This window comes from Camarhynchus parvulus, chromosome 20, assembly GCF_901933205.1.
Source record: "Camarhynchus parvulus chromosome 20, STF_HiC, whole genome shotgun sequence".
In the NCBI taxonomy this organism is placed as follows: Eukaryota; Metazoa; Chordata; class Aves; order Passeriformes; family Thraupidae; genus Camarhynchus; species Camarhynchus parvulus.
The window spans coordinates 2,698,235-2,770,141 of NC_044590.1; the positions used below are offsets into that span (position 1 = coordinate 2,698,235).

At 43.5% G+C, this 71,907-nt stretch overlaps 2 protein-coding genes across 2 annotated transcripts; one reads left to right on the top strand and one right to left on the bottom strand.

The window, feature by feature from the left end:
- Window positions 1-26,876: 26,876 nt before the first annotated feature.
- Window positions 26,877-34,474, bottom strand: CTCFL (CCCTC-binding factor like). Its single transcript, XM_030963558.1, has 7 exons — window positions 34,328-34,474; window positions 33,194-33,446; window positions 31,428-31,598; window positions 30,611-30,744; window positions 28,863-28,983; window positions 27,475-27,624; window positions 26,877-26,935 (listed from the first exon to the last, which is right to left on the bottom strand). Exons 1-7 carry the CDS (start codon window positions 34,472-34,474, stop codon window positions 26,877-26,879), a joined length of 1,035 nt encoding a protein of 344 aa, XP_030819418.1.
- A 12,696-nt stretch (window positions 34,475-47,170) lies between these two features.
- Window positions 47,171-54,661, top strand: PCK1 (phosphoenolpyruvate carboxykinase 1). The gene is made up of 10 exons (XM_030963257.1): window positions 47,171-47,265; window positions 47,490-47,743; window positions 49,116-49,297; window positions 49,908-50,111; window positions 50,457-50,644; window positions 51,474-51,636; window positions 51,756-51,980; window positions 52,075-52,206; window positions 52,923-53,018; window positions 53,588-54,661. The coding sequence occupies exons 2-10, from the start codon at window positions 47,520-47,522 to the stop codon at window positions 54,040-54,042; spliced, it is 1,869 nt and encodes a 622-aa protein (XP_030819117.1). The 5' UTR covers window positions 47,171-47,265; window positions 47,490-47,519; the 3' UTR covers window positions 54,043-54,661.
- The last annotated feature ends 17,246 nt before the right edge of the window (window positions 54,662-71,907 follow it).

Consider the following 71,907-nt stretch of genomic DNA (forward strand, 5'->3'; position numbering starts at 1 on the left):
CCCACCCACAGAATTATTTACATCTTTCCTGTAGAAGGAAAATGGTCAAATTCAGCCCCGAGCCAAAAGATCCTCGTTTGGCCCTGGATGTGTTGAAAGCATGGGTCACACACCAGAGCTGGAGCACAGAAAACCTGGCTGTGTAAGTAGCAGGGAATTCTGCCAAAAAGACCAGGGATTTTGTCTGTAGTCAGCCTTTGGAGAATGCTTTCTTTGACCAAAAAAAAAAAAAAAGAAAACTATATAGAAAAACTCCATCTCTTGCAGGCTTATGAAAGCATGGCCATGTGCCACAGAGGCTAATGGGCTCCCCAGCAATGTCCCCCACTATAATTCAAATGGCAGGAGCAGACTTTAAGAAGTTCCTCACTCTCTCTTCTCTCTCTTTTTTTGTTTTGTTGGTTTTAAATAAAGCCATTAGACCCTTGAAGAAGCAGCCATTACAAAGTGTGGAAAGAGTTTTCCAAACAGCAGCTGAGGGTGCTGAGCAGCCCCCCACAGAACCAGAGGAGGGTTTTCCACAGAGAAGTTTTCCATGTTCTCCCCTGCACTGAAAAAAAACACTGAGAGGGGAAAACTCTGCCTTTGGAAAGGGAAATAGTTCTGTTCCAGTCTCAACTGAGCAGGTGTGAGCTCCATCTTCCTCCCCAAAGGGGATAAACTGAAGATGCCACTTCCCTCAAACTTGACCAGAAGTTTTGCACAGCCCACCTGCCCAGAGATGCCCCCAGGGCCAGCTCAGCTGCTCTGAGCTCTCTGCACTACAAAAGTAACCTCAGTCTTTCCCCCTTCACAGGGACAAACCTTTCAGGCTGAAAATCCCCTTTCCTCTCCCAGTCCATTCCATCAGCTGGCCAAAACCTTCACCAGCATCAAGGCACTGGGAGTTGTCTTTGCAGGCTTCACCAGGAGAATGACCTCAAATCCCATTCTCCAGGGTCTGCTTTTCTTCTCTTGCATTTCATGGGAATTCTCTGTCTCCAGCAAGGGGAGGCTCAGCCCTGAGTTTCCCATCTGTCACTGTTCTCCAGGGTTCATCCTAGCTGGAGATTTTCCTGCAGCCAGCCTGGCTTAATTCCAACAAGTGGGAACGAGCTTCCATCGCCCCTCTTATCACTCCCTGCCTTAAACAAGTTTGACCTTTTGATTGATTTGAACTTTGGGCAGCACTAAAACACTTGTTCTGGCAGATGAGGTCAGTCCCTCAGCTTTCTGCTGCGTGTAATGGGGCACTTAATGGCACACTGGTTTTAAATCATGGCATATTCCCAGCTGTGAGGACAGGGAAGGAAAACAAACTCACAGAGGTTGTCCCCTGACAGCAGGCTGGGCCAGGCTTGTGAGCAGCTCCAGCAGATCCAGCTCATGGTTACTTCTGGCTGCACACTTTGCAAAGAAAAAGAAACCTTTGAAATAGTATAGAAAAAATTCCTGTCTCTATGTTCCTCTCCTCTCCATCACCCCCTCCTGAAGCTATCCATGCAAAATCCCTGAAAATGCCTCCTGCAAAGGATTGTTGTGTCACTGCTGACCTTGGGCAGAGGTTTTTAATAACCAACAATGACAAACAAAACCTTGGGAGTAAAACATTTCCATGGCATTTAAAATGGACTTGGAAGGGAAGATATTTTGTCCAAACATATAAATATTCCTCAAGCTGTCACAGGTCAGAATTTGTAACATCATGTTATATGTCAGATTGGAAAGGGGGGAAAAATCCCAACTGGAAATGCTTCCAAAGAGCAAGTTGAAAGAAATGCAAAAAGCAACCACATGGGGAAAACCACACTGGAGCAAACCCAAATCTTTTCATCACTGCAGAAGCATTTTATGTTAACGTGAAGAGGAATTTATTCTTTTATTAATGCAGGATTTTTTTTTCCTCTGCCATCTCTGCGGGGCTCAACACAGACAAATAAAAGCCCTGTCAGTGACTTCATTGCTCTCAGTTTCATATAAAGGGGTTGGACACACACTAATGGGCACTTCTTTGCAGCAAACAGGAGTTAATAATGGGCATTTTTTTCCCTGCTTGCAGAAGAATGCTGGTGAATTTAACACATTTTATAATGTTTGCTTATTTACAGTTATGGTTGTAAAAATTACAAGAGGAAATCTTAGTTGTAAGAGGGAAATTTATAGAAAACCCTAAGCAATGAGAAAGTTTTTTTTTTCAGAGGGTTGTCTCACAATAATCTGATTTCTCAGATTATTAGGACACACCCATATGTACATCATCACTTCTGAGGATGGCGTGGCCACCTCAAGTAGATGGGTTGCTGCATCCCCAGTCTATAGATTGATTTTTAGGTGCAATAAATTCCAGTCAAAATGCATGGAAACCTGGAATATGCTCATATTACAGCATTCCACTTCAGAAGTACAGCCCTGGGGCTAATTTCCTAATTACTCATTTCCTGCATTGCCCCAAAGCTCTGCAACTGCCATACTCCTTTACTTCCTGCCAGCTCTAGTGAGGAATCTGGAGTTACTTACCCAAAACATCATTTCTGCAGGGAAATAAGGCTGAACCTCAGGTCTGAGGGGTCTGATGGTCAGGGTGCACCATGGGGTCACAGCAGTCTCTGCTCAGGGTATCCCAAAGCACTTCCAGGAAGGACACAGCCCTGCCACGCTGACTGCATGGAATACAAAGGGAGGAGAGCAAGAACATCACTTTTCAGAGCCCATCATTCAACACTCACACTCAGAAAATCCCCTGGAGCCCTGCAGGGGCCTGAACATCCGCCAGCAGGGAGAGGAGAAAACAAACAATGCGTTTTAAATTTAATTTTTAAAACAAGCGCACAAATATGAGCGCCCATAAATTGTACATAGCAACATTCTGTCCTTCCCAACCCACTCACGTTTGAAAAGTTAAATAAAGCGAGTTATATTGTAAAATATTAATCAAAGTGAGCATTATATTGGGTCCCATGAATCACTTTGTGTTCAATATTTGCAGTGTCACCATGGTGAGGAGCTGCACCTATCAAGTGCTTTAGTTATAAAGAGCTCAGCCATTGCTACTGGTTTCCCAAACTATAAACCTGTCAGCTGCACTAGGACAGCTCAGAGAACATAAAATGAGACTTCAAAATCAGCATCACTGTTTGAAGTGAATCCATGGCTCATGCCAGCTGTAAAAGTTGAGGTTACAAACACTGGAATGTCTGCAACAGGAAAGCATTGACTGCTCAACACTGAGATAAAATCCAAGTGAAGATGGGGCCTTTCACTGAAACCTGAGCCAATGAATTAATGGGATAGAATATGTAGTGTGAGAGCTTTAATGATCACAAGAACAAGAAAATAAAGTCATGTGAAAGCTCGCTACTGTGCTGTCTCCAGAGATTTTGTACAGCCCAGTTTCAGGGTCTAGGTCACTGGGGAAAGCCTCCCAGATTACATTTCCTGGGAGGGGCTCTGCAGAATGTGCTCCTACATCCCCACAGACCCAGGGGCTGGTACAAATATTCAGTGTCCTATGAAAAGCTGTGCCTCATGCCTAGCAGAACTGTAATAATAGTTGTAATTTTAGCAAATTTAGATCCACACACAAGGTAGGTGTAGGTTACCAAATGTGAGTGAAGATGGGGAGATGAGCCGCTCACACTCTCTGCCGCCTGGCAGCCAAAGCATTGTGCACAAAGTGCCTCACGTGGCCGCTCAGACACTGGGTATTTCTAGATTAAATCAGTCACAAAAAGAACAATTTGGAATTGTTGAGCACGACATCTGGATCAGGCACTGCCAAGGCTGTTGTTTTACAGGCTGGCTCTCCACTGGGGGGGTGTTTTTGGTCCCTCCCCTGCTCTGTGACAAGACTGAGCCCTTCCCTGGCACTCTGTGTCTGCCCAGACCAACCACAGGGCACAGCAAAGCCCATCCCTGCTCCTCCCCTGCTCCAGCCCCCGATTATCTCAGCTCATCAGTGCTTTGGGTGAGCGAATAAACAGGATTATGCTCTCCCAGTGGCCGTTAAGTCACAGCTGTGTGGAGATCCTGTCAGAGGATGGCAGGGCTGTGGGTATAGCCAGGCAGGAGATCAGCCTTTGCTGGCTCTGTGGGGCTGAAAACAGCACCGGGAAATTTTTAATCTCCGTGAAGGGGACACTAGAGCTCACAGAAAGAAAATCAAATTCATCTTTATTATCCTTCTCAATCAGCTGCCTTGCTAAAAAAAAAAAAAAATTCCCGATTGACAAAGTCACAACCTCCTTTCAGTGATAGGGCAGCAGATTTGGGATGCCAGTGAAAAACATCTTACATGCACTGCCTTTTTCATCCCAACTGATCCCAGGATGCTTCACTAGTGCTGCATGCAAATGGCACGTGGGATCAGCAGCCCTCTGCAGGGCTCTGCCTCTGTTCCCACTGAGCTAGAGGCAATAGAAGTGGGACTTGCTGCTGAGTAAAATGTGAACCAGGCTGGAAACCAGCCAGGACACTGAGATCAAGACTTGCATTCATTTGGAAGCTGCTGTCACAATGGCCCTATTGATCAGGACTTTGGGTTTAGGTCTTGTCCAAAACAATGCAGCAACCTACAGTGGGGCATGAAATGATGCTATTTTAAACCTGTTGGTAATTCATCATTATTTATTTTTCAAACACTCAAAGATAAAAATATTGAAAGAGCAGGCATCAGGCGAAATACCCATATCTAAATTAAAATCTTCTTACATAAACCATCCAGATTTTAACACAGCAGCATGCAAGCAAAGCCAGCCAGCTCCTAACCCTCTCATATACACGCACACAGAAAAATAAATTCCTTCAAAAGAAACTTTGAAGATCATAATTAAGCATGAAAGCTATCATATATTAAATTATACATCTAGTAAAAAAGAGACATTAGCCCAACAAATGGGCTGTTAATGATTTCAGGTTTGCCTAAGGCCACGAGCTAATAAACCAGTGATTAACCAGCATTTCTGGGCTGCTGCTGAAGGCTGCAGCCTGGTGTCTCAGCACTCGCCCTGGGCTTGGGAACTGCAGAAAAACCAAAACCAAAGAAAAAACCAAAACCAAAGGAAAAACCACACTGGATCTGGGCCACAGGAACTGCCAAGAGTTCCAGGGCCTGCTCTGAGGCACCGGGAGCTCCATCTCTCATCCACATTCCTCACTTCCACCCACTGGGATGGCAAAACCTGGGACTTCCCCCATCCAGGTGGGACCAGGGGGGGAAGCCATGGGTGCCCCTTCCATGGGACATTCTCCAGGATGTGTCCCAGCACAGACCATGCCCAGGAGAGGCTCTCTGCCACTGAAACCTCCCTGCTGCTCCTCACCTTCTCCATCTCTAAGGGCCACATGTGGCTGACCCTGGCAGTCATTTATATGGAAAGCAGCCCCACCAGAGTGTGCTTGGCAGCTTCCTGCAGACATTTCTTAGCAACTGGCAATAAAAATTAAAAAAAAACCAGCCAGCTGTGCCCAAAGCACCTGTACTTACCTTCCTCCCCACAGTTTGAAGAGCTGAGGGTGTGGGAACCAAAACCTGCACAAAATTGTCCTTTGCAAGGCTGGGAGCAGCAGGAGCAGGGAGGATGGTGCCCACTCACTGCTGTCAGGGTGGCACCAGAGCTCACAGAGGTGTTCCTTGCACAGGGCAATGGCTTTGAAATGAAGAGCTTCATGGAAGCAAAGGGACATTTGTCAACAAAATTCCAGACAAATAAAACACTTTTCCACCGACACAGAGCGCACCAGGTAACATTATAAGTCCAAAGAGGTAAATAAATGGAACACTTTTCAGAGGATGGAATTGCTCAGCAGTTTGAAGCAGAGAAAGGAAGCGCTAGCCATAAATAGAAGTTGTTCATCCCTTATCCACCACCCTCAGCAGGCTCCAAGCCCCTCTGTTTGCAGTTACTGGGGGTAAGGGACCACCTGCATGAGCTCCCAAACCTTGCAAGAGGAAATGCCCATCCATGTACCTAATCCAACCACAGAACAATCCAAACCTGGAGATTTGGATCTCCAGGGCCTGAGCCAGCCTGGGCTGCTGGTGCAGAATTCCCACAAAGCTTGGGGAGGTCAGGGACGCTCCCAGAGCCCAGCACAGCATCTCTGTCCAAGAACCACCCTGGCAGGCTCAGCTGCTCCTCTCAGTGCCAGGGCACCTCCTCTCTCCTCTCTTTTTAATGTTTTTAATGAACTAGCCATTTGATTACTTTTTTTTTTTTAATAAACAGAGAAAATGTTTTCCTCAAGTGTTCTTGCAATTAAGGTCCAAGATTTACACCTCCACAGAAGAAATAAAGAAATAAATTGGATCCTGTTTCAATAGAGACCGTGGCAAAAACTCCCACTGGCTGCAGCTACCAACAGCACAACACCCATACACAAACTTTGGATATAAGTTTTTCTGAAACACTTTACCAAATACTGCAAAGAGTTCACAAATATCTTCTCATTTTCTATTTTCCTTTCAGTGATATTTACAGCACGACCTCAGACATGTTGTTGAACTGGTTTTTTGAAATCTACATGGCTATGTCATGTCAGTCACGTGCATTTTACCTGATTTTTCATATACATGCTGTATTTTTTTCCTTATTATTCCTACTAAAGGAATATAGATGAATTTCAGCAGCAGTTGCAGTGACTTCAGATTAAATATAGCAGTTATTGACTTTCCCTGAAATTCAGACACTTCTGAAAATAAGCTTTTTGGCACCCACTAAGGAACACACTGAACATCTCCTTTAGCTACAAGCCCTCAAAATAAAAAAATACTTATGAAGTTCTTACATTTATCCCTAAGAATTTGATCTGAGATGTTCTTTAACTCTCCTTGTAAATATTCAGGGCTGGCCCAGCTCTTGCTGAAGTCAGAAGATTTTCAGTGCCATGTGCATGAGCATCACAGCACACAACTGGACAAGGTAGTAATTAAACTGAAGAAATTAATTATTCCTTTTAACAGCCTCACCTTTCCTTGCAGGGTTGTACAACTGAGGTCATTTACAGAGCACCTCCACAAGATGTGAGCTCTAAACCTCCCCAGCACACACAGCCCTGCCCTTCAGCCACAGCCCTCAGTATTTCAAAGGACCTTTCCAATTTTGTTTTGTTTCTAATATATTAAAAAGTCTTTCCCACTGAAGTGGGTAGATTTTCCAGTGAACTCCAGCACTTAACCCTGCAGCATTTTGCTATTTCAAGATTAGAGCACGGGTTTCAAAATTTGTCCTGCACAACAAATATCTGCATGAAGCTCTGGTGACGTTGGACTGAGACTCAGAGCCATCCTGGAATGGAAAACAATCCAGGCAACAATATTTGGCTCTGGATAGAAATTTTCCCAGAAGTTCAGCAGAAATTGCCTCCTTTCTCTTAAAGTTCCAAGTAATTCTGTCTGGGCTCCTGTGCATGGCTCCTGAGGCCAACATGCTGTATAATGTGTCACAATTAAATAATCCATCATGAATCATTAATATTATACCTTCCCAAAGTATTTTAGTTCTAAAGATGAAGGGAGATAGTCCTGAAACAGTTTTACCTTCTGTACAAACAGACTTTGTGAGGTCTCCAGCATTTCCCTTCACAAGGAACTACAACAGATTTGCATTATTTCTGATTGAAACCAGTTTGGTTTGCTATGAAAAAAAGTCCAGCTGGATTGTTTTACTACCACAGCTGACCACAAGATGGAAATCCTTTTCCACAAGATGTCTCCTGATTAGGAAAAGTACTAATGAGAAAAAAAAATAAAATACAGCCTCTTTCCAGGAAAATGTTTTAGAGGAAGCAAAGGAGGATTCTCATCCCACCAGCAACTTCTTTTGGAGGCTTCATCGATTTTAATTTGATCAAACCCAGGTTTTCCTGGGAAGTTTTCCCTTTCCTAGGAGGGCAGCTCCACTCAGAAATCATTCTGATGAAACCCCTCTCTGATCTGGGCACAGCAGGCACAGAAAGGCACCGTGGAAGTGTTCACTGTCACATTTGGAAATGTGCAGGATAAAGTAAACTCTTCCCTCATTCCACTGCAGGTTATTTTTAGAGTTAAAAAGCCCTCTGAGGAGCAGCTCCAGCAGCCCAAAGCCTGGCATGGCAGAGCTCAGGGAGCTCAGTGGGGTTTTACCCAACCTGCTGCCCTGCTCCCTGCACAGCCAAAACCACTGGCCGGGATCTGAGCGCTAAATGTCATTTATTTTTGTGATTGCTTATTTCCAGGAGCGTGCAGAGGCTTGCACTGGGATGGCACAGGGCATAAACAGAACCAAAAGGCCATTCCTGTCCCCAGGGGCAGGGCTAGGGGAGGGGGCAGAGGGGGAGATGTGTCCCTTTCCCACCTCTGTGGGATCTTCTGCAGCTCAGGAGGGCAGAGATGCTGCAGGGACCCTCACAGCCCCAGCCAGGCTCGCTCCAGCTGCTTTCGAGCAAACTATTGCAGCCAAGAGATGAAAGAGGAGCTCCCATGATTTTCACTATCTGATGGTGCTTTCCACTCCAAATCTAATTGAGCAGCAAGCAGGGAGCTGCACTTGGAGACAGACAAGACATTTGCATCTGCTCTGCTGATTACAGGAGCTGCACATTTTGCTTTAAACATCAATGGGTTGCAACTGCTATCCAAATGATATGGAAATTGCTACTTTATACTGAAATGTCCCTTAAGCAACAAAGCAAAAGATTAGCACAGGGCTTTGGTTTTTATCTTTTCTCTTCTTTTCATTTTAATAAAACACTGTGGTGGCAGTGGAAAACTCTTTGATGGCTCAGGAACAACACCTGTATCTTTGAACATTTTATTTGTACCAAGCTGCAGAATACTTGAATCCTTTTGTGCAACTATTACGACAACAATTTCCAACTAAAATGTCATTCTTTATCTGAGACACTGAATTAACTTAATTTTCACAAGACTTCTTCCCCAGAAAAATAAACACACCCAGGCTATATGGATAATAGTTCAAGGCAATGAAGGTCCCACCACCAATTTATGATTATTTTCAGATTCAGATGAAGCTTATCAGCTGGATGCCTGTCCTGTTCCCACACACCCAAGAAATATTTCTCACATGGTCAAACTCACTCAAGATTGAATCCTATCTGTTTCTAGCAATATTTAGTAGAGTCATTGCATATAAGAACCAGACCACAGTGGGAATTTTTCCCACTGAAGCTCTCATAAGTAAAATCAGTTACATTCCAACAGTTTTCAGGACTGATCTTTTTATCCCTGCCCAGCTCTGCACCTTTTTATGCAATCCTAAAAGAGCAGCTTTTCAGTGAATTTTAACGGTAAACCTGGGCAGAAGAGGTAAGGGATGTATAAAGACACAGCATTAGACTCCCCAAAATCAACAGATTTTGAAAGTTAGTGCAAGTTATTGATATGGCAGAGAAACATGAGCAAAGAGGTATCCCTGGCCTCTGATTACCTCGAGGGGATCTACCAACAAAGGGCTCCAATGGGATCATCATCCTTGTCCCCTCTCACCTCCCTCTCTGGGCCATCCTGGATCTGAAGAAAAAAGTAAAAGCACATCATAAAAAAAATTATTAAAAAAAAAAAAAAAACCAATGCAAACACATTGACAGAATTAATTTGTAAAGCACTCTGTCTAAAGAGACTGACTCACATTTGTATTCTGATGTCGAAGATTTGGGACTTCAGGGTGCTGAAAGGTGGGAAATTATCCACTCTTGACCAAATCAGATACATTGCTATTCTTGACATTAATTATTTTAGAAAGTAAACCACTGAACTCAGCCTGTGGGATTTGTGTTCTATAAGCATCTAGCACAGGTCTGGAGAGAAACTCAATTCTTCATGAGCAGGTTCAGAACAGAGATGCAAACAGAGTGAGCAAACGGCAACTCCTTTCTGTCAGGAACAAGTTTCAGTGCATCACCCACAAGAGACAGCACTGCCCAATTCCAAACTGCCTACATCATCCAGAGCCACAAATCTGCTCTTACCCACGTGTCCTGCCATCCCACTACCTTTAGTGGGGTTCTTTCCTCACAACTGTAAAAATAACAGCATCATTCCAAAACATTCACATGCATTCATCACTCTGAACCCATCACAGCACATCCACACAGGAGCTCTGATAACCACACTCACACTTTTGGTTTTTTAGAGCCATTATGAATAGTTATGAATATTTATGCCCATTTCCAGGCTGTGCCCCCTGGTTTGCAGAGGGCACAGGTTGTTTCAGCAGCTGAAGCATTTCATTAGCATCTGACAGCTGCTGAAAGAGCTCCTTGGGAACAAATAGGTGGTGCCAGGCATTGTGGAGCTGGCAGGTGATCACAGCATCATTACCAGGGACAAGGAGGGCTCTTGTGCACTGCCCAGACCTGCCTGGTGCAGGGGAGATTTAATTATCACCACCAAATGGGCAGGTGGGGAAGGTGAAGAAGACCTGACAGGAGCAGAGAGTGGGCAAGCACAGGGCACAGCTGGCAGTAACCACCCTCCAAATCCATGCTCATCCTCACACAGAGCAAATGTTCAGGTGGAATCCAAAACAAAGCAGCAGAACATTGTCCACAGAGGATGCTTGGGATGGGGTGAGCTCAGGGAGGAAACTGGGATTTCACAGGGAAAATCTGGGAGCAGAGAGAAGATACCCAGCACACAGAGCATGGACAGATACTGAGAGGGGCCTGAAGGCAAATATTCCTTGGCCTTCAACCCACCAACATCCTCTGCTCCAGGACCTGCCTCGTGGATTTGATTCTCAGGGAGGGAGAGTGGGGTGGGCCAATGAATTGTGATTGTGCTCAGAGGGAGAGGGAGATGAACCTCGTGCCCTGGGTGGGCAAGGCCCATGATTTTCCACCCCGAGTGGGCACCCATGGGAATGTGAACAAAGTCCCACTCACCCCAAAGTCCTTACCCCCCAAGGTAGAACAAGTTGCACACACAGCATGAAAAAGATGCTGCTGGATTTTTGTTCAAGTCATGGCACATTGCTTTGTCAAAAACAAAAGAAATGCAAGTGTTGGGATGGTGAAATGCACAGGATAGAGGTACAGCCCTTCTGAGATGCTGGAAATGCTTGTCTTCATATCCCACTAATGAACACAGTGATTCCACTCAAGGCAATTACATAAGTAATTTAAAAAATAATTACGTAAAAGCAGGAAATGTCAACATGCACATTACTTCCTTTCAAACCATTTTCTTGGCAACCAACCCATCTGTTCTACCTCAATCTTCCTTCCAAAAGAGAATTAATGTTCATCTTCATCAGCTTAACATTTGAGGAAGTTCTGAAATGACTTTACCTGCACAGCATCACTTGCCTTCTTTTTCTGCTTCTCTGTGTGAACAATTACCATTGTAAACACACTTATATACCAGTTTTCGAAAGAAAAAAAGGCCATACTCAGTAGCAACATAAATTTGGGCTGTAAATTGCCACACAGCACAGTCACATTGTAAACAAGGCTGTCCATGTACAGCTCCACTGCCTTTGATGCCCAGCCAGAATTGGATCTTTTCAACATTTTCTTATTAAGGATAAATTACAAAACAAACCAAGCGTGCTCGAAGTGAGAGGCCTTGATGGGAGCAGTGTCCAGGTGCCAGGGTTTCTGTGTTAGATGTTGACAGAGCCTTTCAAACACTGCAGCCTGTTCTCTGGAGACTCAGAATCCGCAGTTTTAGCAAAAAACACAATTCCAGGATAATGTCCACCTGAGGAGAGAATCCCACCTTTTGATTTTGCCTGGGCTCAGAAGAAGGGCTGGCAGAAAAGGTGTCTGTGTGTGCACTGTGTGTTGGGAGCTGCTTCTCAGTGCCACATCAGCAGCTGGAAGGCAGAAGATGCCCCTGGGGACAATGCCCTGGGTGGATGCTGTGCCCGGCCCAGGGAGCAGCTGCCAGCCCTGCCTTGGGAGGAACATTTCCAGGAAAAAGCAAAGCATCCCTGGGCCAGGAGCTGTGGGAAGGCAGCTGCACTCTGTGGGAGCAGCAGGACCCTGCTCCAGCTCCCCCTCAGCCTCTCCTGAGCTCAGAGGGAATCTGCCCTTGCTCTCCCAGCAGAGCTTTTCCCATGTTCTTTGTACACACTTGCTATTAGAAGCACAATCACAGAAAATGTTTGTGCAAATCGCCAGCTCTGAATCTTGGCACTTTATACATCTTTGCTACTATTCTCGATTTCACTTGTATTTTTGGAAATGCACCCCACTTTCCTGGAAGCAGATGCTCAATTCACAAACCTGGGAGCCAATAAGAGCAGCAAATTTCAGACACTTATGTCTAAAACCATCAAAGCGAAGAGCTGACCCCCGTTACCCAGTCCCAGGGCTCACAAAGCGCTCACTGCTGCCTGTTTGTGCAATGTATTTTTAAAGCAGGCACTGTTTAAAATATGCACAATTAATATTAACAAAGAGCTGTCGTTCCCAGTGCGAGGGGCTGGAACAAGTGCTGCCTTCTGTCTGCTGTGCACTGACCTTTGGGTGTATTTTTAGGCACTGTGCTATAAGTAATGTGTCTTGCACAAATCACTTCTGCCCAGTTATAAAGCAACATCACCCAGGCGAGGGAGGGGGCAACACGGGGGGGAATTTGTGTTTACTAAAATTGGGAAAAATAGAAAAGTACCAGGTTTTATAAGAGGATTTTTAAATTGAATTTTACAGGATCATGGGCCACGGATAAAGGCATTCACAATGGACTGAAGTGTGTGATTCTCCTATTTTTGAGTAAAGAATGCAGCAATCATTCCTGCATTTTCCTTGCAAGAAAAACAGAATTAATAGAATCAATTATACATTTAATTAGAGGTGCTTGTGTCTCCCAGGGAGGACAAAGATTAATTTAGGTAACTACTCAAAATTTTCAATCTTTGTAACTTTAAGCTAAAAACTAAATAGAAATCTGTGTGGAAAAATACTGTTGGAAGTGATTGCTCTCCTAGCCACAGGAAAAATCACAGTGCACTCTGTTCTGTGGTATATAAGCGGCTCACGCAGCTATGTAGCAATATATATCAATAATGGAGAGGTCTAGGAAGTTACATGAAAGATTAGGACAATATTAGGTTGAAGAAAACAAGATAAACTGCCAACTAAAAAAAATGGGCTTGTCTGTGTGGTTACCCCACAGACAAAACAACGAATGTAACTGTTCCTCCCCACTTATAATTAGAAAAATCAATGTTAAAGATTAATCCTCAGCATCTGAAGGATGAAACTTGATCTAAGTTGGCTTTTTTCTTTTTAGCCAAGATTTCTGAAAGAGAAAAAAAAAGGGGGAAATAATACTCAATATGAAACTGCCTCTGATGCAGAGAAATGAACCAGGGCGTGATTGCATAAAGGATCACTTACTTTAGGTGACACTGTCAGACAATTTTCTTCCCTGGTACATCACCATTAGACTCCTTATGAAGCTCATTTCTTTAAAACTCACCCACAAAGACCCCATGGCAACAAAATGACTGGTTTAACTGACACCAAACTGTGAAGAAATAAAAAAAAAAAAGCCATTAAATCAGATTGAGAGGAGTAGTCCATAGCAGTTTTTCATTTAAGACTTGGATAATAAATTCCTCTGGTGTAATGGTGCCACCAGCAGATAATAGTTAGAACTGGGTTTAGCTGTAAAACTACATGGATACAAATTTCTCTGTGGAGATTATTTAAGCTTCCGAGAACACATCCTTTAATTTTCAAAAAAACCAATATTTTGATAAGAACATAGAGCTAAAAATTGGTTCGAAATGTGATCTATCAGTAGATAAAACTTTGGATTCATAATCCTCAGCGTAAGATTCCCTGTGGTTTATAAAGATGGGGAAGTGCTTGGGACAGTGAGGGGGGGGGTTTCCCCACAGCAAAAATGGTGGGATTTTCATGCCCAAACAACTGACAAACATTGGAGCAGTAACAGCAACAATAAACTGAGAGAAATGAATGACTGGAACTCCTTTTGTCTATAGGAACCTGATAAACACTGAATATCTGAGTGGAGCAACTCCTTTTGCCACAGAGATCCAGGATCCATCACTTGTGTTGCAGAGGGGGAATTAAGAGGATTTGTTCCTCCAGCCACTGCAGAGCTGACATTCCCAGCATTGCTGTCACCTGTTTATCTGCAGCACCTCAGATTTAAAATTATCACTTCTCATTCATATTTACTTAGAGAGTTTAGGAATTTGGAATATAATCACAATGGGAGGAAATCCCTGCCATGCAGGTGTGGATTTCCTTTCAGCCCAGGAAATGGGAGTTAGAGCATGGTGCAGCAATGCCACCAAACTAAACTCAACTGCTCCAAGAGTTACTCCAGACTGAAATATAAATAGGACAATATGAGAAGCAGATCAGTTCTCAGCAAGATCATTTTACAGATTTGGAGTACAAGGATACGTGTAGGAAACACACCAATTCTGCAATCCTTTCCAGCCACAGGCTCTCCCTGTGCTGCTCTCAGGTTTACTGGAGCTGATCTGGAGCACTCCTGGCTGCCCTGCAGGGCCCCCAGAGCTCAAACCCACAGCTGAAAGTCACTGTCCCCCGTTGTGCACTCCCACCATTGCACCTGCATATTTTATTTCTCACACAAAAGGTCAGAAGCTTGCCAGCAGGCTGCCTGCCTCCTCAGCACACAATGCCTGCAGAAAAACAACTCCAAGGAGCTGCTTGCTGTAATTTCCTGCAATTTAAGACTATTTATTTTTAAAACTTTTGCTGCCAACCTCCCCATCTGACTGTCACCCTCTTGCTGAATTTCACCATCAGAACATAGTAATTTATTAGAGATCAAATCCAACCGGTTATTTGACTGTCTTGGTTTTAAATACTACTCAGGCTTTTTAGGCTTTTTAGCTCTGAATCCTTCTGGCTCTCTATAATTAATGTTCCTTCAGCAGAGGCAGTGAGGGCTGGCTGTGCTCAGCCCCTGTTAACCCTTTGCTGAGACCACCACAGCCCCCAGTGATCCAGTCCATCATTTCCACTTCTGGCATTTGGGAATGAATGTTCCCTGGCAGTGGGATGAGTACAGCCACCCTCCACCCACGTGCCCAGGAGCTGCTCTGCACTTGCAAATGTTCATTAACAGATTGTGGGGTCACAGCCACACATATGGGGTTTGGGGAGGGGCTGCAGCTTCCACAAAGCTTTGGTGGCAGCTTTGAATTGAGATGAGAGAAGGGGGATGGCTGTGTGCAGTGCCACGTGTGTGCACGGTGGTGCAGCACCAAAGGTGCGTGTGAGACCAGGGGTAAGGCAGAAATGGAGCCATTTCCTGTGGAAAGAGGGCCAAAAATCTCAGTATGAGTGAGGGAGCTGCAGTGGCAGAGAGCCAACAGGATGCTGGGCTGCTCCAGCAAGGGCATCACCAGCAGAGGTAAAATCATCATCCCACCCAATGCAGCACTTGTCAGGCCTCACCTGGAATACTGGGGTCAGTTTTGGTCCCTGCTATGCATAAAAAAGATGTGGAAAGGCTGGAGATAGTCCAGGGAAGGACCACAAAGAACTGGGAAGATGCCCCACAAGGAAAGGTTGAGAGAACTGGGGTTATTCAGCCTTGAGAAAAAAAGGCTTAGGGAAGATTTCCTCACCATGTTCCAGGCTACAAAGATGGAAATTCCCTTTTTACAGGGACTATCTTTTAAAGAAAAATCTCCCCAGTGCTGGACACTTTTAAGATTCAGCTGGGCCATCCTATCAAGGCTGTGATTTTGCCTGGAAGGTTCAGTCATATGATCCCTGAGGTCCTTTCCAACCTGGTATTCTATGGCTCTATGAAAAATATTTATGAGTAAATATTGAATTTATTCCTACATTGAAAGATAATCTCCTGTGCTCTTTAGGTCAATATTAGCATAGCCCAGAGAGGTCTAATAGCAGATATTTGGCAAGAAGTAAAAACCACTGCACAGTAAAAGGAGGTTGACAGTGAACACATTTTCCTTTAAATTTTAGCATCTTGTTACCATACTTTTTTTCCTCCAGCTCTGTGACCTATAGCCATGAATGGCAAAAAAATAAAGCCAAGAATAGGAAAACAACAATATTAATCAAGGTCTCCTCTCAGATATAGATTTTTCCTAGTGAGTATTTCATAGTTAGGAGGACTGAATGTGATCTCGAAACATTCCAATAATCCCTCCTAAAACAAATTCACAGAAAAATTACTATATTTGATATTTACTTATCAGAAATTGCAACTGCCATTGGAATTCTGAAGGGACTGCCCTATGAAAGCCTTTCTGGGTGAACTATTTAAGGCAGTATCCTTGACTGAACTTCCAGCATTTTAGCTAATTTGACCATGTTTGTCTTCTACCCAAAGCACTCCCAGCAAAAATAGCTGAGAGAGCTCCTGTGCAGCACTTGACTCAAGAACTCTGCTTTTTGCAGTTCTCTTTTGCTGTATTTTAAGAAGATTTTTTTCCCAAGTCTCTTATCAAATAGCTTTTAGTAGTGACAGATATGTTTGGTGTAAGCCTGTTGGTTTCCCACGAGCAAGAGCTTCAGGGGAAATTCAAGAGTATATTTCAATTATAGACACTGAATGAATCATAGATAAATACCAAGATCTCTGGAAGGCACAAAATATTGTTTTTTCTGTTTTGATGAATAAGTGGCAAAAGGCATAAACCAAATGACCATAGTATCAGATTATAGCTGTTATTGAACTAATGTAAAACATGTAAAATTCTATTCTGAGCCACACTTTTGTTATTTCAAACGAACTTCCACCAAAGAAAGCAGTTTTTCAGACTGCATTCATATTCTACTGGGCTAAGTGGAGTCTGAAACCTATAAACAATTTGTACTAATCTAATTATAAATGTACTAATTTGTGCTGGCACAAGGCCATGCTACTACCTACTTATTTCATAATAGTAAAGACAAGTTTAAATTAATACTTGCAGGAGAGGTATATGATGTAAAACCATTATGTCTCTGACAGCCCAGCTTTCATCAGTGTGGAAAACCCCAGCAATTTCACTGAATGAAAAAGAACCCTGACTGGATAAATTGTAAGAGGAGAGCAAAGCTCTGTTGCTATCCCCACACTGGGGTGCAGTTTAGAGACAGCTCTTCCCCATCACACTCCCTTGGAGTCGATACAGAAAAACCCAGGAAGGAGGAAATAGCAGCAGATTAAAAACCACCAAAGCAGCTTCCAGAAAATGTTCTCCTGGCCCTGCCTTTGTGTCAGTGTGGGTCCAAAGGAACACGCCTGAACCTGCCCCAGAGAGCGCCAGAGAGGAACCAGCCTTTGTTCAGAGCAGCGCTGGGCTGCCCTGCACTTCTTCATTCCGTCAGCTCCTGGAACCACAGAGAGTGAGACAGGGCACACAGAGCCTGAGGGGGGAGTGAAAATGCTGCTCAGAAACAGGCTGGGTGCTCACTCACCTTCCCCACCAGTGGCTGGGTAATCCTGATCCTTTGTGGAGCTTTGTCAGAAAACAAACTCTGCAGCTTCTTGCAAAAACAAACATTTTGCTTCCCATCCCTTGGGCCTCTCTGGTAAATGAAAAATTCCCCTATGGGCAAAGAAGCAGTCTGTTAAAATAGGAAGTGTTGTGTGTTATACACAACATTCAAACAGTGTGAGGTAAAAAACACAATCTGATTGTTGTGTTCAAGGTAGTTCCTGCCTTTTCAATTCCTTCTTACTGAGCACAACCTCTATTGAATATTTCTTATTCTTCATATAATAAAGTCCTAAGGGCTGACTGATTGATAATGGTGTTATTTCCCTAGTACCATTCAGCAATGCAACCACAAAGCTTTTGGATTTCTGGGCCTTGTGAAGGGGTAGGAAAAAAGCTAATTTTGTGTCAGGACTGTAGCTTGTGTCCTGTTACTGTTCACTCTCCAACAGAAAAGCTTTTTGTATTAAATTGTGATGAAGTCACTGGACAAACTCTAGAAAAACGAATCAATCACTGTAAGAAAAAGATGCACTTGCAAGTTAAATATTATGAATTATGTATACTCATTCATGCTGCTTATTGATATTTGTTGTGAAGTAACAACAGCTTGTGTATTCATCAAAGGGTTTAACACTAAATGGTAATTTAATGTTTAAATCACAATTACTTCCCTGTTTCACAATGCAACAATTTCCTAATCACCTGCCAACAGGAGAAAAAAAAATCAAAATAGCTTTCTCCATTTCTATCTGATGAAGGAACTTTTTTGATTTAAGGCACAGGATGAAGTTCACTGCCAAGTATAGATTCACCAGCAGCCACTGCCTGATGCTCAGTGAGAGGAGCTTCATCCTCAGGGTGCAATTACAGCAATTATCTGGATGGATCTTCTCATCAGCGACCTTTGACTCATCCCCTACGAACTGTCAGGCTCCATCACAGATGGGCAAAGCAGTTTTATTGTTCCCACCATCAGCTGCTGCTGAGAGGGAGGGACCCCTGAGACTCAGCCCTGCTGCCCAGGGTGCCCTCCTGCATCCCTGGCAGGACCTGCAGCTCCCTCCTGCATCCCTGGCAGGACCTGCAGTGCCCTTCTGCATCCCTGGCAGGACCACAGTGCCCTTCTGCATCCCTGGCAGGACCTGCAGCTCCCTCCTGCATCCCTGGCAGGACCACAGTGCCCTTCTGCATCCCTGGCAGGACCTGCAGCTCCCTCCTGCATCCCTGGCAGGACCTGCAGCTCCCTCCTGGCAGGATCAACCCCAGCACCCTGCACACTCCTGCAGCCCTCAGAGGCCTTGGGATGAAACAGAAAATTATCCCTTTGTGTCCAAAGTACAGGTGCACTGCTTAATGTTAAAAGGTGGGGTTGGTTGGTTGTGCATCACTTCCTGGAAGTTTGGCCCAAAAGAAGACACAGCTGTCTCACTTTGCATCCAACTAGAATGAATTTACTATCTATCTGTATTTACTATAAACTTATACCTCTGCAAAAAAGGAGCCCAGTCTTACCCTAACACTATTATGACATTTATTATCCCACAAATTTTACTGGAGCAAAACTGCAAAAGTTTTGTCAGAGGACATGGCCTGGAGGGTACAGCTCATGTAAAATTAAACAATTTCAATTCACAGTCAGTAAAGCTAAATGGTGAAAGGATAAACAACTCCCTTCAAGCAGCAGGACATTTAAAATGGGATTGGCAAAACCCAACTATAAACAGCTTCACAACTTTCACTTTGCAGTGAAACAGCTGATCCTATAACAGAAAAAAAATCACCTTTGCCATAGAGGGACTTGAGCTTAGTTCTCTCAGCTTACAGCTCTTCCAGAAAAAGGATGTCAGTTCCAGGCTTAATTATAATCACCATTAGCTGCTACCTACCATTTAATTTGTTGGTAATAAAAGCAAGTCTCTTTCTTATCAAAGCAATCAGCAGTGTCACTCCTTTGCATTCCTCCCATTAGCTGCAAATGTTATGTGGCAGAGCAGGGATAGAAGCAATAATAGTTCAATTTGGGGAAAACAAAAAACCAACCCCAAAAGTTAAAAATAAAATAATTTAGAGAAGCAACTCAAACAGTCAGCTACCAAAGGAGATAGAAACTAAATTCTTCATTGTCAAGTGCCAATTCAAAGTAAAAACAGATTGAACCAAAACTGTCCAAAAATGCTTTCCCATTTTGTAATGCTCACACCCCTAACGCCAGACAGAGCCCAGCTGCTTCTGCCACTGACTTCAAACAATAGCTGGGCTGTTTAAAAGTTTAAAAGCTGTTTAAAACAGGGAATGATGTTTGCCTGAAGACATACTTTATTAATGCAAATTGCTTTCAAATGCACATCCAGTTTCTTAAGCAAAACAAGCCCGAGATTTTAAACGGAGTGGAAGTTACTGCTAGAGCCGTACCCAGCCTGTCAGCCACAATTCAGTCACCCATTGGGAGTCAGCTTGCATTCTGCAAAAGGGGCCTCCGAGGTTTGTATCAAAGGAAAATGTTTTTCATTTCACTCTTCCTACTTTAAAAAGGCCTTGAGATTTCAGAGTCTGTGTCTCCTTTTTGGTCCTTCCAATTACCACCAGATTGCTCGTCCAGGATGCTGCACTCCACTCGTGCCCATGGCTGTTAGTCATGCTGCCACAGTGCCTTCCTATCAGCTTAAGCACTGACCTTTAAGAAGTTATAAATGTTATTTCAGCTTTAATATTCTGATTTTAATGTCTCTGGAAGTGATTAACAGCACTAGCTTTATGTCTTTAGGTCCTTGCCTATTTGCTCACCACCTTCTGCTAATGTAACTTAATCAGCACATGCTGCAGCACCCCAGGTTTCTATTTCTGGTTCAGTGAGATTGAAGTAGTAATGAGCAGAGCACACTGTGGGTTTCATTGCTCCTGAAAGCAAGAGGATTAAATCAGAGATTCATTTTGTTCTGTGTGTCATCTTTCTCATCTGTACAATGGAGACAACACAGCTATGGCTGAGAGACAGAGAGGCTTCCTCACAACAACAATTAAACTCCCATCTGTTAATTTTTTTGGCAGTTATCTTTGCAGTATAGTTGTGAGATTGTTAAACAACCAAATTCATGTAACTAACAAAAAAGTAATCATGGCAAGGATCTCCAGGAATGTGCCGACAGACAGCAGACAAGTTTCCCTGATCCAGATTCAGCAGTCAGCAAAAAGATTTGAAAGACAGGAAAGAGACTAGTTTGGATACAAAGGAGAGGATGGCAGGAACGTTAAGATGACAATTCAAGAAAATTTCTTGGAACAGCTACAAAAATGGAAATCAGCTGGAAATCCATAATTTCCTTGTATAGTGTACAAGAATAATGCTTAGACATTGAGTAAAGACCATCTCATGGTAAAATGTTACATCACAGCAAGAGAAGTCCCAGTCCTTGTGGTGATGCTGACTGCGCACCACTTCCACATTGTTGTGTTAACACTTACCTTGGAGAACGTTTAAAAGAAATCTACCGGATTTGATAAGCTCCTCCTTTATCAAAGGGCCAGGTCACTCCTCATGGCCTGTGCCCACTTCACCTCACTTTAAAGGACTTTTTTAAAATTCACCTAACAAACGTGTTGCTCGTTAAAAGCCCTAACATCTCTTTAAGTAAAGATTTCTTAGATAAGCTGCTTAAATTATCAACAAACAGTAACTTTCTTGGTACGTTAAAAAGATTTATCAGGAACAGAAAACATATTGACATGCCCTAGTGCAGGCTCCCTGCACCTGCCTTGCACTGGTGCCGCTGACCTGACCCTCCATGGAGCCAGCTCAGCCAAAGGGAAACACAAACACAGCGAAGGCACGAGCAGGGCTGAAGAGCTGTCACAGCCCCCGAACAGCAGGGACCAGCTGAGCCTCTGCCAGTCCCACCGGGAGAAAATTCCCGTTCCAGGCACAACAAGGCAGCCCCAGCCTCGTTCAGCAGAACACAAGGCAGCACACTGCCCATTCTCTCTCCTGGACGGGGTGACAACACTTGGTAGCGACATTAAGACTTAGGAACCTGCTAAAGGAAAGAAAAAGCTCTTTTTCTATCGCCTGGACACGGCCTAAGCGATGGAGGGACGGGCCGAGGGAAACTGAGGCAGCAATTCCAGAACCTCGGAGCGGCGTCCCTGGAGCTCCCGCGGCCCCGTGCTGCCACCTGCGGGCAGCGCCGGGAATGAGCACGGCCGGGAACGACCATGGCCGGGAATGACCGATCCCAGATCCAACACCGGGAATGAGCACGGCCGGGAATGACCGATCCCAGATCCAACACCGGGAATGAGCACGGCTGGGAACGACCATGGCCGGGAATGACCGATCCCAGATCCAACACCGGGAATGAGCACGGTCAGGAATGACCACTGTCAGACCCCCCCCACCGGGAATGACCGATACTGGACCCGGGAATGAGCACGGCCAGGAATGACCCATCCCAGACCAGCAATGCCCCTGAACTCCGGCAGGAGCTCCTGCAGGAACACGAGAGCCAAATTCCAGTCTCAGCTCCTCCTTCTTTTGTCCAGGATTCTTTTGAGGTCAATTCTTCCAAATTTCAGGATGCAGCTCATTCTAATGGACACATCACTTCCACAAGGTCACGTCACATTTTAGCATCATTGAAGCTACTCCTGTGTCAAGTCTGTGTTATTACAGAGCCAAAAGACTAAAAACTGTATCCAAAGGTCTGGTTTTACTCTTTCTCTGCATTTTATCTGCTGGATCTGTGCAAAACTGTATTTGCTCACACATTAACTATTTAAAGCATAGACAATTTCAGCTGGCAGAGGAAACTCAGAATGCAAGTTTCCTGTTCTTTCCCAAACCAGCAAATTATCTCAGAACACTGTTACATAATGCTACAGAACACTCCAGTATTATCTGTTTCAGACATGAATAATTCCTGTGTATTTAACAACTCCTCCACAATTAGTAAATTAAAATATTTTAAATTTGGCATCTGTTCAAAATATGCACTGCTTTAAAAGATATTAATACATATCTACTGGTCCAAAATATGTGAGTAATATAATGAAATCAAATTATCTTTGTAAAATATAAATCAGAATAGTGATGCAAATATTTGCATTTGCATAGTTATGCAAACTCTTAATCATGAAGAACAATCACTGCTGTAGAAAAGCACAAGGCCACTAGGAATGGCTCCTGAGGAGGTCAAAGCATTCTTTCTTGATTTCCAAAATGACATATTCATAGCTTCTAACTACTGAAATAATAATTTGAAAGTTCAGAGATAAAAATATCTTTTATTACTACATTCACATTCCACTCTATGTAGTCTGAATTTTAGATGTCAGCACAGAATGAGTCAGCTTTGTTATTAACAATTCAAATGAACAATATATATTCAGCAAATTGATCAAGGAATTTAAACAACTTCTAAAATTAATTTCAACCAAGCAATCTGCTGCTTAGAATTTATAACACAAATGGAAACAGCTCAACAAGAATAAAGTTAACAATATTATTTAGGCAGTTATAATGAACAAAAGTATTCTTAAGTCCTGCCACTTGTAAGAACAAATGAACTTCCTGAAATTTTACCAGGATGAAAACAGACACAGAGCAATCAATATGAAACTTTATGAACACTGAAGTAACAGATCTGTAATGGAGGGACAGAATCAATAATGAATCTAAATGAATTCAAGCCCTCTGACTTTTCAGGGTTTGCTACAAAACTGAAGGAGGTTTCTGTCACCAAAGTGGTAGTTCCTGTTCATGTGTTTGACTGAGATGACTGATGAAGGTCTTGGTGAGGCCTTTGGTGTGGTCTCTGTAAATGGGATTATTTATTTAAGACTGCAATTATCTCCTGCTAATCCCAACATCCTCCCTTATCTGCTCACTGAGCACAGAGATACTGGGGACACTGCCTGGCACAAAGCTCCCGGCACTGCTCTGGGTCACAGAACAGCTGCTGAATTAAACAAGTTACCCTAGAACAGCCATGTAGACATGTAACCTAGTACAGGACAAAGGTGCTACGTTAATAAACTAACTGGCAAAAACTTAAAGTTTCATTGTTTCATTTTTCAAAGTAAAAAAAGTTAAAGGTTGCAGTTGCTGTGAGCCTGCAGCTCACCTGGGGTGCACAGCACAGGAATCCTCTGTCCCTGACCACATCAGCAGAACCTGCAACCACAGCCTGCCCAACCTGCAAACCCAAACCATTTCATACTGGTCAAATTCCACACCATAATTAAGTTAAACACAGAGGTTAATCTTGAAATTGGGATGAGGGTTTGGCATTCCAATTAAATTCAGTTGTTACATGACCTACTATTACTAATATTTGTTAGTTATGCTGGCACTTATTTATAATAAAATGTAACATAATATCAGCATTAAAGATGAATATTTAAAAAGTAATTAAGATTTTATGAGGCTTCCAAGTATTAATTATAAATGACAAAAAAAAAATGTGTGAACAGTGCATAAATGGCAACTGTGATCATTGTAGTGAATCATAAAAATTAATAGTACTTACTGTAATGACTCTAGTAATTATTAAGAGTTAAACCCAGTAGTTCTTATAACCTAAGGAAAGTTAGAGAATTGTATTTGACAGTTAAAATATTTTCTGATTTTTAAGTGTACTATAAACATGAACTTTCCTAAATAACACAGTTGTGCTTTATTGAAGATCTAATTAATTTGGTGTGGTGTTGATCTGGTGCTAAATGGAGGACCACAAACTTACATGGGAACACTGGCAAGGCTGGTTAAAGAAAACAGATCCCACCTGCATTCAAAAAAGAGTCAGCTTAAGGTCTCACAGAAGGTTTCACACTCCCAGAATATGGGGTCTTCCACATTTCTCTACCACCCTGCTCCTCCTTCATTTTTGCCATGCAGTTCTGCTTCCCCAACTAAGTGAGCTGAGAAAAACTCAGACAAAAGATTAGTTTCTAATTACCAGCAGTATGAGGCATAAAAAAGGTGCTTTTCCACAAAATTGTGTCATGCATTCTATTGCATCATGAATTCGATTAGAAAGTAAAGTGTTTGCAGAAAGGAGATTTAGTAAATGCACCTTGTACTAAAAAATCATTGCCTTTCATGTGCTTACCTCAGCAAAGTATAATCACTGAAATTCAGGCAGCTCTCAGTGATACTGAGGGATAAACTTGCCTCAGATCAGCCTGCAATTCTATGAGTAAAGCTGCAAAAAAACAAATGTGAGGGGAAACAACCAATCTAGTCTTTAATAAATAACTCTGAAATTAGCTGATTTTTGCCATTCTGTTATTACCTGTACGTAACAAACCAGGTGAAAGTTGCCTCTAACTTTCACACTTTGCAATGGTATTTAGGTCACACAGTAGAAACTGCAGCAAGATGAAACATGAGCACAGAAGGCCTTTGACAGCTTCCAACCAGCATCTTTTCCACCTCTCTAACTGGAGGCAATTCCACACTTTGAGCTGCTCAGTTACAACTACTGAGAACAAGAAAGATCAGTCTGTTTGTGCATTATTTGTCCATCATGCTGAGGATCCAATTAATGAGTTGCTTCTGTTCTGTGTTCCCTTGGAGTTGCTGTTTCTGCCCCATCTGAAACAGGAACAATCTCACTGGCACAATGTTCATTTTTCACAGTAGAGTCATCTGGCAATAATTTCAGGGCAACTTTGAAAAAAAAATTAAATATTGGGATGATTAACCAGAAAGACAAGTAAATATTTCAATAAATTTAACAAGTATGCAATTTAATTTAGTGGAGAAAATGCTGCCACTATGTAACTAAAGCACATCTTTTATCTTGCACTTTACTTGGGGAATGAATTTATCTTCTGTTGAATATTACATTACAAGCCATGTTACTGAGTTTGGTATTCTCATCAGAGGAAAACTAAGCATTTTTTAACTGGAAAATTAATTATCATTGGCATGCTTTTTCTTTTTTAAGTATTAACAACAGCAAATCACTGACAGCCCCAGTCTCACAAGCCATCATCTGCAAAGCCACACTGAGGATCCCACAGGCCCCTTCAAGTTGCGCAAGTGGACAGTGATACATTTAAATACTTGCAAATGTCAGTTTTGGGGAAAAACCTTCTGGAACAGCACAGAAATTCCTAGGTTTTGTGTGAGTCAATTAATGAACTGAATATTTGCATGAACAACATCTGAAGATACATTATCACAGCCCTAGAAAATCAAGCTTTCAGATGAAGGTATTTACAAGATATCAAAAAGAAATTGTTTGCATGTAGGAAAACATTAATAAGCAGCAAAATCTAATTACTGCAAAAACATAAACACTGCAGCTGTAACACTTCTCTCTAACCATACCATTACAGCCTCACCAGTGAAAACAGAAGTGTCAATGCTAATGTAAACTCAGCTGCTGATATATATTCATTAGATTCAGAAAAGCTCCAACATTTTTTCTTCTTACCATGTCTAATTTTCTCTCAGTGCAGAAACAATCTGATACAAAGGGTGAGGTTTAGGGACACCTAGGCCTAAGGTGTATCTCCATTCTTGTCTCTTACTCCACAAAGATCATCTGAAAGCATTGCTAAAAAGGGAGTTTAGGAGCAGGGAACAGCCCAGGTTGGTACCTGTGCAGAGACCCAACTCACACAAGAGTTTCTGACACACAATAAAGCCTATTTTCAAGTATTCTTCCATTATTAGCTCCACTGTGAAACAGCAATTAAGCAGCAGGGAAGATTCAATGCCTTAGCCTTTTAGTCTTGATTCTAATTTACATGATTAAATCCTAACTTAGTCACTGATTACCTTCTGGCTTAGCACGCTTCGGGTTCTCATGGATTTTATTTTTGCCTTTCCTTCCTTTTCTGGCTGTAGCAGTTTTTGCACTCACCAATCCACGATTTTCAGCATGCTTACACATATTACTCTGTTAGCATAATGAAGAACAAATATATCAATCAAATCTTAATCTATGTAAGCAATTTAACAGACACAAAGCAAATATAGTTCTGACAGACATATTCTGGAACATTAAGTGGAAGACTGACTTAGTTAACAACTTCCATAAAACTCCTGAAGATTTTCCAGAATATATATTAAAATTCTGCTTTAAAAGAACATTGCCATTTGGTGGGTATAAAATAAAATTTATCATTTTCTGCTTCCTGGAGAAGCAATAAAGTTTCACATGTAAAATCTGTATGTGGAAAAAGGGTCACATTTACTTTAAAGTGTGCAGTTAAGCCAAAATGAGAATATGTTCTCATTGCATATGGTCTTGAAGTGAATAATAATTTCTTACTTTCCTTGCTGAACGGGTTCTAGCTATCCTGAAAGTAATCTTTAAAATAAACTTTTCAGTTCTGACTGAATTTATTCTGCATCACCACCAAAAATCACATTTCAGGCTCAAATGCTACATTTTGTTCTTTATCACAACATCTCTGAAAGTGACTGCTCTTACTTTATACTTCTAAGCAGTCCACATACAAAAGATTTATCATAAGATAGACTCATCCTTCCAGCATATCAATTTCAATTTGTGAAAGACTGAAAGAACCTTCCATGCCCTCTGCAGTGGGGTAAAATAGACAAATTAGTTTAAGATTTAAACAAAAGCTGCAGCAAGATGTTGTAGCTTCCCAAAGAAATCAAGCAGTTACAAGCCTGAATCTTACTGATTTCAGTGGAAATTGTTTAACAAATCAAATACTTCCAAAAAATCCAGTTTTAACACAGAATTTTCATGTACTTCTGGAAACTTAAAATTATATATAGGTTTTTTTCTTACTAGTCAGGTCTATTGCCACCAACATTTCTTCTGAAAAAACAGAGGGTCACAGTGCCACAGGTATCAAGCAAATAATAAAACAGAAAAAGCTAAATATTTGCTACTTCGCATTTTAAACAAATTAAAACATCAACCACAAGATGTCACCACATCTCCTTGCAGGAGGAATTTACCTGTAAAACTACAAATACATTTTATTTTAAATATTCTGTGATAATATGAAGTCAGCTATAAGATATTTGGTGAAATTTTGTGAAAATTAGAGATTTCACCTCTACGTATCTCTATATTATGTTGTCAGTGTTTTCCTTTAGACTCACCCAAATCACTTTTCCAAGAAAGGAAAGCACTACAATGTGGACATTGGTGTTTTGGCACATTTTGTCCATGTTTCTGTAACACATGGATTTTCATGGTACCACTCTGAGTGAATCTGGCCTGGCAAACGTAACATTCATAGCGTTTTTCACCTATTAAAAAGAAGTTAAAATAACACATGCTCAGAAACTCTACTTATTTAATATAAATTCAAATTCCCACAGAATTCAACATCCATGTTCTAACAGCAACAGTCTCCAGATCAACCAAAAGTTAATATTACTTGACAGTGCACAAAAGGCCAAAACAAGTCTCCAGAAGTTTATGCAACGGATTGCAACACAAAATCTTGGCTCTCTGAGTCCACAAGTCAAACTGCTGAAGCATAAAGCATTTCATAGAATTTCAAACTAGGAATTAGGAACTATTTTAAATTGTCATCTATTCTTCCTTGAATACTTCATGTACAAAAATGCAGAATTATCTTCAAATATGAAAGGAGAGAAAGTCAACAGCAGTAAAACATCATGATAAGAGTGACACACCATCAGTCATTGATTATGGTGGGAAGGGAAATTAGGAAATTATTTTCTTGCCTTTCCTCCCCAAAAAGCCACATCAGGTGTGAGTACCATTAAAAATTACATCAACACTGGCAACTGGCACAGCTTTGAACCAACTCCAGACTGGTTCTGTGGAATTAGTCCCTGCCAGGAGTGGGTAGAACTCTTGAACTCTTCCAGTTGGACTCTTGTGGTTGACTCTCATAAAAAAATAATTCCGTTTAATTGCACCAAACTGTCTCAAGATATGAACCAATGCGTGACAAGTGGGGATATTTGGAAAATTTGATTCAAACCACGCTGTCACACTCTGATTCAACCTAAAACATTAATCAGAGCACAAATTACATATCATAATTGAGCCAAGTTAAACCCTGAAGAACAGGATTGATACCCACTGCCCTTGAGATGACTTGCATGTTACAGAGCTATGACAAGAACACACTGCTTTCAATATTAAAGCAATTTAATTCTTTGTTGACCAAATTAGTTGCTGGCAATCTGGGGTCACAACAATATCCATGTTCTGAACAGAGAGTTAAAAATCTCTCATAGATACCTCTCCATGTAAAATCAACTAATCGAGAAATAAAAGAGACAACTTGACCTACAGAAAATGAAATATTTCTCTAATATAAAAAAGGTTAGAAGGGACAGCAAGACTAACTACTGGGCTTCCAACTGCCAAATCTAGAACACTGAAAGAGAACACGTTTTTACTCCAAATCACAAATTTAAAAAGGGCTAATTTTGAGGCTGAAATAAGATTGTTTTATGAATATTAAGGAGCTGAGGCCCTGGGCTTGATCACTAGCCCAGAATCCCACCTGTGTGAGTTAACATGTGCCTTTTCAGTTTGTGGGCATCTTTGCTGGCATAGCTGCACAGGTGGCAGGGGTAGAGCCGCTCTCCCGTGTGCGAGTGAACGTGGTGTCTCATCTTGCTGGCCTCAGATAAAAACGAGAGATTTTCTAAAGTAACATCTACATTAGAGATACATTTAATTAAAATATCAGCAATTTTACATACTGCACCTACTGCAATTTTAAACTTTGTATTAATCCCAGAATTAGCACTCTCACATCCGTGCTTCTCCCTGCTCAATCAGCCTGTTGTGTCTTTAGGACACTTCTGCACTCTTTCCCCACATTGCCTTACTTTCATATTTAGTGTCCACATTAGCAAAATGGGAAATTTTATAATAAAAACAGAAAAGATAAAATTTTAAAAAGAAGATACCTACTATGGTCAGGCTACTTGGATATACCAAACATAAAATTCTTTGAAAACACTCAGGAAAATAAATGAAAGACCAAACTCATTATCCAGAGTCTATTCACCTTCAAGTCCCAATGAAGCACCTTAGTTACAAAGTTTAGTTCAATTCTACTTTTTTATGCTGTTTTTCTGATATGTTCTACATAAATATTGTAGGTATGTGATTAGGAGTTATCCAGTGTTCCATTCCTCCATTTATGAACAAAATTAATGAATTCACTGCTAGATTCCTCCAAATCTACACTACTATTCGCTTAAATAAAATTAAACATAAGTGCCAACCTTTGATACACAAAAGTCAAATAATCTGCATGGCAGTGCTGGAGAGCTCTTTCAGCTTTCTTCATTCAGGTAAAGCTTACAAGAATGTGAGTTCTGTAACTGCAGTGAATGCTGAATAGCTCCTTACTGAAACAAGGGAAAGAACAGGGTAATTTAGTATCAGCTGTCAGGCTTTTTAAAGATGCAAGCTATCAAAAATCTAATTATTAAGATAAGGTGCATGGAATAAAGTTCAGGATTGCTTACAGCTTTAGATCTGGACACGGCACAAATTCAGATATTGAACATCCACTAAACTGTGACAGTGGTTCAATCACAGGTGCATTTCTAAAAGCCTGTGCACCCAATTCAATTGCAATTTCCAAGTGCAGCCTCAAGCAGACTCTAAGGTATTTTATTCCTGATGAAGAAAATTCTAGAACTGGAAAAAACCCATACATCATCAAATATATAAACACAATACATGAACTTCCTTTTAGACATTAGCTAGTATTGTCCTACAGTACATGGAACGTAGTGGAAATGAGGACCAAAAATGCTTTTGTAGGACCAAAATCACACAAACACATTGTCTAGCAGCAATTTTAGCATAAAAAAAAGAGAAAAAGCTCTTATAATGCAACTAGTTCTTAAACTAAATAATTGTATGAATATTAATTTGGAGCAACACATTTGCAAATACTACATGGACAAATAAGGGTTCCTGGAACTCAGGTTACTTGTTCCTTTTTTGCAGGATGATGGGGACGAAAAGATGTGCACACAAAAGCAATGTAATGAAATGAAATGTAATGAAATAAATGCATGGCACCACAAAGTTGTAGCCATCAGCCACCTTGCAGTAACACTGCAGCACCATTACAGATAAACACAATCCATCAGTGTGTCCAAGGCCATCAGCAGAGCCTGGACTTCTCATGGTTAAAAAATCTGGGCAAAAACTGTATGTACATTAAAATCCTGGCACGTGAAAAACTTCACACCCTCCCAAAAGATTCAGTAAGGCTGTACTTACTTCTACACTGGAGTATTCACATATTGTGCACTTGAAAGGCTTCTCCAAAGTGTGCTTGTACCTCCTGTGTCGTGCAAGTTCCTCTCGGGTCACAAAGGCTGTGTCACACTCACTGCATTTATGGGGTTTGTTCTCTGCAACAATACAAGTGAGACTTTTATTCAGCACCACAGCAATGTGATTTGTCTGCCTTATATCAACATGCAGAATTTTTAATAGAATCTTTCCCGATATTCTGATTTTTTTACATACAATAAATCATGGAATAATTTGGGTTGGAAGGGACCTTAAAGCTCATTTTGTTCTACCCCCTGCCATGGGCAGGGACACCTTCCACTGTCCCAGGTTGCTCCAAGCCCTGGTCAACCTGGCCCTGGACACTTCCAGGGATGGGGCAGCCACAGCTTCTCTGGGCACCCTGTGCCAGTGCCTCCCCACACTCCCAGTAAAGAATTTCTTCCATATATATGTACACAGTAAGTTTATTATAAACACAATTTATCACTTTGTTTCATATGTTTATATAGCTAAATGAAAACATCACAGAAAATTCTATTCTGCATGGAGGGATGAAGCACAGCTGAAATCACTGTTCAGCTGACAAGAATTGTTACAATGGTATTAACAAAATAAACAAATACACACACACAGAGTTCCTAACTACAGACCACATCTTTTCAGTGCGGAATGCCATAGAAAATCAGAGGAATTTCTGAGCATAAAATGATCACAGAACACAGCTCTAAGGCAGAACTACTTGCCTGCTCATTGAGTTTTGAAGGCAGTATGCAGCACAGGATTTTCAAGCCTTAGGTACCTGTATGTGTGCTGGCATAGCTATGCAGCAGAGCTGCTGTACGGAAGGCCTTGGGGCAGAGGTGACACGCGTGATGTTTCTCATCCGAATGCGTTTTCAAATGACGCCTAAGACTCCATAACCTGACTGAGGTGAATGTGCAGAAAAAACAGTTGAAACTTTTTGTTTCTCCTGTTGGAATAAAGACACATTTACACTGTACATGCCACAAAATAATGCCTTTGCTTTTTCAAAAAATGGTACCAATTTCTAAAGAGTCCCTCTAGTCTGGGTAAAACTACTTCAAACTTCTACATCAAAGGATTCATTAAGACTTAAGTGATTTGCCCCCAAAATTGTGTTAATTGTTGGTGATACAGTTTAGAATCTAATCCCAGGAAACCTAACTCCTACCCTTGCCCTCACCACCAAGACAGGATGAGATTACCTCTCTAAGTACCATCTTTAAGACTTACAACCTGTGCAACAAACTTCTTGATAACAACTGTGTAATTAGCACTAATAAATTTTTGTAAATATTTGGAAATGGCAGGTTAAGCTATTCCCAGCTTTCTGGTACTCCTGAATCTGTAAAGTGCATATAAAAAAATCATGATGTGAAAGTCTCTTTAAAATTACTGGTTGAATTTGAGGGGAAAAAGTCAGTTCTGTGGAGAAGTCATAGATTAAAGTTCAGGGCACAAGAGTAATGAATTTCTTTTGAGAGTAACAAGTTAAGATTAAATGTGCAACACTTTTTGTTATTAAGGAGATCTGAAACTGTGAAATGGCAAATACGTCATATTTGAAGAGTCTTTCCAGAACAGTTGTCTCAGCTCCCAAGTGTGCTCTCTGTAATGATTTTCATGCTGAGACCAAAATGCATTTCATACATTGCTTTATACCACACAGAGATGTGCAGATAACACTTCACTTCAGTAAAAGCAAACAAAACCACTTTATTGTCATTTGTTCATTGTGGATTCATGCCCACACAAAGGAACATTGTTAGCTTTGTTAAAACTGCTCAAACGTGTTTCCTATAAAGGCTGTAACTGAAACAGGGGACATTAACAATTTGTACAGTATCCACAGAGAACCCCAGCCAAGATACCTTAACTTCCAGATACAACACACACATTTACAGACTCAACATCATTGATGTCATCCAATTTTTACAGTACACACACAATTTCTAGGGAAACAGATGCTTATCTGTTCTTTTCTGAGTCAGTCCTTAACTTCTGTAACATACTTTTATGTTTCTAACATCTTAAATCAGCCATTTTCTGTTACTCTTATTTAGGCTTTGGGAAAGGCTTTGCTGACAGGTATTGACTGATGAGTGCCCACCACCCTCTGCTGACAATGTGCAACCACTCTAAGCTCAACCATAAACCCTCAAACAAGCACATTTTGAAGCTGAATGAGTGGATCAAGACACTAAATAAATTACTAGGTCTATTCAAAGGCACTTATACAATATTAACTTTGAAATCTCCCTGGAGGTTTCAAATACCACACACTCTTCAAAAGACCATTAATTTCTAAATGCCATCCAAAATGTCTCTCCTGAACACAAGGCAGATGACATCAGCTTGAACAAGATCTTTGAGCACTTAGGGCTGAAGGTATTATTTCTTCGTCCAAATTTCCTCAGAATGTTACTTAACCTAATCTAAACAATTTCCACTGTGAATATTTAATGCAAAACTTCAACCTCAGTTCAAAACCTTACATAAAATGCCTTATCTAAAAATTAACTACAAAGATTATTAACTTTTTACCTTTTTCCTGTTGTGGAGCACAAGCCTCAAATTTTAGATTCTTGAGATTTCTTACAACTGTTTGTTCTGATGCAGTTGGATATTCCTGCTCTTTGCTTTCATTGAAAGAATCTGACAAATCATCACCCCCTTTGCAGCTCTGACTCTTTGTTTCCCCAACAGTGGAAAAAACTTCCTTTCCTTCCCCCTCTTCAGATGGGCTCAGTTGCTGGATGTTATTTTCAAATGCAATGGCATCATTATCTCTGTCAATCTATTTTAAAAAAGAATATGTTTTACAACATTTTTAATTAAAGGCAAATCAACTGAGCAGTCAACAAAATGCAAGCCACCAATTCATTCTGATTTTCAATCTCACATGTGATGGACAAAATTTGCATTTGGCATACAGCAGCCTAACTGGTAAGTTACAATTAAGTAAGAATAATTACTAAAATTATGTCCTCTCTCTTCAAAATTTTATATAAAATTTCAGAGCATCATTTTAAGACTGCAGCACTGAGAACACAGAAACATGTATCTTTATTTTTTAAAGAAAATATTTAAAATTTCATTCAGTACTTTTAAACAGAAATGAGAAGTATGCTCTGTTTTTTAAACAAATTTAGGACTTTCGCAGGCTAATTGTAATGCCTTCTCTGTCATATACCAATGGACCAGGCTGTGATACTTCTTGCATCAGCTAGACCCAAAACAGGAGTGTTGGCATATCCTTTTTAATAAAATTCATTTCAAATAGGACTGTATTACATAACCAGCTTTAACAATGACTGCAGGATTGAACTAAATTCAATTAAGGAGAAAAAGAGAAATTCTGTAATGCCGCTTAAGAGATGGAGGCTGTCAAACAAATAGTAGCAAACTGATGAACTAAATTAAAAACATGTCTGAATTTCAACAGTTAAATATCATCTTGATATCTTCTTGATAATCTGGGTCTCTTCCAACTCAGAATATTCTCTGAATCTAGAAATTCTAAGCTTCTACTTTGTCCTTTTAAAAATGAGATGAAATTATAAAAATATGTACAGGAGACTGAATACTTAAGCCCAATAAATAACATTAATGCTTAATTCCGAACCAAATCGGTGTGATAGTAGAAGCTAACAGGGAACAACGCATCTCTAATTCCACCTTATGCAGAACTTGTCCCTCCATCGGGAGCGTGTCTAGCGGTTTATCTGCCGCCTTGCTTCGTGCACTCTTTTCTTGCAATGTACGGATCTGCGGCAGCTCCGAGCCATGGAGCACGGAGATGCCGCCCCGCAGGGTCAGGGCCATGCCCGGGGGGCACGGAGAGCACCGAGCCCGGGCAGCGCCCCCGGCCCGGGCAGAGCCCCGCGGGCTCCCTCCACACACACCGGCCGTAGGCTCGGCGTTCTTCTCCCCCAGGGACACAGATCAGGGCCCTGCGGGCCCCCCGGTGTCCGTCACCTCCTGAGACACAGGACTCTCCGGGACGCGTGTCCCGCCCGCACTGCGCTCCCCGCTCGGGTCGGCCTGGCCTCACCGCCCTTTCCGCTGCAGCCCAAGGGCCCCGCAGGCTGCGGAGCGGTTCTGTTCGAAGTTAAACACGAGGCCAAAGCTCAGGCGTTCAGGACGAGCCCCAGCCCTGCTCCTCGCCCGGGGCTCCCCGGCCCAAGGCCCCTCTCGGCCACTGCGGCCGGTTCCCCCGCGGGGAGCCGGGTCCCCCCGGGCTGTTGGGCCGGGCCCGGGCTGCCCCTCGAGGGAGGCGGCAGGGAAGGGGCTCAGCACCTGCCAGGAACCTCGGCGTGGCCACCTCTGCCATCCTCTGCCATCCTCTGCCTCCCTGTGCCGCTCCTTCAGCAGTGGCTGGTGTAGGAGCCCACTCGTGGGTAGCAGCTTTGGGGAACAGCTGCTTCTCACCTCTCAATTCCCTCCAAAACACAAAGCCCCGAACCTGCGGAGGTTTCCCTCCGAATGCTCCAGGTGCCCAGTGCTCTTTGGTCCCCACACATGGCAAGGCCTGTCAGGGCAGCTGCTGTTTTCTCACTCTCTGAGCTAGCAAAAATGAAGATCTCTGAGCCTTAATTGTAGGTCCTTAACCTTCTGCTCCCACTTGGCTGGAGACCGCGGGGCTGAGCTCAATTGGTTTCTCCGCTTGGGAAATATCTGAAGCACTTGCCGTGTTTCTGTGACGGAAAGCCTCCAGCCGGGAGCCCAGCGCTGGAGTGCTGCTGAAGGGCCGCCTGATGCTGCCGCCGCAGAAGTGTTGTACAAAATTGGCTCAAGTGGCTTTGCAGAGGCAGTGGAGCGATGTATAAGCATCGTTACACTCTACCTTAGGCCAGGATTGGTTATTCAGTGAGAACAAGTTGAAATACTTCTTTCTCCAAAGGCATCGTGAAAAATGTCTTAGAGGTAAACTTGCACAGTTTGAGTGACTTAACATTTAATCTTGTGTACCCTTCTAGACTAGTAATTTCCAGCCATCAAACATTCTATAAAACCCACTTACTTTGAATACTCTATTATATGTCAGTGCGGACGACAGATTTGGAGCTTTACCTCTAAATATTAGCTCTCTGCATTGCAGGGTACAGTACATTGCACAGGGACTACAGCCCAGTGTGGTCCGGATCCTGTCAAACACGAATCAAAGCCCCAAACCAAGTGGTGGCTTTTCTCATCTGTGGAAGTAACTCAGTACGACTGGCATTTGTGAAATACCTGTAGCACGTACAGAAGCCCACACCACTACCCTCAGATGAGGTGGGGTTATTAGACCTCATCCTCAGAGACATCAAGTGAAAATCCCATAAACACCCTTGACAACAGCCACTCCTATTCACAGTTCTGTAAAATCTTAAATGGAGAAATAATACATGTTTACATTTAACAACTGCAGGTTAGTCATAACTATTCTACTGCTTGTAATCAACACAAATCCAAAGAAATTATTTAAGGCTGAATATCTATTCCAGCAATTTTTGCTGATATTTTGGTTAGACACCACATTATTCATCATCCACAAATCCACAGGCTCTCAAAACTAAAGAACTGGATGCAGAGTGTACAATATATTCACATAATTAGGCTGCCAGTAACTGTGGCCAGAGATTTTGCTTCTTACACATTTCTAAATCTTTTCAAGTTGCTCTGTATACTGTGCAATTATGATAGTTGAAGGGCACTGTAGGAAAAAAGTTGTTATAATAGTACACCATCCTTTAGGTTGTTTTAATGAGGTTTTCTGCACTTCAGCAGTCATCAACTTCTAAGAGCTGTCCTGCCTTGCACTTCTGCATTATTAATACCAGCACCATCCATGCAGCTACAGTAAAGGTCTGTCATTATTTCCATTATTAACCGATATTTCCAAGGATTTATAGCTCAAATGCAGAATAGCCCTTCAGTTCATTTTTTGCTGAATTTAAAGGAACACTTGGATCAGCAATCTACAAATTCAGCCAGTTTCTGAGTAGGTTTTGACACACTAGAGGTTAACAGCTCCATAATGGCCATCATGATGTGTTCTGTGAACAGTCTCCAGTTACTGCTGCTGCTGCTGCTGCATTGTCTATCTCTAGCTGCAATCAAGCTTCTACCCACTCCTCTGGGAGTCTGGTTCCTTCTAACACATCAACAGCCTGCATGAAAAGTCTATCACGAAAGAATAGAGATGTATTTTGCATTTTAAGTCATAATTATACTTTGGGGGTTAAACGTTCAAAATGAATTATTGTTTGTTAGGAGTATTTCATAAGGAGCAAAAGAAATTTAATGTAGGCACATTTTCTTGTGCTAAAATAATGTTACATAAAGAAACAAAATTCAGCCACAAAATTGCAGATAAATTACTGATAAGAATCTACCAGTGCATGAAAGTGAATATATGGACACGTAAAATCCTCAATCAGCAGAGTAAATTTCCTTGGCTGCACTAAGGAAACACAGCAAACTTTGTTCTGATCTGCGGTTTTCCACCCAAGTATAAACAGTGCAGCTGATTTTTTAAAGAAAAATACTGGGTTATCTGTTCAGATTGTCAGTCTTAAATCTGAATAATATCTTTTATAATATTTAGGGTGTTTAATGTGTGTTAGGTGGAGCTGATTTTTTAAAAGCTCCATTACCATATACATAAAGCATATTTGACCTTGAATGTAGTTCAAGGTTTGCTTCCCTTGCTGTGTTTCAGAAACTCACTTTGGATGACTGCAGAGGCTGTTTATCCATCCTCCCTGGTGATGCTTTGCACCTCCATCACAGGTTCTAAACTGCAGTCCTCCGATGCCAATGGAAGGATTGCCATCAATTTAACAGGGCTTGGAATTAGGCCCAGAATAGATAACTATGTGAAGCAATGACAGTGGGATTTATTTACACATTTTTGACCTGTCCACAAACTGTAGAGTAAATCAGGAATGCTGCAGTGCACTTGAAAGAGAAAAATGAAAAACAAAGAGACAAAAGCATAAAACCCCAAAACAAATAGGTTCAAATTTAACCTCCAGTGCTCATCATTGTTTCATTTATGACACTCTGCCTTGTAGCTGAAACCTCCATTCTTCTCCAGAACATGACTCCTGTTAGTCTAGGAGAAAACCCAGTCTTTGTTGTGACTTATTTTGACAGCTTTAATATCATTTTCCACCTGGCATCTGGAAAGTTTTCCATTTTCACTTTCCACCAATGTCTCACTTTTGTTTCCCAGCATGTGTCGCGTTCGCGCCGCACCTGTCAGCGGTGTGTGTGCCTTAGCGCCGCGCTGCGAACACGCACGCCTCCCCTCTCCTCCCACCCCAGGGACAATCACTACCTTCAGCACCTCTTTTGCAGTGAGATATTGCCCCTCTTGATAATGACAGTACCAGATAAGCTCCTTCACGCCATCACCTGCTTCGGAGAAAGTGGAGATAGTTTTACAATCTTCTAATTCATCTGGCTCCTTGAAATGTTCCTCAGGTCTTGAAGCTGTCACTAAATGGTTGAAGTCTTTTTGCTGTATTTTTTGGTCCTCCTTGTTCCTTTGGTGTCCCACTTTCACAAATATCAAGCATTTCTTCAGAGACCACCAGAAACCTTAATTAAAAAAAAAAACTAAAAGAAAGCACATCAGCTAATGAGTGAGATAAAAAGTTATGTTCTTTTTGATGCTGTTCTAAGCAACTGAATCTTGGCAGATTCAGAATTAAGTCAGTGCTTCAGTGCTGGCCTGGAATATTCTCAGGAGAAAATATACAGTTTGATCACTTGGAAAGAAGAATATTATTAATTTTTTATTTTTTCCCCCAGACCTCTGGTTCAGAGATGGAAGCTACAGTTCATTTTAGCTGACATCACTTAGGATTTAGATCTGACTTGGATTTCTTGCCTGCCCCAGAGAACACAATTCTCTGCTCCCTATTGCTGCAGTCATATAAAAAACTAGTCAGACCTCAGACCCAGGAACATCAGAACATACAGTCCTACTTGTTTCCTTGCTGAATCCCCAAAGCAGAGAGAAGATGGGAGAGCAGCAAAGCAAAGCCAGATGGAAATCATGCTGGAGGGTATTGATTGCCTAGTGTCTAGGCAGGCTATAAATTACCACTTCTCATGCAAAGAGGAGGGTGAGCAGAGCTGCAGAGCTGTCTCAGGGCACAGTGCTTGGACTGTGCTGTTCATGCAGGATCAGCTAAATTCGGGTTGTGCCTAAGGCACGGGGAAAGCCAGGCTTTGCTCTCTCTCCAGTGCTCTTCTTGACTTGGAGGAGACAAATCATTTCTGTAAATATGAGTGATTCTTGCAGCAGAACAAAAGCAACTCCTATTAAGTTAAAAGACTTAATGCTTTCAAGTAGTATCTATGCTCTTAAAATCCTGCTCCATATTGTAAAGTATTATAATTATATAGCATGACAAAAAAACAAGACCTAATGGATATGGGATATATAAAAGGGGAAGTATTTAGCATAAGCTTATTGGAGCTGAAAGTACCAGGAATGATTGATTGCTTAGACATAAGTCAGGGAAGTGGTCTAAAAATTATTAACCATAATTGCAATTTGTCTATTAACTGTTTTATCTAACATTATGATATATTTAGAATCAATCCTGCCATCTACTAATACACAATTTGCTCCTTGTGGCAAACAGCAGAGCTGCGTGCCTGGATCTGTTTGGAAGAAGGATGTTTATTGGGAAGCATATCACTTATTCCATTTCAAAAGACATTAGTGTGGTTATACAGTTAACTACACCTCAGTGACTTCCACTGTTTTTACAGAATACTCTTTAATCCAACAGATAGCAAAGAAAGTTTTTAATGCAACTTGCCTTAGTTAGTTATTACAGGTTTCTGTTGCTGTTTGTGCAAGAGTGGAAGAGTTAAAGGTTTAAAAGGCAGAAAGTTTTCCTCTTGTTTTGACTAAACTAGGGGAAACGTGCTGGACCTGTGCAGAATTTGATTGCCAAACAGATAGAAGATACACAGTGAGAAAAGATAGTAAAGGTTTAACCCAGCTGATGTAAGAAACAAACTCCAAGGATGCCCATGTTTCCTTCTTTTATCAAAGCACTGTTAATCTTTAATTAGGAAAACAGTTCTGAGAACAGCTCTTTGTGCACAGCTGAACAGACACCAAAACTTGGAAGTTAATAGGATCACTGAAGAATGAGACTATTAAATGATTGTCCTAATAAATCTGTGAGTGAGATGTACAAACCCAGAGGAGTTCAAATTCTGCTTCCACGTGGATGTGCAGAAAGTCCAGGTTAAACCTTGCAAAATCAGCAGTAAGGAGGCTGTTGGTGGGTTCAGAAGAGCATTGGGTTCCTGTGCACTTTCTTCCAGCTCAGATAACAAATCCTCTCAGGCATTAAACTTTCTGAGGAGTCAAAATCGGCTTCTTAATTCAAAAATCTAAAGAAATCAAGAAAATTTAAGGGAGTATTTAACAACTTGTACATTAATGTCATTTCACTGAACAACAGGTGATGTAGTCCATGATATTTATCAGCAGAAATACCTTAAAACTTCGTTTTCTGCACTGCTACAATGTTGAACCATCACTTAAAGTCCACAACCAGCTAGTCCCAGGCCTCTCCATCAGGAACTGGTAATAAAAATATGGTATAGCAGGCTTAGTTGTGCATCTTTTCTGCTCCTGTAAGAAACAAAGTCAATTTTATAGTCCTTGTAACTTAACCATCAAGATGAGGCAGTGTCTAGAAAGCAGATGAGAATAGCTGGGTGACACGTTTTGTGAATCACAGTTATTGCTCCATTCAGAGCTGCCTCCACAAACTGAAAGTCTCTTGATCTCTCATTCATACCCATCTTTTGTTTAAGATCTTATGGGCAGAGAACATCTATGCTTCACCGAAAATAAAAAGGTGCTTAGTGCTATTTAGAGCAAATACCTGAACCTTAAAAGGTTAGCAAGTGCATGGGGTTTTTAATTTTATTTGCAGAATGCAAGTTGATTGCTGTTCATTTGTACATAGTGGTTTAAGCACCCATGTAAGAAGCTTCTCTTTACATGAACAGTATTGATATGCACATATATCATCCTGAATCAGTAAATTTGGAGAGAGTTACAGATGGTCAGTCAAAGATGCACACATAGCAGTCAGAATTATGTCCTCCTAAAAGCATGAGAAAAAAACCCCCATGATTTCCAGGGTCCAGTTGAACTCCTGATCTCTCTACTGAGTGTTGTTTATAGAAATAATCATAATTGTGGCATTTGTCTGGTAAGAACCTTTACACTGACCGAACAAAAGTGTCTTTACATTGAAAAAATCCTATTGTTGTCCACTGATGTTGCCTTATGCCTCTTAGAATGGTGCTAAGCAGAAATGTACAGTATGTAGGATTTCACCTGACCTGTTAACACTTACATAAGAGTTTTCCAGTAAACAGAGGATTCGTTACAGGGATTATTGGTTTTTGTGCAATGTTGATTTTCCTCCAGCTGCCAGGTTCAAGAACCAAAAGGTATGTAGTGCTTGACATAGGCACTTTTGGCTTCTGACCTTTAGATGTAGCTTGTCTTTCATTTCTGCATAATCAGCTTTTCTATCCTGTTTGTCTTTTAGTGTTATAATATGCTTGAAATATTAATCAAAGCTGTTTTTCTGGGGAAAAAGTATAGAACAAATCTCACTTGAAACAGAGGACATGGTTCAGCCCAAGTTGCTGCTTCTGTGTTGCTATTGAAGGAGAAAACTGTTTCTAGTAAATGCTTTTCATTTCAAGTAAGAACTTACTATTTGCATTACAGTAACCTAGAGAGAACCCAGCAGGGACTGTCTGTGGCACAGACAAAAATTAGAAGAGATAATGATCATGTTTAATTAGGTTTTAAGCTTCTCTAGCTGGGAACTATCAACCAAGCTAGGAGAATTCATAAGAAGAGGAAGAAATTGGCATTGGCACCTCCCAGCCACCTTCCTAGGAGATGATAAAGGCCTGTGGATGTAGTTACATGTCCAAAGTCAAAATGGGAAATCCATAGCAGAGGAAGAAACAGAACCTAAACCTTCAGAATCTGCCCCCACTCTTACTTGTTAAAGCCATCCTTCTTCAAAGGAGTCAACTCAAGAAGGACGTACAGAACTGTGCCCAGTGGGTCAGACTGCAAGTAAAAAGTGACTGAAATGTTGAGGGAGAACAAAGGTATGTGGGAGGATTTAAAGAAAAGAGAAAAAGCCTGTGGCACAGGTAGAGCTGGGTAAGCCTGAAAGGACAACTGCCAGCACAGTGCTGCTAGCAGGCAAAGCATCCCAGAGAAATAATGAACAGTGTGCAAGAGGAAGGAGCCAGGGGAGCCGCAGTTGTCCCATCCTAGAATAAACAGACAAATTTAGAATATAAAAAGGTGCTTCCCTGTTATTTCTTTATGCCTGAGGAGGTGAGGTCTCTGCAAAAGGGCACAGCTAGCAGAACACCACAGGAAGCTGAAATTCTTGAACAAGAGGTGCTTGAACTCATGTGCAAGGATTTGTCTGTTCCCTGCTCAAGTAGGAAGCAGGAAGTCCTTGACAGCTGCAAGCACACACCTCTGTGGTAAAGAGATTTCACTCCAGCAAGGGTAACCATTTTTAGTTGCAAACTGGATTTGGAGCCATCTGGGCTTTGTGGGACTGAGTAGAGTAGATACTGAAAGATAAAGGGAACACAAACCTTTTGCTGACTGTTTTCCACTCTGGTTATTATGGTTTGTCCCCTTCTCTTCTGGCTGTGGTTCTGCTGTTCATCCAGCAAAGAAACCCTGCAGTAACCATGCAAAAATCATAATTCTGTTGTGGCTAGGGTAAAGTCGGTCAAAGTCTTGGTGGGCCCAAACTCTCCACATGACTGAGACCTTCTGCAGTAGATGAGAAGAGCTCCCAAGCTAACAGAATTACACATACCTGGCCACTGGTCAGGTGCCAGTGGCTACAGAGCCCATTACTCACATACTCACACTGATCCTTGACAGGGTGCTTTTAAAAAAATAACAGCATTCCTCTAGGTAAGAGTCCCCAGATTAGAGTCACAGCTCAAGGAATGGCTCCAGAGGAGCGACTGCTTATCAAAGTTAAAATTACATGTCTCAATCCCATCTCCAGAGCTGAGCCTGTAAAAGTGAGCTTAAAAATTAACTAATAATAATAACAACAATAATAACTATTTTATCTGCCAAAGCAGAACAACAAGCAAGAAACCAGTGTGCCCATGGTGTAATGTCAGCCTTGGCATGTACTGTGGCACAACCATGACTTTCCCTAAAATATAGCTCAGGATTGAGCACTTGAGCTGATACTAAACAAAGCATCAAAGCTTGGGGGCTTTGTTTAGAGACTTTAAACGTGCACCAGTGCATCTTCCTGGCTGCTGAAATTTGTTTTGAGAAATGTCTGTTGCCAAGCTGAAAATGCTGGACAGGTTAATGGAAGTATAGTCTAATCATGATAAATCTGGGTATTTTTTTTCTACTCCTCCACCATCAGAACAAGCCACTTCATTTTGAACACGGCCCAAAAATATTACATTGCCTTTTGTAGGGATCCATAAACAGCATATTTTACAATCTGCCCAATCCTGTATGGATTCGGGTTGGAAAGGAGGTGAGCAGGAGGTAAAGCGCAGTGCCCCCAGCTTGCTGCTACCTGTTGTGGCCGGTGGCAGAGGCTCAGTCTCAGGGTTCACACGTGGAGGGGAGCGTGGCACACGTGGCAGGGCCCCCAGCCCTCCTGCAGACGGGTCAGTGCCAAGGAGCTGCTGCAAGAGAGGGGCTGTGAGGTGGAAACGTGCCCAGCGCTGTGCAGGGTCTGGAACGAGCCCTTGGCTCACTCACAGGCTCTTTTGCAACCTCAGGCAATTTGCACGGTTCACGTTTTCTTTTGGAAATTGAGAGAACGATCCCTGCCCTGCTGTCTCTGAGCCTGCAAGGGCTGCCCTTGGGTCTGGACTCTGTGGCATCCAGTCCAGCAGCTGTCAATGTGCTTAGTGTCAGCTGAGCAAAACACCACAGAAATACCAGTCCAGAGGCAGTGCTCTTCCATTGGTAGAACAGCTCAGAGAAATCTTTAAAAAACCTACAATTTTATAGCAAAATACCCAAGTGACAAACTCCTTGGAGGTGACAATATGTAGGAGAACTAGCAATGGGAGGGAAGTAGAATTTCTGAGTATTATTATATGCCATTAACAACTTTCAGATCTCACTGTGAGTGCTTTGTTGCACCTTGGTTTGTAGTGATGAGTTAAGCTTCCTATTGACACTTTTTTTGAGCATCTAAAAACCTTTACATTTATTGAGTTCTAGTAAGTCTGTAAAACCTGAAGTGCTCAAAAACTTCTGTTTTGAGCAACCTGAATGGTGTCCATCAAAGCAAACATCCTAAAACCCCTCCTTTCAAGGCACTTGTTGAACACTGTCATCTTGAAATGTCAGATTCACACACATTTAAAGGATTTGACAGCTTGCAAGAAGGCACCTGATAAGCATCACATTCAAGTGTCAAGAAGCACAGAGAAAAAGTGCCAAAAAAAGTTCAATCAGAAGAAATCGTATCAGCTATTAGATGAGCATTATAATGCAGTTACTACTAAAAAAGGCTTCTCATTTAAATGGAAAATAAACTTTGCATTCAAGACAACTATTTTTTAAAAGGCCTTACATTTCCCCATACCACCTCCTATGTTTGCCATTCGTGAAATTTTCCAGAAACTGAATCCTGAGAGCAGCACCCACTGGTACTGGGTGACACCTCAAGACCACTGTAACTGAGCCATTGGAAGTGCTACATCTGGATTTTTGTGTGGGAGACAGTGGGTGTTATGAGAATTCACTATCTTCACATAGAACCTTTAATGCCTTCTGTTGGCTTTCTAAAAGCTGAATCTCTAAATGAGAAGAGTCTTGAAAAAAACCCTGGCCTTGATTTGCATATGCTCCAGTTATTTCACTGCACCAAATACTATGTGTGTTTTATATAGGGGCTTGAGGCTTACTGTGTGTTTGTGATATGCTTTGAGATCCTCTGATGGGAGGTGTTACCTAAATACAAGTAATTTGATGCTGAAGTGTCTAGAATTCCCAGTGGACATCTGTACTCGAGCCCTGCTGCCATCACAAATGAAAAACATTTGGAATCCTTAATGTGATTTTTAATGGACATATGTTCATAACACAGTGCCACCAATTTGGCATATTTAGTGTCTTCTCAAGAGAAGCCCACAGTTTGTATAGCAAGATTGTGGGAGGTTAGGATTGCAGTGCTAGAAAATTTGCACAACACCTGCCTGACTGTAATTTAATTGGCAGAAATTAATGCTCTGGGTTTGGGAATTTTTTTATTCCTCTCAAAACCTAGAGACATGAGGACTGATTCTGCTGTATTACACTGTTGTATGTAAGATTTTATTCTGATTTTACTTGTGCTAAAATATGATAATTTCCTGGTCTACTGCCTTCCTGACAACTGAGCATTGCTGGCTTACTCTCAGTTATTTCTATGTACACTGACTTACCTGGCCAACAAAAAGCATTCAGTATTTTTATACTTCTCTGAAAAAGGGCTCTGCTTAGTATTACTAAAGATTATGCTCCATTTTATTTTTAATGAAGGTACTTTATGACATGTTTTAAAAGGAAAATATTTCTCATCAGCTCCACTAGCAACACAATATGTGGACTCTCAAGACAAACACCAGCTTTGCCATTATTAAATTGCCTTTGGATTTTATCTTTGCTTACATCACAGCCCTATCTGGAGCAGTCTTTAGCACCTCTTATCCCACCAGATTTTTGTTTTCCTTTTCAGGAATGTTTGGCCTTGCCATGCATCAAGGACAATCCCTCTTACTTCACTGTTTTCTTCCCATATTTACAAAACACAATAAAAGGCTTTGCAGGGGAGATAGCGGGTACAGTCCCAGAGGGTGTTTCTGCAGAGAGAGAGTCAGCTCTGCAGTATTTTAGACTTGCAGGTGGGAAGGTGAGCTACAGTCCTGATCCTTGCTGCTCTGCCAGCCTGGCTTTTTGGGGGTTGCAAGTCACTGCTGGCTACCCCAGCAAGAGCCTTGCTGGGAACATCCAACTGCCTCACAAACCTGAGCAACAGCTGGGTTGTGAACACCCTTTATACAAGATAAGTCAATTTTGTTGCTTTTCAGAACTCCCTGAAACCTAGCTGGGAATCCCAGATTTCCTGTTCTGCAAACTACCAATGACAACCATGATAAAAGCCCCATCAATACAGAAAAGTCTCAAGTTGGCACAAATGCATCACCTTATCCAGGCTTCAGATGCTTTGCTAAGACTGCGTATAAACAGAGGGAGAGGAAATGGCAGCAGGGCTGTTTCTACAGATCTATTTGTCTGAAATACTTCAGTCTTCACACACCCAGACTGCATGGACAAATAGACATGAAGACCATCTTTCTTTATGGTCACAGTTGTCTAAAATGGAGTAGGGGAAGCTAAAGACAGGCCTGCAGAAACAGAGACAAGAGCTCAAAGTGTCTGAGATGACACTCAAGTGTCTGATATCACACTGACATAACCCTCAGAATTATAAGAGTAGTAGTGGCTGTTGATACCAGATAGTGCCACATCTGACACAGATACAGACTCAGGTCTGTGTATGTGCACATGCACACAGTGCGCTTCACCCACAGAACAACAGCTCCAGTCCCAAGCAGTTCTGTGCTTTTGCTGAGTACAAATTTAGGGATGGGTTAATATTTTATAACACCTCACCCCCACAGAACTCCCAGTAAAATAAAACATAATATTTGAAAGAGGAGGTTAGTTATTGAGACAGTTGCTGCTCTGCCTCTTCTGAGGTTGTAGCAATAGGAAATAACTCTTTCGTTTGCAGGAGCCTAAAACAAGCCATAAACAAAAACCTCCTTGCCTACACTGAAGGAGCCCCAACACTTAGATTTATACTGCTAGGGATTTTTTTAGAACTGCATAGACAAAAATAAGAGCTGTGGGCCTTATGTAGTGGTTATTCAGGCCTGTCAGTGCTCACTGTTGAACTTTATACCCAGATCAGGCAATGTTCCCAAGGTGAGTAAACACTCCTTGGACAAGCCTCCACTTCACAGCCAGCTAGTGACCATCTGCCTACAAAATGTGCCAACTGCCCTTTGCCTCCGTGCATGACCTCTGTGTTCCTGGTTCCAGAAACTCTTTGTACTCAACGTTTCCCACACGCCAAGAAGTTATGACGTTTTTGATTTCAAAGCCAAAATGGATCAAAGTTTGGTTAAACTGCTAAATTTTGTAACTGCTTCAAAACAGCAAACCCAAGGGCTAAGAACCTCCGCTTTCAGCATTCATTAATCAAGCCTGTTAAATGATTACCTGGCCAGGGCTGCTTTGTTGACAACTCTGCATGATGACAATGTCAGTGGCACTGTCCCAAGACACATCCAGTGGTGACGTTAAAGGCCAAGCCTCCTTCACCTCAACTGGTGGGATGGACACTACCATGGAGAATATTTAAGGAAGGAGGTGCAGCCTTGGAAAGCAGCAATTGCAAGAGAGCTCCAAAGCAAGTGAAACGGGCTCAACTGAAAGATACAGCAAAATCCTCTCTGACATCCAGCTCCAGCTTCCATAGACAGTAAGTAGAATGGCCTCTATTTTTTCCATCTTAAATTAGTAGAATGGCCTCTATTTTTTCCACCTTGATCCAAATTCCCTACCTTGATTTTAAATCAGTACATAATCAAGTCCATTGCAAATTCTTTGTGCTATATGTTGTTAGGCATTGTGACACTGGTTAGAACGTAACTAAGCTAACACACCTAATCTATTTGATTTTAAATTGTGATCAGTATTTTACAGCCATCAACGAGATCCACAGCAGCTTCAATAATGCCACCACAGATGAAAGCCGACATGAACATCATGCCCAAGGTTGTGCAGGGGGATTGGAAGAGTCTGTCTCCTGAAGCGAGGGATTTCATCGAGACCAATGCCAAGCTGTGCCAGCCTGAGTGCATCCACATCTGCGATGGCTCGGAAGAAGAGAACAAGAAACTTTTGGACATCATGGTAGAACAAGGCATGATCAAGAAGCTGAACAAGTATGAGAACTGGTGAGTAGCCTAAATGAAGTCAAGTATCATCTCAGAATTGGAAAATTCATTTTCTATCCTGTTTACTTTAAAAACTTCTTATAACTCTCCAATATTTGCTTTCCATGAACATTTTGGAACTTAAGCTTACATAGGTGAAATACTTAGGAAAAACAAACTTTTTCCTCTAAAAATTAGATAAAACATATTATTCAGTTGGACTATCAACTCTACATTTTCTCTGTTGATTAGTTACATCAGGGAACTGAAATAATGTCATGAGACTTAGGCAACTTATCATTAGCAACGGCTAAATATTATTGAGCAAATCTTCTTTTGAAGAATTCTACTATTTTAGCCAATTAGTTTATTCATCACATACTTTTTTGTGGCATTCAAATAGGTCTGTGGGTGTTCAAATATTATTCAGTACAGGCATTATTCATATCGTGCCGATGAGCTTTGACTCTAATGTATTCTGCAAATACTTTTTTCAAATATTTCATAATTTCTCCCAACTAACTGAACGTTAAAGGAGAATATTAACAACAAGTGCATACTCGAGAATTACGTGCCAACCACGAGATCTTTATGGGAGAAATCTGCAAAGACTTTTGAATAACTAAGTGCAGGAATTTGGCAATCTGTTTGCAGACTATTTGGGAGAGAAAAGGGCAAGATTCACCAGATAAATTATTCATTGTTAATTATATGCTTAGCTGTAGTGATGATGGTTATGACAGCCCAACTAGAACATTTTTATACTCGTGGAAAATTTCGATGCACAGAGGTGAAAATGTAAAACAATCCCCTCTATCGTAAATAGATGGCAAAAATTCCTTAGAGGGGAAAAAGAATCCCCTTTAATGAACTCCTTCACTTTTAATGATCGTGCTTATACTCAGTATTTCCTTTGTGATGCCTCTAATTTAAGGGACTATGCCAATCCACTAAGCTGGGTTCTGATCCCTCTGGCATTTATACCAACACTTAAACTACTTTCCTTGGCATCCACTTAGCTTGAGGCATCATTTTGTGGTCCCCATACAAAACAACTTCACACTGATGAGAATGAGAATTAAACAAGATTAACTTTTCCCTGAAAGTTAACAACAGAGAATAAGGCTGAGATAAGAGGCAAAGGAATATTAAAATGTAACAAGAATTTCCTAGGCCATACGATTTTTTATTATTACTAGAAAGTCTTATGTTTTCTCATAAAATTGCTTTATCTGACTGATTTTTGAGGTTATCTGTTATACTGCTTTGTCACTAATTTTTGCCTTACAAAGCTTTGTTTTAGCAGCCTTTTGTGCTAAAGTGGACCCACAGAAGGGTAAAAATGCTATATTGATAATTAAAGTCTAATTTGCTGATTTTTGCTGAAATGCAGCTGGTTGGCTCTCACTGATCCAAGAGATGTGGCAAGAATTGAGAGCAAAACTGTCATCATCACTCAAGAGCAGAGAGATACCACTCCAATACCTAAAACTGGAACAAGCCAGCTGGGGCGCTGGATGTCTGAGGAAGATTTTGAGAAAGCCTTCAACACCAGGTTCCCAGGCTGCATGCAAGGTAGGCAAGAAAAAGATAATTGACACTGAACTTTCAGCAGTGCTGAGACACTTAGTACTGTTGCAAGTTACTGAAAATCTTTAAAGAACAGTTTCAGCTGAAGATTTAGCTTTATCCCCCTTTAGTCACTTCACTGGTTTCATGCAGATCTTTACCACAGACCCAAATACCTGGGCAAGGACAGTCCTCAGTCTCTTTCCAGCACTCTTGTTTTCCTAAAGAGTGGCAAAGTACAAAGATTCATGTAACTTGGTTCAGGAAGTCACACAGCAACTGAGGAGCAGATAGGAAGTGAGATGAGAATGAAGGTCCTCTCATCCACAGCAAGAACTTCAGATTCAGGGATTTGCACTAACAGAGAACTTGGCCTTCACCTCCCCTTCCTCCTGGCTAGATAATCCTTCTGAACTGCTGCTTTCAGCATTTAAGATAAAACTTCTTGCTACACAATTAGACAAACAGAAAGCTGCAGCTCTTTAAACATCATCAGAAGCTGTCACAAGACAAACAGCTTTTAAAGGACTGAGAAACAACCTCCATGTTTATAAAGGTTACTTCAAATGTTCCTTATTTGGCTCTTGGCCACATCTTGCTACTCCCTGTTTTCCAGGACGTACGATGTATGTCATCCCCTTCAGCATGGGGCCTATTGGGTCACCTTTGTCCAAGATTGGGATCGAGCTGACGGATTCACCCTATGTAGTGGCCAGCATGAGGATCATGACACGGATAGGAGCAGATGTTTTGAAAGCCCTGGGCAATGGGGAGTTTGTGAAATGCCTTCACTCAGTTGGATGCCCTCTGCCGCTGAAAGGTAAGAGCCATTAAAAACCCAGGAGCCATTAAAAACCCCAGAGCATTAAAAACCCCTGGAAATGCCCAAGGCTGTGTTTTGGAGCTGAGTCCGTGTCCTCAGCATGTGGGACACTCTCACCAGAGAAGTTCAGGGTGGTTCTATAACAGCACCAGGTTCAAAAGTTAAAGGAATCAAAGCTCAGTGAGAGTTTGATAGAAAGGAGATCATTATCCCTGGTACTTACCAGGGATTTCCTTGAAGCATATGCTCTGGGTTGCTGTCAGAGGCTCGATGCTGATGAAACAACAGCGTGACCAAGCATGGAAATTGCTGCATTCATGACTACAACATTCTGTTCTGCAGAGCCATTAATCAACAACTGGCCGTGCAACCCGGAGCTGACGCTGATTGCTCATCTCCCAGATCGCAGGGAGATCATTTCCTTTGGCAGCGGCTACGGAGGGAACTCCTTGCTGGGGAAGAAATGCTTTGCTCTCCGGATTGCCAGCAGACTGGCCAAAGAGGAGGGCTGGCTGGCAGAGCACATGCTGGTAAAAATCTATGCTGTTAAATCTTGTGTGTTTGAACAGCCGTTAAACCCCAAATTAGAGCCACATAAATCCATCACCCGCCTGGCCATCAATGGAATTAGTCTCATATGGATAGTCCTGTAACTTTAGATAGGAATCTGTTATGTGCCAGGCTCATGGGGAATAGAAAACTGTTTGCAAGGCCAAGTACTAAACATTTAAAATAAGACCTGTCATGGTATAAAACAAGCAAGGTTTGGAACGTCTGAGAGTGACTTCTTGTACTCAAAAACCTGCAAATATCAGATTTTCTAAGGGAGTTGTGCTGTGTAACCTTCCTAGCTTTAATTTCTCCTGTCCTTTAAACATTCTACCACCATAAAATACCACTGAAAAAAATAATTTCAAAGTGCATAAGAGAGCAGCCTTAGAAAATAATATCTGTGGTCTTTGAGAAGAGCAGAAGAATCCATGCACAAAGTGCTTTCCTTTCACTCCACTTGTGCAGCCAAAAGAATATTGCCTGGTTTTCTTCTGTCTTGACAGAGAAACATAGATGTATATGGTCTTTAATCAGCAAAATAAAAAGAAATGTTTATTATATACAGACCTAACATTTTAAAAAAATAAGAATTTCTTACAGATATTCTAATGGCAAGAAGAGTTGACTCTCTGATTTAAAAAAGACAGCTTGAGTTATTTGTCAACAATATTATGTTGTGCTTCTTCTGTAGGAACAAATGTGCATAATTAAATATTTTATCATTTCCACTTGCTGGGAGAAAATCTCCAAAATGAAAAGTGCAAGAAAAAAAGGCTGTGTTTAACAGTTGCATTAATTTTTCAATAGATCCTGGGAATTACCAATCCAGAAGGTAAAAAGAAGTACTTTGCTGCAGCATTCCCTAGTGCATGTGGAAAAACTAACTTGGCCATGATGAACCCAAGCCTGCCAGGATGGAAAATTGAGTGTGTGGGTGATGATATTGCCTGGATGAAATTTGATGAACAAGGTATGGAAATAAAATTGGAATGTTTTGCAGGTTGCTGTAGGTGCAGTAAGACATGCTACAAACTTCTGGATAGAATTAAATCAGTATGGTTCACTTATATTTTATCATTTAACTTCCAGGCAACTTAAGGGCAATCAATCCTGAAAATGGCTTTTTTGGTGTTGCCCCTGGAACCTCAGTCAAAACAAACCCCAATGCTATTAAAACCATATTCAAGAACACCATCTTCACCAACGTGGCAGAAACCAGTGATGGAGGTGTTTACTGGGAAGGCATTGATGAGCCCCTGCCAGCTGGAGTGACAGTGACCTCGTGGAAGAAGAAGGATTGGACCCCAGACAACGGTACCTGGCCCACCCCATGGCCCTCTCTTTGGCTTTCTTTGGAATCAATTAATAAATTCAAGTTAATTCTGTTTTGCTGTGTTGTTCTGTGCAGGAGAACCTTGTGCTCACCCCAACTCCAGGTTCTGCTCCCCAGCCAGGCAGTGCCCCATCATGGATCCAGCCTGGGAGTCGCCCGAAGGCGTTCCCATCGAAGGGATCATCTTTGGAGGCCGCAGACCAGCTGGTAAGAGATGCAGCAGCCACCTTTCCAGGCTGGCCACAGAAGGGTTGACACACAGCTGGGCATAGCCACAGGTTTTGCTTTCATAGCTGCAAAAGCAAAGAAATAACCACATTAGTCCAATTCCTCTCTGTTGGCCTTTGGCACACAAGCCACTGGTGTTTCAGTGGGTCTGAGTTGTTTGATGTTAACACAAAACAGGTAATAATAATAAAGAGCTGGAGGGAGATCAGGACCCACTAACATGGGTAGCAGACACATAGGAAATTGCTACATTGGTCTCAATTTGCCTGTAGTTTACGTAGTTCAGTTAGCAAATGGTTAGAGAAATGAATCAGTTTTAGATAGTTTAAAGAAAAGGAAGTAAAATAAATTTTTCTGCTAAAGGTCACCTAAAGTTGGAAAAGAAATAGAAGTAATGCTAGGTTTGAATCTAAAATGACCACAAGACCAGACTCTATTTCCACTAAAATCTGCTGGAGATTCTGGTGTCTCAGATATCTCCCACTGGATGTGTTCAGTAATCAGTAGCCAGTTTGGAAAACATTCATTTAAACTTCTTTGCTGTATGAGAGCAGGAAATGAACTGATTTTAAAAACCCAGGAAAAATTAGAATACATTATCCAGTAACATGCATTCAGCCCTATGTCAGATGGCAAAACCTGTCATAAAAATGTTTCTGGACCTCTAATTACTGAAGTGATTTTGTTCTTTATAGGTGTCCCTCTTGTATATGAGGCCTTTAACTGGAAGCATGGAGTATTTGTAGGAGCAGCCATGAGATCTGAAGCAACAGCAGCTGCTGAGCACAAAGGTAAATCAAAATTTAATCTGCCTACCTGTATTAAAAGCAGGCCCCTCTGGACTGCCTGCCCTCTCCTTCCCCCTGCTCTTTCACATTTCAGTCTTGGCAGCTAATTTTGCAACCTGTGCATTTTCACAATAGAAAATATTTGCACTGGAATTAACAGCCAAATTCTCTGTAAAAGTCAAATTAAGCAAAATAATCCCTTAGGTGGCAAGCATACAGAACAGGATGCAGGCACAGAGTTGCCAGAAGCCTTGACAGAGAGTTCTTGTTACAGTCTGGGATAAACAAATTTAAATTTTCTCTTCTGCTAGAGCTCAACATAAATGCATGAATGATAGCAATCTCTCGAGAATGTTCATTTAAGCTGCTTGACCTGAGATTTAGGAAATTTAATAACAAAAATTAATTTCATTTGTACCTTTTGTACATCAAGGATAATGCTTGTGTTGTTTCTTAAAGCTCACAAGGGTCGTGAAGGGATCATAGGTAAACCCCGGGAGGATCTGAATCTTTGTGCTTCAGAATAAATGTGCTATTTATTCCCTTACCTTCTCCATCTGTGTTTCAAACAGGCAAGGTCATTATGCACGATCCATTTGCCATGAGGCCTTTCTTTGGCTACAACTTTGGCAAGTACTTGGCCCACTGGCTGAGCATGGCCCATCGTCCAGCTGCAAAACTGCCCAGGATCTTCCACGTGAATTGGTTCCGCAAAGACAGCCAAGGGAAATTCCTGTGGCCTGGCTTCGGGGAGAATTCCCGCGTGCTGGAGTGGATGTTCAACAGGATTGAAGGGAAAGCCTCTGCCAAACCAACTGCCATAGGTTACATCCCCACTGCTGCTGCTTTGAACTTGAAGGGTTTAGAAGATGTCAACCTGACCGAACTGTTTGATATCTCAAAGGAGTTCTGGGAAAAGGAGGTAGAAGAAATCAAGCAGTACTTTGAAGTGCAAGTTAATGCTGACCTTCCCTATGAAATAGAAAGGGAATTGCTTGCCTTAGAGATGAGGATAAAACAGCTCTAAGCTGGTCAAACCCACAATTATTTATCAATTCGCACGCACTAAGGCAAGGCAAACACATTTTACCAAATCACCACTGGAAGCATAACAGCACACTGATGGGCAGGGGGTTATAATGAAAGTAGGTCATAGCGTAGTTAGGATATAGATACAGAGACATTCTAGAAATAACTCCAGACCTAATGATTTATAACTACATCGGTTGTTGTGAATAGGTGAGCAGCAGTGGGAGTGCACGTGCACAGGGTCTGAAACCCCTGTTCTGTCACTTACATGCACACAGAGCCATGATGGGTGTAAATTATTTGCCTAGTTCTGCATATACAATCCAAACCAATCCAGCCTTCAAGTTGTAGCACATTGTTTCCATCACAGAAACCTCTGGAGTCTCAGACTCCACTGCAAAGAGGAGAGAAAATTAGATGCTGTATATATGTATTACCTAAACATATTTCATGTCTTAAATACTTTTTAGAAAAATGAAGTTGTAACTATCAGAGTGAAAGATGACTTTATATTACTAATGCATATTTAAGATATTGCTGTTATATATTACTCATGTTCCTGTGATTTCCAGATGTTTTGAATGGCTTGTTCTTAAACTATAAAATAAATGTTTATACAAAATATTACCTCATTTCCAGTATTCTTGCTGTTTATAAACTGCATGCACATAAATCGAGGCTCCTGTCAATACCACAGCACAGGCAGAGATGCACATGTGGAAGTTAGACGTTGACTGGAGTTGATCTGCAGCTCCTGAGCCAGCTAGTTTAAGCCACATACTGTCTTTGCAACTTCGATTCAAGCCAAAGGAATAATCCAAAAATTATGATACCAGCTGTGAGCAGTCATCCAGATGATGACACACTCTCCATAACTGGGCATTGTTAGTTACTGCAGGCATTTATAAAATAAACTACCCTCTAGGAAAGTCCCATATTAGGACCTTGCTCATTTGTTAAAGTCATAGGATTTGTCCCTGTTCCACAGCACCTTGGCTTTTGCAAGAGTAATGAGTGAAGCTGTTGAAGTAAAGACAATTTGGGAAAAAGTTTTCCAGATTTTTTGGGATGCCTAAAGCCTTAGAGCTCAATGAAAATCAGGGCAGGAACCTGTGCTGGCTTCCTTGTAGAGCCAAGACATGAAAACCAGCCCATGTTCTCCCAATTAGAGGTGTCATTTATGTGCTTCCCACATCCCTGGCAGGTATCCTGTTTTTTTCATTTTGAATGCTTGATCTCCCAAAACATATTGCAAATATTTGCTTAGCAAAAGGAAATCACTTACATTGTGTAATAAACCTTTTTACAGACTTGCTTCCTTGCAGAGCAAACAGTGCCAGGGCTGGTCAACAACTGCCCTTCAAAGTTTGCTAGGAGAGGTCACATAATCTGAAAAGGCTCTAAACTACCCCCTGACCCCATGTTTAAGACTTAACACAAACATCATCAGTTCTGAAGTGAATAATAGAGCCCAAGTCAATGCATAGGTCACACGAAGAACAGGCAATGGAAAGCTGTGAGGGAAGTGGAAGAGAGTAGCGCAGTCCCTGTGGAAGTGATCAAAATCACATCTGCATCTCCTATAGGATCACCTCTATGTGTCCTCTTGAGTGGGCTCCAGATTAACAGAAAAATCAAGGTGGAAGTCAGTAAATAAGTCAGAGGAAGTGAGCCAAGGAAGACTGGAATATACACTCCTCAGATTCAAGCATTACTATCAAGTGGATAAAATAAAGTTGTTAATAAAGTAATTCTATAAATAGCTGATGAACAGGCTGGGCCATCCACAACTGGTGTGACAGTACTGGGCTGGTATTTGGATAGGTCTGAGGAGAACAAGGAGAGTTGAGAAAATCTGTAACAGGGATCTCAGAGTTATGGCCAGTTACAGCCTCAGGGTTTCTTATGGGCCTCAGGAGAGGATCCCAGCCCTGAGCACTGCAAATGTGTTCCAGGCACAGCTTGAAATGCTGCCCAGGAGATGTACAGAAGCTTGGGGCTTTCCAGAGCTCCTGCTCTGCCTTCCCAAACACAACCAGGCTCAAATGAGTGTTCCAAAGAAATGGCTCCTTCTTCCTGCCAGGGAATCTGTGCCAGGGCCCAAGCCCAGCAGGCATATGGGCATGGGAAAACCAAGTGACACTTCTCCCATAAAATGCTGCTCCATGAGGAGATGCAGATACCATCACTGGGGTCCTACAGCACACACCCAGCTCTAGCAACACCGGTGTTATAAAGTGCTAACTGCCTTGAGAACATCTTATCCAGCCCAAAACACTGGTTCTCATATTCTGACTAAACCCCTGCTTGCTCTTCCTCATCCCAAGAAATCAGGGAATTTTCCTTCCTTTGACCACCACTGCCCTCAGGTTCTGCTCTGGGTGTTTTTTTTCCATGTAACACAACACAACCCATGGACAGTGCCTATCACGAGCTCCTCTGGAAAAAAAATATTTAAACCATTTGTGGTTCTCCCACTGCACACATTTTAACCACATGCACCTCTTCAAACACTGCCCAGAGACACAGATCATTCTGGAAACCAGAAATGGGGGAAAAAACCTGCTGTACCGTTAAGAATGAGAACAAGAAAATGAGTTTTTGCGTGAGTCATTCAAGAGCTCCTTTGTATGTAAATATATCCTCAACCCATCAGCATCTATGGGGAGCACAATTTACATTTTGAATGATCAAAATGTTTAGTATTGGCAGAGAAAATGTTTAAAAAAGGAGAAGGCAGTGGTTTAAAATTTAGAAACTTAGTCAACTGTGCCAGATTATGATCTCAACTCTTCTCCCTCCAACAAATACTATGCTCCATAAAAACAAAATGCTTTTAAATTGAAATTTGGAAGTTCCCCTGATTTTCAAAAGAAAGAGGGGAAGGCAACAAATGCAATAAATTTCAACAAATTAGTAGAGAAATATAAAACTTGGCCTATTAAATGCAATTCAGAGAAGGGAAGCACAGGCAAGACTAACACATGAAGTGTACAGAGCCATAACATTTGCAACAGCTGTGTTATGAAATGCACTTGGTATTCTGGGAAGTGAGAAACAAAATACTTTGTTAAAACACTTGTGGATGTACCGGTGGCTTAGAAGAAGAGAGACAAAATTAAAATCACAGTTTAACCATTAATGGTTTTGAGGATACGATCTCTGGTACCTTGTTTGTGCCGTGATTCACTGGACAAGAACATTGTGATGGATGCACCACATCCAGGGAAGGCTGTGCCCAACTACCTTAAATTTAGCACAGTCCCTTGGGTAAAAGTCTGGCCTCAGTGCCAAGTGCTCCTGTCAGCACAGATAAATCCAGAGCTCAGACCTAGACCTTGGCCCAATCCTTGCACAGGTTGAGAAGCCTCCAAGCCCGATGCCATCCTTTGGACTCATTTCTCATGTTTCAAGGTCAAGTTTTGACTGTGTTTTGTCTTGTTCCTTCAAATCCCCTTCTCAGATGTCAGTCTCAGCAGTAATTAGCTTGAGTATATAAGATATCCATGCACCTGGATTCTGTCAACATCATGAAGGTTAAACCAAATAAATAAATAAACCTGAAAAGCAGTGTCCAGCTTGCTGCAGAACTCATGTTGGATAACAGTGAAACCCAACTTCAAACCTCTCACAATTCTAGGATGATATTTTCAGGAAAAGAAGCAAAATTCAGAGAAATGGCATTTGTGCTTTGGGAAATGCTGTTTTCCAAAAACCTTGGCTACCATAGTAACATGATTTATTCCATACTTGCGGCAGTATAGTCAGTCAGCTCCCCAACTGAAAGACAATTATTGTAACTAGAGATGTACCTGGCTGGAAGACTGTGGGAATGCTGCTATGGATGGCAGAGCAGAGCACTCTAAACTCCAAATTAGTAATTGTTAGTGTTGATCATGGAGGACATTTCTGGCAGAGGTTTAACCTCGGCAGTACAAAAGGGCACATTGGTCAAATGAGTGCTGGCAAATCCCCCTCACGGAGATTCCAAACCACGTCCTGCCCCATCTGTGCATCCTTATGCAAAACAGCTAGGTGGGGAGAATGGGAAAGAAAAAAACCCTAATTGCTATTGTATTCCTTTCCTGCATTCGGCTGCCACCATGGATACGTTGGCTGCAAAACTTTACCAGAGAAGGATTTTGTGAGCAAATTGCAGAAATCCACATATATTAATGTGCAAAATTCAGGCTGTGTCTGATCCTTGCAAACAAAAACATGGTTATGGTGCCTTTGCTGTAAGAGGCCGTACAAAAGACCTCTGAGTTGTCTCTACCCAGTGGAGGGCTTTGTTCTGCCTTTGATGCCATCAGCGAGAATCATCTTGAAATTTGTTTTGCTCCTCCTCACACTGGTGCTTCTTTCCATGCCTTTTCTTGAGTGTAAATGTGACCAGACATAATTCTGAGATGATTCTGCCTTCAGCTTTCCTTCAAGCTGATAAGCTGCAAGCAGAACTTCTTCTAATACACATCCCAGAAATGTTCTTTGTGTCTTCTTTGGAAATGTCAGATGCTGGCCATTGGAAAAGGGAAAACATCTGGTTTAATCCTCCCGAAGGAACATATCAAAGTTTTTGTGCTGTTTTTTTATCCAGCCTCAATGCTTTTTATTCATCTAAAAAATCCCTTTGTAAACTGCTGCATTTCATTTTTGTTGGTTTTGTTCTTTTTTTGAACCAAGAATGTAGTTTCTGTTCCTTTTCTTGTAAAGCATCACAAGGCCATTTCCCAGGTTGAGATGGCCAAGAAACAGTCCCTCCCAGAAACTTGATCCTGATAAACAGCTGTTCTCCAGCACAAACTAAGCTCATCCTCCACAGAAAATAGCTCCTAGGCTCACAATAAATAGATCTTACCCCTGCTGTGTATAGATTTGTGGGCTTTAAACTGAACTGATAGTCTGAACTTGTCATCCTTCCCATCTCACCAGAAATCCTAGAAAGGGCCTGTCACCATGGTGGAGGCTGGCACAGCAACAGCACAAATGCCAGCTCTGAACGTGAATAGAACAACAAAACCTCGTTTTACCCACTGGAAACCATCACTATATTTATCTGTGTCTTCCTGAACAGATGAGAAACTTCCCATGGTGTTCTGGAGCTCCAGATCCTGAGAGCAGCTATGAATAGCGGCTTTAAATTTATCCAAGGTTGGAAAGAGACTGAAACCCAAAGCTTTAAGATGATGGCAGTTCAGCTGGCTGGGAAACCAGCAGAGCCTTGCAAGGGGCATGGACATAAATTCCCACCCACAGGGTGAACAACATCACCATCCGTGTCCAGTAATGCTGTGGAAGTGGGGTGACTTTGAATGACGTAGGATCATGAGAGGCGCAGCTCTCCCAGGAGTCATTCCTGCTGGCAGGAGCCAGGAAGGTGGTGAGACACATGGGGAGCTTCTGCCTTGACCCTCACTGAGCACCCTGACTCTCCTGTTCCTTTTCCTGTAGCTCACTCAGGTCTGCCCAGGCTAAGTCAGTGTGCCTGGGCTTTTGTTCTTTTGTTCCACCTCAGTCCCTGGATTGCCTTAAATAACAATTTAATGGAGAGCCACGTGGCCAGGATAGTGGAGCTGGACAGCAGAGCTTGGGTGGTGTCCAAAAGAATCTGCACAAAAACAAACCCCAGCAAAACCCCCACATTCAGCCTGGTTTTGCCTATCAAAGTGATACTACCAACTTTATGTCAAGCTCCAGAGGCAACCAATAGGGGGGAAAAAAAGCTATAAATTAGCCATAAATTTAAACTAGGACAAGAGTTGGGAAAGGGAGGGGGAGGCTGTTTGAGAGCTGTGGGTTGAGTGGTGGTCTTAGAATACAAAAACAATAGCCTTCTGACACTAATAAGTAGAAGCAAACCTCGGATTCTGCAGCATTTTCTTGGTCTTTATTCTATAAAGACAGAAATCTGGCTCTATTTCATCATAGTTATCTACACTCAGGCACCCCTCCACCCTTGAAGGAGATTAGTAGTGATAATGCATCTGGTACCTGCCCCAGCAATAACAGATCTATGTGGAGAAGATTACAAGAAATTGTTTGGACTTCTGCCCAGTCCTAGAAGTCCCACCAAGCATTTCCAAAAGTCCCATCAGTTTTTACGGCTTGTCTCTCAAGAAGGCTGCAGAAACCTACATGAGGGAGAGACTTTAAAAAGATTTCTGCAGACATTTATTTCTGGCCAAATTATGATTGCTTGGAGGAAAAAGAAGCCACCATACAAATCTTGTTAGAGACTTCAGCAGGAACTCACAAACCCATGCAGAACCAAGATAAGCTAAAAAAAGCAATTGCATCCAGGAAGGAAAGACAGACCAGCCAGCCAAATGCAACTCTTAATTCCAACCCGTGACAGACCCCTGGGGCAGCTCCAAAACCACTTAGCACAAGTGTGGAGCTGGGCCAGGACGAGTCGCTGGCACCAGGAGAGCAGCTCTGGCAAGTCCCCGCTGCAGTTTGGTGATTTGCTGAGGGGGACAGACTCAGACAGGCTCAGTACCCTCAGGACCACTCCCCACCCCCAAAACGCCCCTGGCTGACAGCTCCAGGGACGCTGTGATCCCTGAGCTCCCTGCACGTGTGGGACAGCAGAGGAGCAGCACATCTGTCAGCAGCACAAGCACCCGGCAGCGCTCGCTGTGGCTTGGCAGGAGCCCGGAGCAGCTGTCTGCAGCCCAAGGTCTAAAGGGCAATCTGCCTTCCAAAAGGCAATCTGCCTTCCAAGGCTCCTGCAGCTCCAAGGACCTGAGTCCTGGGGCAAATATCTGTGACTGGGCAGCCCAAAGGGCCCTGCACATGCCCTGCAAGCACCGTGCCCACTTTGTGCTACACGGGAGGTGAATTTCCAGGGAACCCAGGGGATGAAACAACACAGAGAGTATCCCGAGAGGCTAAAGGTGAATCTCTGTGCCCCTCACACCCTCCAGTGGACCTCACCACATGGGCTGCTCTGCCAGCTGAGGTGGAGCACATGGCACACCAGCACAACATTGCCAAGCACTGGGAATATTCTCTACTGCAAGGACTGGAAGGTGCTTTCTTTTCAGGGACACAGTGCAGAGAGCTGCCAGGAAGGTGACTGGGCTGATTATTCTTGTGCAGGGCTGTGGGGCTGCTGGCAACTGCCTGGCCTGGGGGTCCCCAGGCTGCACTGCTCAGTAGGAGGAAGGTAAAGGAGAGGGACCAGATGGTTTCTAGCAATGACAGCTACAAACCTCCCTGCAGGCTGTGTCACATCGCTGCTCCATCTCCAAACAAGCAGCTCTCACATGCAGCTACACGCTTAGACAGTGGGAGCTGGGAGCTTCTTCTGTTCCAGTTGCTGGGGAGCATCTATCTCCCAGTCTCCTGGCCCAGGTGAGGGTGTTTGCTGGATGCTGTCCCTGCTGCAGGCACAGCAGGAGGGCCCTGCTCCCAAGGCATTTATGATGGTGCCAGGTTTTTTTAACTATGAGTTTGAACAGAAATCATGTTGCACCCTAAATGTCACTGCCAGGCAGAAAGGAAGTAATGAATCTCCAGCAATGTTCTCAACATCATGATTTTAAAGCATAAAATGGATGTACACTGCAAGAATCCCTACAGCTGTGGCTGCCTTGGTGAAGCCATTAACAAATGCAGTTTAACACATCCAAGTGCAGCCAGCCCTCACTGGGGGCTGCTGGGTCTTTCTCCCATCCTTCTCCTCCCATTGCTCTGCTTATTGTTTGCTTCATCGTTAATCCCACCTAATTTAAAAATAGGAAATTGATTTCTTATGTATCCATTACAAACCAAATCATTTCTTTATTACAGCGAGGATCATATTTCATAAGCAAGTCATGGAAAATTAAAACCATGCCTGTTGCTTTGATGAAATAATGGAGAAAAGTGCTGAAGGGGAAGGCACAGACAGCTGGGGGCTGTCATGCAACCAGTGGTGCAAGTTAACTCTTTGCTGTCACCCAGGGCTCCCAATGCTGCCTGTTCTCCTCCCTCAAGCTCCTGGTGTAGTGCTAAGTACTCCCTTACCCCCGAACCTCCAAAGCACCTCAGAGAAGGAGTGCAACCCCTCTGAGCAAAGTGGGTCAGTGATTGTGGAGCTTTTGTTGTTAACAGAAGGTTTGCAGCCTGCCTGTGTGCAGAACCAGAGTCCTCCCAGTGCTGACACTCCTGAAATTCAGGAAATCGTTGCTGTTGCACAGCGTGCAAAACAAACAGGGACAAACACCAGCCATACTCAGCCCAGGAGTGCTTGTAGCATAAATATTTCCAGTCCTCGGGCATGTCAGACTTTGTGCTGTGCTGCTGGGAAGGGGCTCAGGCTGAAGGGGAGCCACAATTGCCTGGAGAGGTCCCAGTGTCCATTTACACACAGGTTATGTCAGTGCAGCAGGCACCACAGCAACAGCAAGTTAGCAGTGTCCTGTGGGGTGGATTATAAATCAAAACAAAATCCTTTGTGTGCATTGCAGAGGATTTATGGACTGTTCTGTGAACCTCCCTGTGGAGCAGACAGGACAGGGGTCCTCTGAAGAGCAATCCAGATAAGTGCTACAGCCCGAGGACATTGCAACATCCAACCCAAAGTTCATTGGCTGCTTCATTAACGTGTTGATCTCCAGGAATTACAGCCAAAAACACCCTCTGCAATGTCCCCATCAGGAGCAGAAAGAACACTGAGCTATCACTGCAGAATTCTTTTCATAATGTATCATCTGTAGGTGTGTCCATATAAAATTGCCATTTTTGAGGACCAAGAATGAGCAAAACTGTCACAACAGACCACAGTCAGGCTCCATGAGAGTGAAGGGCAGCAGAAGAGATTGCTTTAGAGCAGTAATTCATGTCTAGCCTGTTCAACTCTGAGCATACCTTTTTGACTAAGTAACTATTAGTTTAATTTCTTTGGGGTAAAAGTCTCCCATTTAGAAAAAAGCCCCCATTTTACAGTAACTTGTAAGTCTGTGTTGCTCTCAAAGCCTGCCGTAGAATCATTCAGGCTGGAAAAGATCTTTAAGATCACTGAATCCCCATTTGTTCTTCCTGAAGTCAGGACCAGAGATTACCATCCTGAAGCGCTTCTCACACCAGGTGAGAGGCCTGGAAACCCTCACCTGCTCCTGCTGCAGCCCTGGGGGGAGCCCAGCCAGCCACCAGCAGGTATTTGCCAGTTCACCACAAAGAGCTTCCTTCCAAGTGAGCCAAGGGAAGTCCTTTAAAACTCTTTATGGTCCCTCTGTGCTGATGATTCCCAGAATAGAAAAACAAGTTTTGTAACTCAGTGGAAGTGAAGGAAACGAGCTCTTTCCAGGAACATCCTGCAGTGGCCCTGCAGCCCCCAGCTCCCTCCAAAGGGCTTCTTGGAAGCTCTGAGACTGGGACATACCATGTCCCTTTCTACCAGTTCTGTACTGGCTGCTACCATGTTCAGCGAACTTATTTATGCAATAAGCAGCTCAAGAAATATCTGTATAAAATACTGTAAGTTATGTCCAAGATCAACTTAAAGGGCCAAAAGTCTCAGCCTCTGTTCTCCTAAATGAGAGGCATTTCAGTTTCCTCTTACGGGGTATTGAGTTTTAATAATTATCAGATACATGATAGAATTATTTTCAAGAAGTTTCTTCTTTGGTCCTACCACGCATCACCCAAACAAAATACTCAATAGAACTCTTGGAGGATAATTTCAAAATGATGCGATAAGTCACCAGAAACATTCAGAAATTCAGAAACATCCATTTGCACTTGCACAGCAGAGCCAACTCACCAGGCTGATATTTTAATGGAAGCACTGGATGTTTTCATTAGCTGCATTTGCCACAATGACAGCAACAATAACTCCCAGACAGAAGTCGAGACAAGACGCAGTAATTAGGTCAAACCTTGGGGATAGAGCTGTCATCACAGACATCAATGTAAGTTACTCTCTCACTGCCCAAGCTCTGCAAGATGTGCTGCTCTCTGGGTTGTCTGAACATGATAAAGAAGGGGAAGAAATGAGGGTCATCCTGCCTTTTGCTGTTCTTCACAATTACCCCGTGTTTAATTGATCTTGATTAATTATTTAAGGTAAACGGAGCTTTCCTGACCTAACGGCAACATGTAAACTGATTAACTTGACAAAGCCAGCAAAATGATCTGCACGGTGAGATCAGCTCTTGCAATCCATTATTGAGGCCAGGTTATCCCGTGTCAGGGCCAGGGATGTGCTGCCAGACAAGGCAAGGTGGTGGAGGTGGGATGGGGGTTCCTTTGGGAGGGGGGTCAGACCCCCCCAGCCCCTTGGCACCGGGGGGAGGGAGGAGGAAGAGGAGGAAGAGGAAGAACTGCCCTGAGCTCTGGTTGCTCATGGTGACTCTGGGGGCTGCACCCATGTGGGCTTGGGGCAAGGAGAAGAGAAGACAACCCCTTTCCAAGTGGGCTGGGGGCTGGAGGGAGGTGGCAGGGCAGTGTCAGGGGATGAGGCAGTGGGAGGCAGGTCTGAGCAGCCCAGCAGCCCCGGCTGCTCACAGAGCCAGCTCTGCAGCCTGCACAGCCCAGCCCCAGGGGCAAATGCAAACTGGCCCTCTGCCTGGCCTTATTTTGGCTGCCCTGGCTGTAGCATCACCATGGGTTACAGGGCAAAACCCATTTATTTGGTGCAGATAATGCCTATCTGAGCTGAAAATCAATCCCAGATAAAAGCTTTCCAGGAGATCCTGCTTAGATTTGCGTGGGGAGCAGCAGTGCCCTATCCAGGCTGATAAGCAATCTGGTGGCATTGATTCCTTGTGTGACCTAGTAAATTATGCATATTGGAAGAAAGTGATTTGTTTGGAGATCTACAGTATCCTCCATCCCTTCTGGCCAATCACTAAGGCAGGTACACAGATAAATGAGAAGAAAACAGTCGTCACCACTTTGGCTTCAGGGCAGAAGCAGATAAGGCTGATAAGGCAGCAAGTGAAATTCCCCTGCAGGCTCCCAAACAAACAAATACCTACTTGGGTAGAGGCTGCTCAGCTGCAGCAAAAATTCTGCTCTGGCTGTTTGAAATAGCAGCACCCCCAGGCACAGATAGAGCCGTAACCTCCCTCCTCCATCAAAAGCTCCTTGTCCAGAGAACTTATGCTCAAAAGAGGTGAGAGAGAACAGCTGGGAAGAAAATGAGGCACCCAGAGTCCTGCTCGGAGGCTGGGGACAGGTGGGAGATCCCATCCAGCACCCCAGGGAAGCTCTGTGTAAGGGTGAAGATGCTCTTAGATCACAAAACACAGAGGCAAGAGAGACGTGGGCACCAGAAGCCAGTCCCACCACTGAGGTGCCCATCACTGCAAGGTGAAGGTGACAGCTCCCATCAAAGCTGTCCCTGCTGCTGCTGCCACCACCAGCCAGGAGGAAAAGCACAGGAGTCAGGAGCATCCCCAGCCTGCAGGATGGACTAATCCCTGTCAGCTGTGCACAGAAACCCCCAAATCCTTCAGTCAGTGAGAGCTTCCTTCATGATCTGCCACCAAAGGCTTTGACACCACCTCCCTCCTTTTCAAACAGAGATTCATGAAGTCTCGTAAGTCATATTGAAAAAAAAAAAGAGACTTTCTGCCAAATTGCTGATACTTCACTTTTTGGGGTTTTTTTCCCTCCCACCCCAGTTGCTTTTACATCTCATCTGTTCCTTCCCTGTATTCATTTCTATTTGGTTTTCTACCTCTGGGAGCAGAGCAAGCCATCAAACCTGGATTAAACATGCCACAAAAGAATTCAAGCCTTGACATGGCCAAAATATTGGTTTCCAATGAAACAAAACAAAAGACCAGGGTGAAGTAACTATTTCAGCAGCTTGTGCAGCCATGTAAATAGATGTTGCCAAGGGAGACTGAAGAGAGATAAAGATCCACCACCCCTCCAGAGCTCACAGAGGAATTGTTCAGATCCAAACTCCATTTCCCAGCAGCATTCACCAGTCCAGCTCCAGCCAAAATGGTGCATGAGCCACATTTTAAACAATAAATGTTTCAAAAAAGGACAGAAGAGTTGAGGCTTCCCAGCTGGGCACCAGGAAGGCATTTCCTCTCGGGGCAGGTTTCATTTCTGAGCTGTGGGACATCTGCAGCCTCCTACCTGTGAGGAAGGGGCTGGGCAGACCTCAGGGCTGACCCAAGACAGCAGTGCTTGTTTTTTATGAAAATATGGTTTTTATGTTTTTATGTTTATGTTTTTTATATGTTTTATATGCTTTTTATGTTTTTTTCCATTTGTTTTTCATGGAAATATGTATTTCTTTGGAAAAACATGTCTCACTGCAAACCCCAGACCTACCAGGCTGCCTCAGTGCAGCTGCTGAGGTGGGAGCAGGCAGGGGGGGCTGGCAGGGCTGGGAGAGCAGAGCCCACGCCCTGGGTGCCAGGGATGGGCCAGGGATGGGCCAGGGATGGGCCAGGGATGGGCCAGGGATGGGCCAGGGGGAACAGCAGGAAAGTTTCCCCTGGAGGGTTGGGGCAATGCAGTGAGGCTGCCTGAGAGGCTGAGGAGGCTCTGTCCTTGGACATGCCCAGGACAAGGCACAGCTGACCCAAACCAGCCCTGGCAGCAGCTCAGAGACCAGACCAGAGCCCTCCAAAGGTCCCTCTCACCCAACACTTCCATCAGGATGGCAAACCAGTGCAGAAAGAGGTGAATACGAGACTGACCACAGAAATTCGACCAGCAGCTCCAGAAAAGAGGCAGCTCTAGCACAAGTGACTTTATCCCTGTGGGTTAATTAACGCTGAAGCTGATAAAGCCTAACGACACTATTGTTTTAATGAAGAGAAGGCCCCCTTGGCAGCCGCCCCTCCATCCCACACCAGGCACAAACACTGAGGAATGCAGCTCCTGCTGTGACGTGTTTGTTGTCCCAGCGCTGGGCTCGGGCTGCACTTTGCTCCAGGAACATTCCACCTGTGTGCACAGGGCAGCCCTGCAGCAGCAGGGCAAACACCGCTCCCAGAGGGCAGCACACCCATTTGCTCAGCAAACCCACGGACACGTCGACTCTGTTTGTGCTCAGCCTTTCCTGCCAGGGCAGGCCGTGCCAGCTGGGCAGCAGCAGAGGGGCTGTGCTGTGTGAGCAGGGGCTGCAGAACCATCCTGGAGAGGATGGAGGGGCAAAACACCCAGCAGCACCCCGGGCTCATGAGCTCCCACTGCCCCAAGAGCAGAACCAGCTGGTTTGAGTGGAGGTCTGGGTTTGGAGGAGGGAAGGGGCAGGGCTGGCTCAGGCTGTGGTGAGCAGGGACAGGGAGCCAGCTGAAAGCTTCTTGGGAAGAAAGAAATGCAAGCACTTGTTAGCCCATGCACTGAAGACACATTGGGAAATGCTTCCTAACACGTCAGATCCTTCCCAGGATTGCTGCCTGTGTGCTGAGGGGGAGCATAGAACTGGGGGAGTGCAGCCCCAAAGGAGACTGACCCAGACACTGCCCCAGGTGAGTTTGGTGGTGCCCAGGACTGTGCAGGGTTTCAAAAGGCTGCCAGGAGCCCTGTGCCTCCAGCAGAGAGCAGAACACCCTCCAGGCCAGGCCAGAGCTGCACAAAGTCCCTCCACAGGAGCTGTGCCCAGCCAGGACAGACCCTGCACTGGCTGGTTTGGGTCCCTTGCTCTCAGCTCTGCATGACAGCAAGCAGGGTGTGGGGGCTCTGGCTGCTCTGTTTGTTTTACAGGTACATTTTCAGAGAGTGCTTCAGGTAACCACTGAAGACAGGTTCAGCGTGGTGCCCTGTGAGCACCTGAGCCTGCAGCTGCTCAGCAGGGACCACACTGCTGGGATTTCAGTGTCCCAGGCACAAACCTGCTCTTGGCATGGTCTGCACGAGCCTGAAGCTCCCTCACAGGAGGCTGAGCAGCCCCAGCACAGCAGCAGAGCTGTTTCTGTGGCTCAGCTGCCACGTGCCCTAAGCTGCAATGCCTTGGAGCCATTCTGGGATCGATGTCTAACCCAGGAACCTCACGGGACACGGCACAGAGGTGCCTCACCTCTGGATTCCTGCCCAAGAGTTTGATGCAAGCCTGAAAAGACTTCATCTCCGAGGTGAACTTGGCACCATCTGCACTCATTCCAGCCAGGGATCTCCTCCCACCCAGGCACCCTCCCAAGGTAAAGCTGTCCCAGTTAGCACCAACAGCTCCAATTCAGCACAAATTGTCTGATTGTTTACATAATATGGAGGTTATCTCTCACTGCACAAACAGAGAAAGCAGGGCAAAATAAGACGTCTCTCTACTCCCCTCCTATCTTAAAAGGACAGACCAACCAGAAATTCTGGAAAAAAAAAATTAAAAAAGATATTCTGGACTGACAGGAATTGTGAAAACAGGTCTGCAGGTCAGGGTGCCCCGGGAGGGGCACTGGCTTTGTGTGTTGGGGCACTCATCCCCTCCACAAAGTGGCTCTTAAGCCACCCTCATTTGTCTCAGCAGAGCAGCAAAGTAACTGCAGTGCTGCTGCAGGTGAGGGGGCTCTGCTGCCCCAGGCTTGGCTCTGGAGGGCACAGAGCAGCCAGGTCCTGCTGAATGGCAGCTGTGCCAGTGCCACCCATGCCCAGCTCCGGGGAGCTGCTCCCAGGGCTCACATGCCATTCCTGTGTGCGCATATTTAACAAGAAACCCTTTTAGTTCCTGTTCCAGACATCTCTCTCCATGGAGCTCTGAGCTGGCTTCCACAGGAAACGTTTCCAGCAGAAATATCCAGGGGGAAGCAGCTTTGCTGACCCTTTTGCAGACTGGGGCAGATGGGAGCCACTCTCAGGGATGGCCCAATCCCTCCTGCCAGCTCAAATCCCGGCAGGAACAGAACCCCAGAGCCCACAGGCTGGGACCTGTGTGCATGCACAGGAGCAGGGCAGGGCAGGGCAGGAAGGAATCAGAAAATTATCAGATGAGCAAGACTTCAGCCCTGCTGGTCTCCATCATCCTGCCCATCATCCCCACCTCCCTGAAACAGAGCTCACTCAGAGCCTCCCATCCCCAACACTCACCTCCACACAGCAACACTCTCCAGCAGGGCCAGGAAAATCCCTTCCTCCTGCTCCCCCTGCAACTCCCAGCCTGGGCTTCTGCCCCTGCCCCTCATCTCAGGGCCTGCCCACCCTCCAGGTGCCCCTGGTTCACCCCTCCTGCCTGGCTGTGCCCCCTGCCCCAGCTGCAGTGGGTTATCCTGGCAGCAGAGGGGATGGAGAGGGCACCAGGCAGCCGCCCTTCCCTGGACATTCAGAGGATGGGGATAGGCAGGGCTATGAACAGTGCGGGATGTGCTGCCACGCTCTCCCGAATCTGCTTGGAAAACTTCGAGCATCCTTGTTCCCGCCCCGCCTGGCTGTCGAGGTTCCCATAGGTGCTCCCCACCCTCCTCTCATCCCTGGCTACGGGAAACCCGGCTGAGCCATCCCGGGAGCCGAGCCCCTTCCCGGGACAGCCCTGCCAAGAGGCTCCTTCGCTCGCCATCTCGTGGTGGCAGCAGGCAGCCTGCCACGGCCCGCGGCCACATCCTACATCCCGCACCCCCCATCCCATATCCCACATCCTGCATCCCGCACCCCCCATCCCATATCCCACATCCCGCATCCTACATTCCACATCCCCCATCCTACATTCCCCATCCCATATCCCACATCCTACATTCCACATCCCCCATCCTACATCCCCCATCCCATATCCCATATCCCGTGTCCCGCATCCTACACCCCACATCCCATATCCTACATCCCGCATTCCCCATCCCACATCCCGCATCCACCATCTCATATTCCCCATCCTGTATCCTGCATCCCATATCCTACATCCCCCATCCCATATCCCATATCCCTCATCCCATATCCTACATCCCCCATCCTATATCCCATATCCCTCATCCCATATCCTACATCCCACATCCTGCATGCTGCATCCCATATCCCGTATCCCGCATCTCACATCCCACATCCTCCATCCCGCATCCCACATCCCCTGCAGGGCCCCAGAGTGCTCTGTAGGTGGGTAGGGGCTGGGCCACCACCGTGTCACCATCAACACTGCTCCATCCCCCAGACTGACCCAGCCCCGTGGTGTCAGTGAGTTACACTGTGAGTTACACTGTGAGTTACACCGTGAGTTACACCCGTGTAACCCAGGTGTAGCTTTGGCCCTGCAGAGTCACTCACCCACAGGGCTCAGTCCTACCCCGGGAATTTCCCCTGATTCCCATGGGAATGCACCAGGAGTTCGCACACATGGGGTGGTGATGTGTTGGACATGCAGATATTTCATGTCCCCAGACTTGTGACAGACTGTAAAGGTTTGGCTCCTCACACTCCCAGCACACCAGGACTGGACTGCCCACCCTCAGGCACTCCAAAATTGCTGTAGGTGTCACAGCCCAGGCACGCTGTGAGCACCAGGGAGTGGGAAGAGGTTCCAGGAGAGCTCTCAGTGACAGGGACACCAGGGCAGCTTGGCACTGGCACAGCTTTGCAGGATCCAGCAGCATGGCTGAAGAGCTCCAAGGCAAAGGTCCCATCTCCAACCCTTTTTAACACTTTTTGCCATGGAGCCACTGCAGGACCCAGAATTGTCCCTCCACCCTGTGCAGCCCCAGGCTGCAGGCTGAGCTCTGCAGTGGTGTCACCCTGCACACACTCAAACCTGGGCTAGTTCAATTCCTGTCAAACACTGAGGAAACTGACATAACAGGGTAAAAAATAATAAACCTACTTTTTGTGTTCTCATAGCATATATTGTGAGTCTGTGAGAATTATACTAGCAAGATTTTTATAGTCATTTGGTGTGAGTGTATGTCCTTCCAGGGTACTTTTCAGCAGTTGCTTAAAATATGGGGAGCAGATACCACTGTCCCTTATAGCTTTTCGCAATTCTTTTATCTCATGAGGCAGGATAGCCACCCATGTTCTAGGACCACCAGCTTGCTGGCTGAATAGCACAGGCATAGCTAAAGGATTTAGACTTTCTTCTTTGCAAATCTGGTGTCTGACTTCACGCCAGTCTCTTAGTTGAAAATTATCAAAAGATTTTTGTGAGTTTTCTAATTTTGGGATTAATGCTGGCGAATTTTCAGGGTTTAGTGTTTCTTTTTGGGTCGAGAAATCTGTCCCAAACACTGGGGGGACTCTGGAGCTGTTTGGGAACAGTTCTTTTTCAAAATTCTTTTGTGTTGGGATCAATGGGTTGGCATTTGCAGGGGCAAAATAATTCTCTGTCTATCCTGTCCTTATTAAAGCAGCTGTCATATTCAAGCGTCCCCCTCCTCGTCGCATGGTTTGTGTGCATGGATGTGGCTGTGCGGATGAATCGTGACACGGGGGGGTGGTTGGGGTTGGGGGGACGGGTGTCGGGACCGCGAGGGCGGGGGGTGGGGCGGCAGGGGTGGGCAGGGCTGTGGGTACCGGAGCTGTGGGGTCCGACAGGGAGGTGGGGGTCGTGTCCCATTTCTACACTCGCAGCGGGAGCAGAGCTCGGTGGGGCAGCTGCTGCGGGCATCCCCGTGCAGCAAAGAGCTCAATCAGCGTCCTGCAAGCTGGGACCAGCTCCACGGCAGCCATATCCCGGCGGGAGATACTACTGAAGAGCTTAAATCCCACTGTGTCCCAAAAGGCTCTTTATGACAGCCACGCTTTACGGCACCATTTATGACAGTCGCGATTTACTACAGCTTTTTAGGACATTCGCGCTTTACGGCACCTTTTACGACAGTCGCGCTTTATGGTGCTTTTCACGACAGTCGCGCTTTACGGCACCTTTTAAGACAGTCGCGCTTTACGGCGCCTTTTACGACAGTCGCGGTTTATGGCAGTTTTGCGACAGTCGCTTTTTACGGCGTCTTTTACGACAGTCGCGCTTTACTGCACCTTTTGCGACAGTCGCGCTTTACAG

What these genes read in the sequence shown, in the direction of transcription:
- PCK1 (XM_030963257.1), top strand. Translation starts at nt 47,520, where the DNA reads ATGCCACCACAGATGAAAGCCGACATGAACATCATGCCCAAGGTTGTG. An exon ending in CTGAACAAGTATGAGAACTG is followed by an intron (nt 47,744 to 49,115) that starts GTGAGTAGCCTA and finishes GCTGAAATGCAG; the next exon opens with CTGGTTGGCTCTCACTGATC. An exon ending in TGGAGGCCGCAGACCAGCTG is followed by an intron (nt 52,207 to 52,922) that starts GTAAGAGATGCA and finishes TGTTCTTTATAG; the next exon opens with GTGTCCCTCTTGTATATGAG.
- CTCFL (XM_030963558.1), bottom strand. Translation starts at nt 34,474, where the DNA reads ATGGCCCTGACCCTGCGGGGCGGCATCTCCGTGCTCCATGGCTCGGAG. An exon ending in AGGGACAAGTTCTGCATAAG is followed by an intron (nt 33,447 to 34,327) that starts GTGGAATTAGAG and finishes TTTTTAAAATAG; the next exon opens with ATTGACAGAGATAATGATGC. An exon ending in GTGAATACTCCAGTGTAGAA is followed by an intron (nt 28,984 to 30,610) that starts GTAAGTACAGCC and finishes TTTTTATCTGAG; the next exon opens with GCCAGCAAGATGAGACACCA.